At 28.5% G+C, this 72,089-nt stretch overlaps 5 protein-coding genes across 13 annotated transcripts; 2 read left to right on the top strand and 3 right to left on the bottom strand.

Moving 5' to 3' along the window:
• Window positions 1-22,222: 22,222 nt before the first annotated feature.
• LOC112689439 (peroxidase) lies at window positions 22,223-48,099 on the top strand. Of its 2 annotated transcripts, XM_025563158.1 has the most exons (14): window positions 22,223-22,356; window positions 40,905-40,956; window positions 43,812-43,926; window positions 43,995-44,115; window positions 44,195-44,367; window positions 44,776-44,952; window positions 46,009-46,202; window positions 46,380-46,575; window positions 46,666-47,011; window positions 47,070-47,226; window positions 47,292-47,462; window positions 47,516-47,714; window positions 47,785-47,890; window positions 47,960-48,099. In XM_025563158.1, the coding sequence occupies exons 3-14, from the start codon at window positions 43,812-43,814 to the stop codon at window positions 48,081-48,083; spliced, it is 2,079 nt and encodes a 692-aa protein (XP_025418943.1). In that variant the 5' UTR covers window positions 22,223-22,356; window positions 40,905-40,956; the 3' UTR covers window positions 48,084-48,099. The 2 variants fall into 2 exon arrangements, with proteins under 2 accessions (XP_025418943.1, XP_025418942.1); XM_025563157.1 differs by lacking the exon at window positions 40,905-40,956.
• Window positions 48,100-48,655: 556 nt separating this feature from the next.
• LOC112689441 (acyl-CoA dehydrogenase family member 9, mitochondrial-like) lies at window positions 48,656-50,727 on the bottom strand. Its single transcript, XM_025563159.1, has 3 exons — window positions 49,216-50,727; window positions 48,948-49,151; window positions 48,656-48,885 (listed from the first exon to the last, which is right to left on the bottom strand). The coding sequence occupies exons 1-3, from the start codon at window positions 50,488-50,490 to the stop codon at window positions 48,736-48,738; spliced, it is 1,629 nt and encodes a 542-aa protein (XP_025418944.1). The 5' UTR covers window positions 50,491-50,727; the 3' UTR covers window positions 48,656-48,735.
• Window positions 50,728-51,778: 1,051 nt separating this feature from the next.
• Window positions 51,779-53,685, bottom strand: LOC112689331 (peroxisomal (S)-2-hydroxy-acid oxidase GLO5). The gene is made up of 9 exons (XM_025562983.1): window positions 53,461-53,685; window positions 53,248-53,399; window positions 53,075-53,195; window positions 52,870-53,004; window positions 52,691-52,813; window positions 52,463-52,595; window positions 52,274-52,390; window positions 52,024-52,135; window positions 51,779-51,888 (listed from the first exon to the last, which is right to left on the bottom strand). The coding sequence occupies exons 1-9, from the start codon at window positions 53,616-53,618 to the stop codon at window positions 51,821-51,823; spliced, it is 1,119 nt and encodes a 372-aa protein (XP_025418768.1). The 5' UTR covers window positions 53,619-53,685; the 3' UTR covers window positions 51,779-51,820.
• Window positions 53,686-54,293: 608 nt separating this feature from the next.
• Window positions 54,294-56,587, bottom strand: LOC112689334 (60S acidic ribosomal protein P1). Its single transcript, XM_025562992.1, has 4 exons — window positions 56,412-56,587; window positions 54,947-55,103; window positions 54,768-54,860; window positions 54,294-54,398 (listed from the first exon to the last, which is right to left on the bottom strand). Exons 1-4 carry the CDS (start codon window positions 56,484-56,486, stop codon window positions 54,385-54,387), a joined length of 339 nt encoding a protein of 112 aa, XP_025418777.1. The 5' UTR covers window positions 56,487-56,587; the 3' UTR covers window positions 54,294-54,384.
• Window positions 56,588-56,695: 108 nt separating this feature from the next.
• LOC112689332 (protein archease-like) lies at window positions 56,696-59,952 on the top strand. 8 transcript variants are annotated; one of them, XM_025562988.1, is made up of 6 exons: window positions 57,127-57,216; window positions 58,391-58,415; window positions 58,692-58,765; window positions 58,840-59,035; window positions 59,133-59,337; window positions 59,422-59,952. In XM_025562988.1, exons 4-6 carry the CDS (start codon window positions 59,013-59,015, stop codon window positions 59,599-59,601), a joined length of 408 nt encoding a protein of 135 aa, XP_025418773.1. In that variant the 5' UTR covers window positions 57,127-57,216; window positions 58,391-58,415; window positions 58,692-58,765; window positions 58,840-59,012; the 3' UTR covers window positions 59,602-59,952. The 8 variants fall into 8 exon arrangements, with proteins under 8 accessions (XP_025418776.1, XP_025418771.1, XP_025418770.1 ...); XM_025562989.1 differs by having other exon boundaries at window positions 58,692-58,776; XM_025562991.1 differs by lacking the exon at window positions 57,127-57,216 and adding an exon at window positions 56,696-57,029 and having other exon boundaries at window positions 58,692-59,035.
• The last annotated feature ends 12,137 nt before the right edge of the window (window positions 59,953-72,089 follow it).

Below are 72,089 nucleotides of genomic sequence, written 5' to 3'. Positions count from 1 at the left end.
TTTAATATTGAGTCCATGGTTAAACGCAGAAAGTTGAACGATGTACTTTGGCTCCATAAATAATTAAATTCCTAAATTGACTACCCCGAACTATTGAACCCCATACCATTAAATGTCCGTTGTGTCAACACGCGCAATCACAAATGTTTTACCTCCCTACCCACCGCAAAAATTAATCTTCATGCTTCAATTAATAGAATTCTGACAACAGCAAACACGTTAAAAAATTTTGATTTTTTTTTTTTAATGATTACTCAACCAGGTTAAAACGTATAGTCTAATTTAATTTTTTCACTAAATACACTCTGTAAACTTTATGTTCATTTATCACCATGTTCACTCTATAATCTATATCAATTTAATTAGTATTTGTTTAAAATTATTTCATATATATTTCCTATTTACTGTATTGAGCCCGACAGGACGTACATATTATCAAAAAATAAATAATATTCATTTTTATGTGTTATCTTTTTAAATTAATTAAATTGAAATGCTTAATAATAATGATTCTATTTATAAATGTTTCCAAGTGCAAACTGAAAATATTTAAAATAAATAATACTTATATAATATTTAATTTAGATAGTGGTAATGTAAGCGATATAACTCATTTTTTCAAACTCATTTTTTTAGTTGTACGTTATCTACTCAAAAATAATATTGAATCAGGGTATATATTGTTACTTTTATTTTTAATATTTTACTATGTTTTTTAAACTAAAAATGTCGTTTTTATATCGGTTAAAAAATCATCGAATATAGTATATAAGGATATATTGATCATCCCTACTTTTTTTTTTAATTGCCTTTTAAGGAAGAAGCTCCATTTACTTTTGTGTAATATTTTTTTTTGTGATACACGAAACACCCTAAATAGTTTGTGTATGAGCTCCTGAATGTGGATTAATGACATTTCCCCTACGATTTACCGTTTTATGAGTAAACCCATGTTCATTTAACGTGGAGTATACTCTCTACTGGTCACTGTGAATTGTCGGAAATTAGTTAAGTTAATAAGTTAAATTAACTTAACTTTTAACTTATTAACTCATTAATGCCCAGACTTGCATATAAATAATAAATATTTTCGATATATCTGTGCCTAATTTTTTTGAACATTTAGCGATTGTTTTCTACTTAAAAAGAGTTTTAACTTTTAAAAGAAAAAAAAAACAATTATTGTAAAATCACTATAACATTAATAGGACGAAAACTGAACGCTGGATATTCATATTTATCTGTTCATGTATTGTCTTAGTACAATACAATGTTGTATTTATTATAGTTAAAACTGTATGTTTGAAAATAATTTTAAATCATTAATTTTGACTTATGGTGGAAGCTTTGGTTAATGTTCATGGGAGCAATTCTATGCTATTATTATTAGTATAATAGTAATCGCTGTTACTTGATTTATACAAAAATGTATATGGGCATTGTCTATAGTTCACAAATTACAATGAACCTCAATACTACATAGTTTTGTTTTATTAAATCACAATTATTTTAATATTATATTTGTAATAATATTTATTATTTATATAATACTTTTATACGATACTTATAGTGTGCGTATGTCATTTAACATTTTAAGTAATTTTAAAAAGAAAAAAAATGAATGAGTTATAATAAAGTTATTTCGTCATTTTGAGATTTAATCGTATTTGGAAAATGTATCTGTCATGAATTGTATAATAATAAATTATTATTTGTGTACTATTAAAATAAGTATAATGACTATTTATGGTTATATGTAACCAAGTATTTGACACATATTATAGACAAAAAATGCATAGATCATTATTTATCATTGCTGACTGGGTTAAGGTCATGCACAGATTAAACTATAAGCGTAAATCGATTATATTATATAAATTTTTGTATTTAAAATTTAAATTTCAGTCATTGATCTATTCTAATGTATTGTAATAATTCGAATGACCATTTGACTGATGCTAGTATTCGTAACAATAGTCGGGCCTAACAACTGGCACATTATATTAATTATTACTAAACAAGTACAAATTAGCATAATAGTATTTACTATATTTATTATTTTTTTATATTATTATCATGTATTACTCTTAATTACTATTAATTTTTCGTTATTTTAATTCTTACGAACAATAAAATAAAGAGCCTATATATCTTCTTAAGACTATCAAAATTACAACATCATAAAATGTAAAAACTGTTTAATTTATAATAATTTCAATATTTGTATAACAGTATTTTGTTTATTGAGTAAATTGTACTAGCTATAATATATGTGTAGTAATATAAATATTAATAAGAAAGAATATTAATAAAATATTGATAATATTATACTTGAAAGGCGAAGGAGAAAAAGAAGAATTGAGAATATTATACTTTGTAGACTTAACATATTTTCAATCTTAAAAATCATTTTATTTTATTCGAAACTAAAAAAAAATGTTTAATCAAACGCCAAACTAAATTAAAATAGCTATTTTTTAATACCATAGTAGTCTTGAGAACACAATAATTTTTCATTAGATTGAAATTATAAAAAAATTGAATACTACTACCGATACACTAATGTATATACTATTGTAGTTAAATTAGTTAAGTTAGGCTCTATACTTGTATAGTCTATATTTTTGTATTATTCATTCGATTTCTTATGAACTGATCGGTGCATCCGAATTGCGCGTAAAAAAAGGTCAAATTGCATCCGTAGTTTTTTTTAGTCAGGTACTTTTTGTGTGTGCGATTTTTTTCTGGCAGGTACAAATTCATATAGGTATACAACAATACAAAATAATATTTTTTTTTACATAATCAATTTATCCACCTAATATTTTATATAAATAAATAATACGTTTTATTTTTTCATTTTTATAGATTTAATATTTTTTGTGCTTCAGGTTAAAAATAATAATTTATGTACACAAAAATCGTTGGTAAAAATCTTATATTTTTCAATAATCAATTGGTTTTTCTTATTAATCTTCTAACCATATTACAGATAGTTTTTTTTACCAAGCCTTTACTTAATTAACGGGTGTACCACGTTGTCCACGTACTTGGAACGCATAAATTGTATGTATATGACCGTGCCTTATAATTTCATTATACTATATACAAATTATTAAAAAAGTACAAACCTGTATAAAATAAACTTGTGTAGATGTTCCACGCGCTTAACTTGAACCTACTTCAACACTAAATTTAACACTTATAAGCCCTAGGTGCAATTAGATCTTGTCACAAATAAACGAAGTTATGTTTGTATATTGTTATGTTTCATGTTTTATTCTAAAAAACAAAAAAAACCAGTTTTATTTTGTTTAAAACTATTTTTTCGTTTATTTTTTTTTTGTTTTTTAAATTTCATGTTTAATTTTTGACTCAATACCGCAGATTAGATCAAGCTAATAATCTAAACTGCGGTAATATGGTACACCAAAATATATCAATATACTTTGTGGTGTACTCACGTGGCATGGCGGCTATACGGTAGAAAATTAGGGACTTCGTCTAACACTTTAACAGTTATTGAAATTTTTGTATAACTACTAGCAGTTAGTAACTTGTGTCTTATATGTGGTTTTTTTTAATTACTTAGTAATAACTCGTAACTAGAGGCGGCATTAGGAATTTTTATGCAAGGGGAAAATTTTAAAATTACTCACTATCATAGACCAAGAATCAAATACTCTTCACTACAATTTTTTTTTATAATTATCATAAAATCATACTTATTGAATTGTAAACACATTATCATTAAAAAAAAATAATAATTTCAAACTAGTAGTCAATAATAGGTTATACACTACAAAAGTTATATCCTCTAAAAATGTACGCCCCCCGGAGATGCATCCCCATCTTCCTCTTTTTAGTTCCGCCCTTGCTAGAAACTAGAAATTTTTGAAATAATTTAATATAACTTTTTAGTGTTCACAATATCCTAATTCCTATATTCCTACATGTGTAATACATATCCCATAGTTTTAACATAACTCTAAATTGTTTAAAAATGAGTTTAAAACACTTAAATAAAAAAAACATGTTTAAAACAGTGTGGATGATGTTTCAAATAAATTGTTTAAAACAGTTTTAAACATTTTGATTAAAACACTTTGTTTTATACATAACAACTCTACTAATAAACTATGTACTCGGTTGTCGTAAATAATATATTTTATTTTGCACGCAATTCGGACTGATGGCTAAGGTTCATTTCAACATTTAATTACAACTATATTCTTATTATCACGTTTAGCAAATTTAGGTATAGTTGTATAGTATAAAGAGTTCCAGAGCATTATGTATTTTGGACATGTCGACATTTCAAAAAATATTCTTACAACTTTTCAATAGATTAATAGATATTTTTAAGCAAGCATTAATTTTTGATAAATTATTAAATACTTTAAAATAATCTAAAATTAATTCAAAATCATCATTAAATATGATAGCTGTCTCATTATAGCTTAAAATAGTATGCTACAATAGAATAATATTCCGCATCAAGGGTATCCAAAAATTTAGATCTATATAACATATTTTTCATTTCACTTCCTGTATTAGATTTTAAATTCAAATGGTTAATTTTTGATGTGTGATTCTATTTTAAAAATTAGCCTTAGATCATGTGAGAGGCTCTATTAATAAAACTCGGTGAAATCTGGTGTTCTAGGCTATTGTTTATCATCTTGTTTTTCCACTCTATGCATATATGATTATATAAAATTTGTTATTATTTTCTTTAAAGTACTTTTCAAAATTATTTTAAAAAAGGATAACATACGTGAACGCATATATAATTTAAAAAATTGTAGTTAAATTTAATTAACTTATACATACATTATTAGTTACGAGATAGATAGGCACCAATAAGAGATTGGAAAAAATGTTTCGAAAATATATTGTAAGATACAATATTAATGAATGCAAGGACGAAACTATAATAACACAATTAAACACATTAATTAGTCATGAATTACCTTGTACAGTTATAAAAAATGTGAATTTAAGTTAGAACTAAGTTTATTTGAACTGGGTTATTCACAAAATGAGTGCGTAGTTTCAGATATTTGTTTAAAAATTCGTTAAATATTAAAATATGCACAAAAATTAGCACTAGAAAATGGTTCAACTGTCGGTATGCTAAATTATGCTAAACTTTAATTTGAATCGATTGTGTCATGCGGATGTAATAATTGTTTTGTGTAATAGGCTCATTGTGCCGATGAAAGTTGTATGAAAAATTGCATTTCTTGTGTGTTTTCGATAACAACTAAGTTTATCAAGGGATTACGACATTTTGTTCGAAGTGAAAAAAAAAGTATATCCAAGGACAGTTCAAATAGATCTGCGTCATGTCATCACGAATCTCCGTGGTTTACCACTGCGGAATTTATATTTTGTATTTCCAATCAACGACAAGTCTGAAAATATAAAAACTTGAAAAAAAAATAAAAATAAAAATGATATATGTGCATATATGATCACCAAAAATTGTGGGTCCTAAGTCATTTTTTTTTTTTTGCAAAATAATTGAATCGTGAGAGGTGTGAGTACGACAATAATTATAATTCCTTAGCCATGGGTCAAGGTGGGTTACAGTTACATTACATTACATTAGATTTATTTGATCGCTTACTATAATGGCGATCATGTCTTGTGACCTGTATCACGTTAATTTGTGCAACATGCATAAAAATGCTGTAGGTATATTTATTCGTATCATGGTAGTTGTTGTAACGTATTGTAATGCAAACCTCTTCTATAAACCTTCGGGCGTCATATTTTGCGTCAATGTAAATATTTTATACAGCATTACAATAATAATAATAATAATAATATAAAAAATACAATATCGATCTTAAATTATTCCATTTATACGCCGTCTAATCATTAAAAAATAATTTCCCAACATTTTGAGCTAGTTGTATACAATTATTATTATAACGCATACGATTTTAATCTCGTAAAAAGTACATTAATGTTTTTGTAAAAAAAAAAAAAACAATTTAAATTGACGTTTTAAACATGATATTTAAGCGCATTCTAATCATAGCCTAAAAAGAAATTATTTTTACATAACCGAAGTAAAATGGATATATGTGACACTTAATAAGTTTGGATATGAATATGAACCAATGATTTTTATGAAAAAATAAGTCATAATATACATAACTCATATCCTACCAATATAATTTACTAATATGTTACATAATAATACTCACTTATTGAGAAACGACGATTATAATAACAGTTGTATAGAATATAAACAAATGAGTTATTTAAAAGTACTATCTCTTTTACGAAATAATTAGTGCAGAAAAGTTACAGGAACTCAACATTTAACATAATAAAAGGGAAACAATTGCTGAACACGCACATTTGAGCATTGCACTAATAACGAGTAAAAAAAATTTAAAAGAATATATTATTCGCTATTCAATTCGAATTTTGATAACACCATAATTCACAAAAGTAAAATGTTTAAATGTTAAAATATTTTTCTTAAATACTGTTAAAAGTATTTATACAGAGTTAAACTTAACATAATATGATATTTACAACATACGATGTCAGTATTATAAAATAATTTTAGTGACATAAATGTATACTGTAAAAATAATAATGTTGCTAGTGTCCAATTGAGGAAAGTTTAAAAAATAAATTTAAATACCCAATGATGAAAATATATTCAACGACTAGACACCCAAATTTTAATATTTATTTATTTTCTTTAATGTTGGCTTATTGCATTTTAATTTAGACATAGTGAAAATGTTATCCATACTTTTTAAGTAAAAACAAATTTAATAGAACTAAGAAGGAAGTCCAAAAATAATACTCTTATGAACATAAAATAATACAATATATCTATATATTAATATTTTTTTATGAGATGTTTAAACATATACCTACAATAAGTTTTTAAATGTTTAATAATACAAATAATTTTAGTGATGCCAATGTTGACGATAAAAACGGGGAAGTTCTAAAAATTAAGCAAAATTAATAGATTTTTTACTGAGAATAATTTTTTAATATGAAATAATAAATTAGGTTTTTAAAGTAATTAAAATATAAGATAACTATAAATCAGTAATTGGTTATAAAATATATACAAATACAATTATACTATACTCGTATTATAATCTATAGTCTAGATGTTTAGTATTACATATGATTACGATATAGGTAGATAATGTGGATGTGGTGATATTTATATACATATTATTATATTATGTAGGATTTTATTATCCTCAATATTTTGTTATGTTATATAACAGTGTATTATATGATATAATATATTGATATATTGATGTATCACATTATATTTTAATAATTTTTATAACAATATAATAGTTTATATTGGATACAAGTAGTAGTTATTTAAGAATTGTACAAGGTTTATAAGTTTCAAAAGAGTTATATAAAATAAGTAAAAAAATAATTACTAGTTAAGTTGTAGTTATGCATACAGATTAGTTAAAAATTATATATTTCTATATGTTATGTAGAAATTATGCTATAACAATTTGGTTTATTAATATATAATTATAAAAATTATTAGAATTTAAATTGAATTTACAAATTGTGCTATTTGTTTATTTTCAGAAAATATTTTAAAAAGGTTAGTCAATCAAAATTAATTTAGTTTGATTTTTCTTATTAAAAACATAAAACATTCCCTAAATTAATTTGTACATTTATTAATTATAATTTCATAAGTATATAAATGTTACATAAAAAAGCATTTGAGAAAGTCACCCAATAGTAATACATTTGAACTTTAATTACACCGACTTACAATAACAAATCATGATTTTAATTTAATCCTGTCAGGAGAGTTATTGAGTACTTATAATTTTGTTATGTTTTGGACGAGAAGATTTAAAATTAATTAAAAAGAAAATGTTCACCTATAAGACACGAATTACATTTTTTTTTATTTAATGTTCTGGCTTTTTGTTAATGATCATATTATTTAGAAATCTATAAACCTATTGGTATTCCATGTTTAACCTGTATAAAAATATTAATCATGTGAAAAGGTGCTTATCACTAAGAAGTTTCATGAGACATGTTTTATAATAATATTATAAATATTAACCAAAATATGCGCTTCTGAATGAATTACAATAAAAACTCGTTAAATACATTTTTAATTACGCGTTTCATCATTAGTGAATTAAAATTAGAATAAAATTGAATTATTAATCATTGTTCTAATAGTGTTCTTATGCTACACACAATTCTAATACTTTCATCGGTAGTATTAGTAAATAAAATTTTTTTCGATATTTCTATTGTTTTAGCGTAAAAGTATTTTGCTGTAACATGAAAAAAAAAACCGGATAGACCACTGCAGATAGATACTGCTGATTGAACATTCCTCTGATATTAAGACAGGTTACACGACAACGTCGCGTCATAATGAAAAGGGCGAATAAGAGTAAAATTATATAGTAATACAATGTGCCTAGTTAAATGTGCACGAGTAAAATAATACGGGTATAGTTAATGATTAACTGCATGAGTAATCTATGAAATTATTAATGGTTTGTAATTTTTAAGACATTCAATGATTAACGTTGAAATTTCAGTTTTATTATCTAATCTAAACACTATATGTTATGATACAAAATTATTTCAGTATTTATTCCGAGCTTATACATATAAATTCAGACTAATATTGCAAAATAATTTATAATAAATAATGATAACTTTATATATATATATATGTATAATATATAATAATTATATAATGATATTTTACTGTCGCATCGATTATATTTAAAATGTTACTGAGTTACACTGAAATAATAAAATTAATAATTATTTGTAAAAAATGATGTAGATGTATATAAATGATTATTAATAATACGACGACAATCAATCAAAAATGTTTATAAACAAATAGGTATTTAATGATATGTAAATAGGTGGTTTGAAAATCAAGTATTTTAAGTAAACACTTAACGTTAACAAAAAAAAAAAAAACAGACGAAATAAAAATCATTGACCATATAATTATTCTCTTAGCACAATCTCGATTAATAATTGTCTTGTACATTTTGATATAAAACAAACAGTTTTGAAAGTTTGACAACTTTCTAAGTGAAATTTTGCAATAACTGAATTATTACTCAAGAGTGTAAAATATTATGTGATTTAACTCTACATAGATTAATATCATAAATAAATTACTTACACATTAGAGTTCTTATGTGGTCTTTTATCCTACATTATATTAGCAAATAATCAAAATATAATGAATTTATAAATTCCATCTTATTGATTATTATATTATTATATTAAAACCGGTTAAAATATCTCGGCAAATTAAAATATATTTAAATAATAATCCTGAAATATATACAGTTTTAAACAGAATTTGATTAAAACAAGTAGAATGATTTAATTGAATCGGATTGTTAAATGTTCGATCGACTTACAAAAAAGAAAACTATATAACTGCTTGCATAACTTGATATAATACTATAACGAGAGTGATTTTACATGGGTGAAGTACTCTTTAAAATAAATTAATAATTAAGTTCTCGAATATATTAATAAAAAGAAAGTATAGAATATATTATCCATACATTTTAACATTTAGTTTTAAACACGTAATTACTAGTAAATTATTAATATATTTCAAAATTTTTTAGATATACGTTAACATGGAAACAATAATTTTAAATAACAAATATCTGACGGTGGAGCTCTAACGATCCTCGATATATGATTTTCTTAAATTTAACATTTTTATTTTTTTATTTACTTTAAAATGTACATATTTTATGATTTTGATAACTGTTAAATATTTTCGTGTGTCAATTAAAGATTAACATATATTTAATAAAACAAATTTGAAACTGAAATGTAAAATAAAACTATTTGAAATTAAAAACAAATTAAATCTTTCACGTGAAAATAAATATCTATAAAATAAATATTTATCTTATTAATTTTTATTAATTAATTAATTTTTTTTACATCATTTATTTTTCCAGAAACATTAATTTTTGCAAATAAAGTAATAAAAAAATAAATGTGTTTATTTATGTATTGTCATTAAACTAATAACTTTAATACATACAAATTATGCTATCATAAATAGAAGTTAACATAATTAAATAATTAATTATTAATATCTTAAATATAATTTAGCATGATCTAAAAGTTGTAAGTTAAATGCATACAATACAAATTTTATTCAAAATTGAATCGTAAGCATTTAACTTTTTAACCTATAATTACCAGAAAATTATACTGAAATTTATTTTATTTATTTTACGTATATTGAATAATATTCTCAATGTAAAATACCTTTTTTAAAAATGGACTGTGTAAAATGTGGTACCTAAATCATGTATCGATGGAGTTGGGTATACAAGTATATAAATTAATATTGAGTAATAGGTATTAACTTGATATAGTTAAATTTTAATTCTAAAACTATAGGTGGATAACTATAGCTTATGACATATAAGTTCAAAATATTAGAAACAGGTTATTAATTATTATGGTTATTTACAAGCTGCACACTATGTATATTTAGAACTTTGCCATGAAATTACTTTATGATCTGTACAATAACCTATATTTTTTATTCGATAATTATAGTTATTAAAAATTATACATATTCATGTGAATTATAATTGATTCAATCCATTAGAGATTGAAATCTGCTATGTTTTAATAAATGTAGACAAATATTTACATTATTTACATAATATTGGTCTATGAATGGAAAAGTAAAATGTACATTATTAACTTTCATCAATTATTTTATGTCACACCCAAACTTTAAGACGATTAAATAAAAAATAAGAAAAATTGTTATGTATATGCAATGCATATACAGAACGAAAATGTTTTATTAGAGCTTTATTACATATATATTAAACATCTATAATATACTATGATAATAATTGAACTATTTTATTCTTTTTTTAAAAATATGTATGAAAGCTCTAGTAAAATATAAGTTAAAAAGATTTGATTATTTTCACCTTTTATGTTATTGTATTGTAAAAATATTGTAAAAGTGTCAAACAAAATAAATGAACGTAATAACTGTTATACAAATATAATTTATAATAAACATGAAACAATCAGTTTTGATTTGTTACTAAACTATTGTGGTGACAAATCATATATGCGATATGTTATGTGATTGAAAATCAAAGAAGTAAATATGATTTGTTTTTAACTTAATGTATTCATGTTCTATAAAGTATTTGAATCGATGATTGTAAAAACGTTACGAGTCACATATTTTATGAAATTGAGATTTTAGAAAAATGTAAACTAGTCAAGTGCTTCTATGCGTTGAGTGTAAAAACACCTTTACCTTTAGTTACACTTTTTATTAGATAATAAAACATAATGTATAATAATTAATAATGATTATAATAAATTATAATATTTACGGGAATTATTTAGGTGCTTGTACGGGAACCAACGTGTTACCGAAGGTAATCGCGTTTCTGGTGTTTGGGACACCAACATTTTTTGATGGCCAATCGCACACCCAGTGATAATTTCATTTCCATATTATTATGAAAATGAAATGCAAGGCCACTCTATAGGTTTCGACCCTATAATTTCGCAGTAGATTATATTACATCGGTGCAGTGCAGGCCAACGAGAAGGTGGGGCAAGAAGGTCTAGATCCCTGGGTACAGTACCTCCAAGAGGGCCCGTCATCTCAGCCTTTTATACAAAATTATTTTATAATCTCATTTGTCGTAGAATAAAATGCCGATTTGAATATATTTATTGTACTGAAGTATGTACAAGTATGTAAAAGTAGTATTTATATCTTGGACAACCAAGTATATGTAAAGGGAGCCTGGAACCGATAAGCCCCTAGACCCTCAGAAATTTTCACCGGCCCTAATGCACACTTCACCTCGTTTATTCTCTAAGTAATATCGTTGCTGCAGTGTTTCTGACGTATGTTTTTGCGATCAGATTATGCAACAGTATAAATGCAGTAGCTCCACCCGTATCGGGTTGACGTATGGTACCGTGTTGTTAAAAATAATAACTACCTATGCACCGATATATGGTAGTACGCATGTATTAAATGTGAGTATTTTTACCGTAGGGCCGAAGTACGTGTAAAATAAAAACGATCGTTTTATGTCCCGTGAAACATGGCTCAGAGAGAGAGAGAGAGAGAGAGAGAGAGAGAGAGAAAGAAAGAGAAAAAGAGAGAAAAACACATTGTAATTAAACTTGTTATTTGTTATACTTTTTAGATAATATTAAGGTCATACAATGTACGAACACACTCGCAATGCGCACGCAGTGCTCTGGGTAGCTTAAGCGAATCGCCTTGGCGATTACTAATAAGTTATTAGTAACTACTTATGAGTAATGTGTAACGCGAAATTTAAATATTACCGAATCTAGCAATATTGCTCAACAGTAGCTAAAAGAAATGATATAATTTGTCATATAGTAATGTGACGTGGTCTATGCGTATTATATTTTTATTGTGAAACCACGGTTAAACAATATATACTATGTTAGAGAATTTCGAAAACCCTCTACGTGTGTAGATATACTCCGAAAAAATTGAGTTTAGAAATAAGCTTTTTTATTTATTCTCTTCTTAAAACTAACCTTAAATGGTCAGCATTTAAGGAGCAGATGAACACGCTGAAAAACCGTACGCATACTCGAAATCCCAAATAAATTCTACTTAGTCATGGGTGTTATTAATTCTTCTGTTACTCAAATGAAATATTAACTGTATGATGAGGTAAACGAAAAATTTAAATATTAATAATAATTCAGTTATAGATAGCATACAAGTAAATTACAAGTAAAAGACTAAATTGATAAATTAATTTATACATACGAGTATACCTACCTAAATGTATGTACGTTTACCGTCTAATATAAATACTGTGGTCAATGGTGACTATGATTTCTTTTAAATGGGATATTATGTGGCTCGTGGCTTAGATGACCCTACTAAATTTAATGAAAAGAAGAAAATTAATTGTATGTTTACACATTTTTAAAAAATAATTTTTGTTTAATTGCATTTTTCGAATAATTATAATATATAACATTTATTAAATACATTTTGTCGTGTGCGAACATTAAATTTGTTTCCTCAGATACCAGAAGCGTACGTCTAATGTGTACGCATACAAACACGAGCACTGAACAGTGTTGGGTTGATCGGCAGCGTCGTCCGAACTATTCTGAACAAGTTTATTATAATTTATAGATGATGACGCTCATCGTGGGCGTACGGATACGTTTAAACTGAAATCTTAATATACATGTTTTGAACGACTGACAGCATTGTTCATACGGTAAACCTATGACTAGGGGTATTATATTTAAAGTCGCACCTCTTTTACTAAAAATCATGAGCCGTCACTGATGTTATGTTTGTTTTAAAAATGCATCTCTAAGTGATAAAGATGACGAAAAATACATACCTAGCAAAGAAAAATATTTAGTTTGATCTCTGTAAATTTAATTTATCATATAATGTACTCCGTCATACACTGTCATTTAAGGCATCTAAATAATAAATACATATATAGAGTTTATATAAGCACAACTAGAGCTAACATTTTTTTTTTTTTTTTGGAGGGAAGGATTTAAGTACCGAAATAACACAGACCAGCAGAGACTACGCTCCCACAACCCCTCTACTAATTTACACACAGACATTTTTTTCCACTACTCACTACTATAGGTTTAGTTCATATTTTAGCAAAAATATTTTATGCAACAGTTGGGGACGAGTCTATTACAGGTAAGATGCAAATGAAAATAAAATATTCTATAGAAACTAAGCTTTTATTAATTGGAGAAAGAAGAGTCGGTATTGGCAATGCGCATTAAACGGATGATTGGAGAGTTCAGATAGTAGTATGAGGAAAATAATGGAATATGGCAGAAGCCTGATGATCTTGTACGGTGGATTGGGACATTGAATGAAACTTGAGATACTGATTCAGGACTATCCATTTATGAGGAAAGTAGGCTAGACAGGAAAAGTGTGTTAATTGAGTGCCGATGATCGGAAAGACTTTCTTAGGATTAATTACGTTATACTAGTGTGTAGCCATGGGGTTGGTTTAGTCCACTGGATTAGGTATATTCAGTTTATAGGCAGTGAGATGGAGGGATTTTTGTTTGACCCTCTTAATCATATTACGGGGAGGGGCAATGAAGGGGTCTCAGAGAACAATGTAGCACTCAAGGATGGGACAAATTAAGCAACAAAAAATAGTTTATAATGGATTAATCAGGTGGAATTCTGTATAATCGTGATTTATGAAACTTATCAGTTTAAGTGCCATATAGAATATTATCTGGATATGCATATTAGGCTATAGATTCCGTGTAAGGCTAAAACCTAGATCCTTTACTGAGTTGTTCGAAATGTTTAAAAGGATATTATTGACAGAGTTAATGTACTTGATACAATTATTAGTACGATAATAAGTCATTATAGAGAATTTGAAGATATTAAGAATAAATCCTAAAAAATTTTCCCATGACAATAATTATTGAAGGTAATTGTGAAGAAAATAACGGCCAGAGATAGATTTAATTCGGAAGAAAATGTTTATATTATCAGCAAAAATAAGGAGCTTTACATGGTGAAGGATGGAAGCGACTGAGTTATATGAAGGTAAATAACTTAATATGAAGATAAAAAGATGAAAAAGCGTGATTTTGTGAACTAAATGATTAATATTGGATAATTCTAAGTAAAACAAAAGTCAAAATACACCGGATAACAAAGATTATACAATTTAATAATTATTTCGTATATTGAGATTAGACATATTAGACAAATAAATAGGACATAAATATATTAGATATAGGTTAGATTTTATATCAATTTCAAACACAAAATTCTGAGATTTATTATTTTTAATCTAGGAGGGGGCTAAGCCCTCTCTAGTTGTACTTATGGTAGATTATAGTTCTAGAATAGATAAAAACAAAAATATAAATATGCTTTAATCATGCGCTAAGAATTATAAACATTAAACATTCTTAGTTTGTACCGACGTAAAATATTGACTTGAAAAAACCGGTCTGAGTGAAATATCCATTTGTTATAATGGGCGTGAACTACGTGCAGTCATACCAAGTTGCTTTTCAACACAACTTCACTACTTCCTTTAAATCATAAGTATCTACTAAAATTATATATATATATATTTTTATATACAATGAAACCTCCACTAACGAACACCTCCCAATAGCGGACGTTTTTTTGGGAACGGAGACATTTTCACTTCTTTTCAATGGGAAAACCTCCGAATAGCGGACTCTCCGATTAATGGACATTATTTTAATCTTTATTTGAAAATAATACGTATTCAAATTCGTATGCACTCTCGTAATAATGTAACAACTAGGTCCCGGATTTTAATGAAAAGTGCATATTTTTTTGGTTGATCACACACAATGTTTTCTAAGAACATAATTCGTTTCATGTAACGAGGGTTTCAAAGCTACAAATTTTATTTTGCATTTTTTTTGCATAATTCGACGTTTTTTCATTTTAAGAACATTTTTAGTATTATTGAGTTATTTTGTTGGTTTTTAATGCATATTTGCTCAATAAACTAAACAAATTTATCCTATTCAAAATAAAATCAAAAGATAAATTATATTCTTGATATTTTAATAGGTTTATCGTGTTTTTCCATACACATTGTCAATCTTTATTTTTTACATGTAAAGAGCATGTCATTTTATTTCGTCAATAGAGGTAAAGAGCAATCCTATTTTTACTCTTACTATAATATTAGAGAATGATATTACTAATGAGATTGCACAGAGACGGTGCAATTATAAACAAACAAAGCTCACCGATTTTCCAAACAAAAATAATTTTAAAATACATGTATGTACATAATTTTGATTTTAATTGTAAAAATATACCTTAAATAATAATTTGTAAAAATATAAAAATGTAATAAGTTACAATAAATAATAAGTAATAACATTTTACATACAAAATACATACTACATTGTTATATAAATAAATTTCAGAAGTATCCCCTCTGAATAACGGACAACATTTTGGTGACCGATAGTGTCTGCTATTTAGAGATTTCACTGTATATATCCTCTTGGTTCACAAAATATACAACTTCTACCATTGCTCCAGATGATCATCTGCTAGCCTCATTGTTTTGACTTCTAAAGAATATAATACCACATATTTTAAGTGAAATGTGCAAAAATGTATTTGTAAAATCATAATGCGTTTTTATTTATATGCTTTTTTCAATATTAACATAGTTTTGATCAGAATTTTTTTTATCGTAACAGTTTATCAAATATTTGATAAAAACTTATGGAAAATTATTTAAAAACAGCAATAATTACGAAATACCGATTTTCGACAAAATTAAATTTTTTTTGTCCAAATAGAAAATAACTACGGAAACTTGACATTTACACTTAATAATTATATTATTATGTTGTAATGTAGTTCTTCAACGTGACGTAGAATTTTATCCATTGTTATTGGTCCTTCATCATCTATGTATTCTGTTTATCAGCTAGGTTTTATATTCTCGATTTAAATTAGTTCTCCGGTCAAATTTTCATAAAGTTTTGTATGTTAGAAATATAATTTAACTGTTTTTCCAAACATTAGAAACATTCTTATGTTGTTTAATGTTAAACAAAATTAACTTATTTATAAATTGATTGATCTTTTAAATGTTGATATTTTAATCAATAATATTTTATAATTTATAAACTCGTATACACATGTTTTTAGTAATGCGCTAATGCATCAGATCCACTGAACAGGTTTCATATTCAGTTTGGCTCTTATTACACATTATTCTCAAAAGGTCTCTGGTAAAGAAAATATTTCTACAAATACCTATCACTTTATTTCATATTTTGAGACTTTAAAGTCAAATTTAAGTATGAACATATAAAAATCTTCCTATTAATAGGTTTGAATTTATTATTTTAATAATGTTAATAATATTAAATTTAATTCTAAAAATACTAAATTTTGTGTCTGTGTCTAGAATGTATTACTTTAATTGAATATATTTTAGAAATTCTAACAATAGTATATTTTACTTGAGGTATTCAATTTTGTGGCACATATGCCAGTTAAAAATAATTATGATAAAAATAATGGTTACAATATAACTATTATACTGTATACACTTTCATGTTACATTACACCAATCGTTATCCACATTTTTAGTATCATGACATTAAATTACAAAAAATAAATTAAGGTAAAGACGATATTTAAAAGCAAATATAAAAAAAAAATAATAAAAATTAAAAATTAAAAATACAAGATAACTGATAATACATTGTATTTGAGTATTATATTTATTATTATTAAGAATAATTTATTGTAAGGTCTAAATTTTTAATACTTATACAGCATACGATCGTCGCGATCGGTGGTCGCCACCGTCTTGCAAGCCCCAACTATTTTATATCAGGACCCATATTTTCACTTCAACTACTCATCCACTTACCGTGTAATTTTTTTTTTTACATACAAATAGACATTGATATGTCCACTTCAGAAGTATGATAAATACCACGATTCATTGTAATTCCAAATTTAAAACTACTTCAATTTATACGCACGTGCGTACATTTTACTTTATTCACATCACCACACTCTGCACCGGCACTCTGTAAGTACTACAGCCATACACAAATGTTAATATATAATACGTAACATTTTATATTGTTGTTTTATAATATATAGATGATGAACAAAAAAATGTTTCTTTTATTTAATTCTGCATGTCATGCTAACGAACATGTGATAATAACAAATAATGGTTTTGAACTTTTTTTATCTTATATTGTTATATTCCGAGCGAAACGATGTATTTGACATGTATCTATTGATATTATGGTAATTATAAGTTATAATATGCATATATTATCGCATATTTTGAACAAAATTATGTTGGATAGCGGAAATCAATAATTGAGCTATTATTTACCACTTTGAAAAGAAAATCGTATGTTTTAAAAGCAGTAAAAACACACTTATACTAAAGAAATAATAAATACCTTATTTTTTTAATTGTAATTATTGCTTAGTACCTTCAACAAAATTAATGATATAATATGGGTTAATCTAAAGGAATGGTCTAGATCGCATATACTACCGCATATCATAAAATATATATTTATTTTAATTTACGAATATTTTTAAATCTAAAACAAATGTTATCTAATTAAGGATAATTTAGAAGTATATACGTAAAATATTTGATAAAATATTAAAGGTTTATCATTTTATTTATGACTTGATTTATTTTTAATTTGAGATTTTATTCTACGGGGTATGTATAGTATGGGGGTGGCCAACTTGCGGCCCGAGAACCTATTCATATTAGTCACCACCTAATATAGTATAACATTTATTGAAAGTAGTTGTAATTGAATAGTATGCATACAAATAAAACAATATAAATTTCACTACCGTTAAAGTTTCCAGTTCATTAATGAGAATGTATAACTTGATTGACCGGAAACATCCAAACGTAGGTATATAAATATCTGAAAGTAGTTTTTTTTTTTGTGAATTTTAAACATCGCGTACAATAGGAAGACAAGATATATAATTATTGGGTTAAGTTATGAATGTAACAGAGTGGGAGGATTACGAGGGAATAGGGGAATTAGAATCCAGTAATGAAAATACACGGACATGAACTCGTAAATAATGCAGTCATCACGATAATCCTGCAGCCTCATCCCATTATGGTGATCTTAAAAATCCGGTCTATACAGTTATGGCGGCTTATAACAATTATAACTAATAATCATTATTGCCAGGTTATATTTCTAAAATGCAAATTGTTTGTGCTCAAGGTTACATCATATATCGCACGATACATATATTGGAAAACGGACCGACGAATTTATGTATTAATAGAAAGCACAAAACGGGGTAATTTTTTTCAAATCCATGGGAATTCGATATACGAGTAATATATTTATTAAAAAAATAATAATAATAATCGAAGTGTATACGTTATGTACACAATCAATAAATTAAGTCGGTAAACAATTATTAAATTATACGCGCACGGTTTACCGCGAGTGAGTGTAACCACGCCAACGCGCGTATACTGAGAATATGGTTTTGTGCTACCTATAAGAAAAGAACGAAAGTGTTGGTCTCTAACTCTCTTTATGCTGTCCTAGACGATTGCTATTTACGATAAACTCTTCAAGAAAAACGAATCCAACTTGAATTTTATCAAGATGCGTCTGTACACTCGGAAAGGATGCAAGCGATAATACTGTTATGTGCATACTAAACATCAGTATTTAACGTCAAGTCACGTGTCCATGGGTGGTTAGAGGAATAGATGGACAGCGGTAGATATGTTGATTTTATTGAGTGACGAAGTCGAGTGTGATGATAATCTTACCCCTCTATATGGTTACATACGAAACGTTACAGTCGGCCCAAGAGACTCACAGGACAGCTATTATCACAATCACGAGTATGTGTACATAATACGATAATATTTCAATCGTATAATAAAACGAAAATAACACGTTTATTTTTGTTGTGCACTTTGCGGTGACGTTCTTATTATATGTAGATAAAATATACGAATCAAAATATAATGTATCCGACTTTATATGTCCTCCGGTCAGGTATGCCACTATAAAATTGCCGTAAACAGTACGGAGTTGAATAATATTATTTTGACGGTGTCATAAAAAAAAAAAAATCCGTCTTACGTAACGCCCGAATATGATGTCTCTTATACGTAATATATTTTAAATGACCCTATATATTTCTATCGTTTCCTCTACCTCCCTCCTCACAACACAGCACTGGAAACGTTTTATACTACTGATCCACATTTATAATACCACATACATGTGTCTGTTATTTACCCCTGAAAATAGTGCATAAATTAAATGCTATGTATTCGATATTTCGAGGTCGATCATTGACGAGTCGACGAATTAAAGTGAAATTAAAATTTGAAGTCATTTCAACTATTTAATATATAGATCTAATAAATTTGTATATTTTTTATACACTTTTTATTACAGTCCAATGATTTGTTTTCATAATATTTTTTAAAAAAAATCTATTTATAAAATTGTCATGAACTCGTAAATTATTTTATAAAAACGATTCAAATAATTACTTCCCGATAAATTATTATTAATATATATTTTTGTCAATAAATAAATACACAACTAAAATAAAAGTTAATAATTTTATATTTAATCTAATTTTTTGAAGAATTAATTAATTTTTAATTATTGTAATATACTTGATTGAACTAGTTAAAATTAATAATTTACTCGATCAACCTTGCAATACTTTTTTTCTATTATATAGTAAAATATGTAATATTTATATTATTATTAAATATCTTTTTATTTTATTAGAACATTTAAAAATAAATAATTAAGTATCTCACAAAAAGTTTTTAAGTTTTAAAAAAAAAAAAAATTGATTGTTAATTTATTATTTTTATTAATTTATTATCAGTGTTCTCGTTAGCTATAGAAACCTCTGAATAAATTTCCAATAATGTTTGAATAAAGTTCTTCAAGTGTACGATCAAGGACATATTTGTAATTAAACTAGTTCTAACACGCACTAAGTAGCTGGTTAACGACAAATTTTTAAATTATATGGTGGTAGTAAATTATTTTTTGTATAATTCGAGGTGAATAACATATCGAGTGTATATGTTATAGTGTTTAGGTTCAATACAAAATTTTTTACTACAAATTGATAATTATTATTAAATTGTTGCATTAACTTAAAATTTATGGGTTATCAACCATGGATATAAGTAGGGATTAAATTTAAATGTCCTAAATAAATAAAAAAATGCAATTATGACCTAAAAAGTCTAAAAAAATTCCTTAAAAATATTTAAAATTTTGTCCTTTCAAAATATAATTTTAAACATAACTTTACATTAAATCATTTTATTTTTGTGTTAATGATTTTAAAAATTCAGAAAAATAAAATGTTTGTTTAACATGTGAAATTATAAATTTGTATATAAAATTATATGTAAAATACGAGTATAAAAAAAATTGTAGAAAATTAATTTTGACTAATAGTATATACAATATTTATAGACTCTGTTAATGGTAATTAATTAATTGATTAATTTTAATACTATAATTATATTTCAAGAAGTCAATTGTTTTAGTCTTAATACGACAAATAGGTTAAAAATGTATTAAAAAATTAAAAAATGCATCAAAAAATTAAAAATGTCCCAAAAAAAATTTGTAGTTACAACACAGAGTACTTGAAATACATTTGTAGCTTGGAAAGTACATCGCGTAAGAAATTTAAAAAAAAAGATGCAATTGCATTGAAATCCGAGCTCTAGTTACAAGTATAGGAATAGGATATTTAATCCTATACAAAAAAGAAAACCACTGAAAAATATCTATTGTTATTTTTTTTTCCAATTATTTTCTATTATGATATCAAATTAGTGTTTTAAAATTATTTAAATTTATACCACATTTGATTTATCGGAGCTGTTAATGGCAAAGACGTGAATTACATTTTAATAACATCGATTTCAAATAAAAAATAATAAAATAAAAAACATCAACAGTATAGTTAAAATAAAAAAATCTTATACTATCAATATTTTACGTATATTTTTTGATTTATTTATCGGATATCATCATCATCATGTTCTAAAGGCAACACCTTGCTTGTCTAGTTAACTATGTGTGTTTATTTTTTGCTGCTTTTACTATCGGATATAAGTATTTATAATAATAATAATTTTTTTTTTATTTTTCCTAGTCAATATTTATAATTGTATTAACTACTATCTCGAAATGTATGAACTGCGGGTTGAAAAAGTTCCGCTGATAAAACAGTACTAAAAAAACTCGTTGTACATACGTTTTGTTATAAATGTTACATATTATGTGTACGCGTAAGTACACGCACGCGCACGATACCTGTAATATTATGATGTCAAGAGGACAAGGTGTGTCGAGTTGAATGTAGTAAACCACATAGTTGTGTAGGACCTCTACGGGGAAAAAAAATTGTACACCAAAAATCAAACCAAGAACCGAGCAGCTGACCCTGCAAGATAAGAAAAAAAAACACACCACCAAAACGGCGTTGTAATCACCTTGGTACTTTCACAAAACTGTTATTATATGAGCAGAATCGCGAATCCCAAGAGGTTCATTCATTTCTGACTGGTGTAGTGGTTAGGTTACGACGCGCGCGCCGAACGTTGGTAAGCAAGACGCGTGAGTAGTGTTCCGATTTTTTTTCTACTTCAACGACTGCCAGCGCCTCATCGAATTAAGGTAGGCAAATCATTGAACTTGTAAATACAGAGTTAATAATAACATTATTATTTTCTTATTATGAATTAAAATTAAAACATTTATCCGGAAAATATGTTGTGTTACGTTTTTCTTTTGAAAAACGGAAAATTGTGATTAAGTATTTGGTAAAACTTCAGATCTCATTGACAGTAAATTTTATCATATTTATTAACTTTATTAACAAATAAATAAATCATTTTTTTGTTTTTTGTATGTCGTTTCATGTTAACGTACAACTGGTGTTTCATACTTATTTTCCTTTCTTTTTTTTCATTTACAATTAATGTTTTCATGTATAATCAAATATTAATTTATATTTTTAAACAAAATAGTCGTGGTTAAATAATGTAAATAGCATATTTTTAGAAGACTTATTTGTCTTATTCTAATGGTTATTACATTTTGAAACATTTTTACTGAGTGCAATATTTATTAGTATAGAACTTTTGTGTTAATAATCGTTTTGAGTTGATTGTAGTTTCATTACGTAGTGAGAAATAAGATTGACGGGTCTATAAAAAATTACGTTTTGAAAACGTAAAATAGTTAATAAATAGTTAACGATTTGTTTAAAAAGTATTAGATTTAATTAATATTCAGTGGATAGTATGAATACAAATCGGATGGAATAATCAAAGCCTTAGAATAGATATTAGTTGTCGGTATGAAATTTATATAATATAATATTTTATATCAGTTAAAAATTATTTTTAAGCAAACAAATATTGAAGGAATAATTTTGAAACTTCTGTTATAAAAAAGTATATTTCATACTGTCATATGGTAAATTCGAAATCAGTCCATGGCTTATTATTATAATAAAAATAAAAATTTGTACTTGATCATAAATGTAACGACTTGCATTTTAAAAATATAATTATTTTATAACGGTAAAATATAATTAGAAAAAATAAAATAATAAGAAATCGAAACTCAGCTTTACCATTGCTCGCGTAACTTTGATTGAATGTCAATATCATATACTATTACACTCGTAATGTAACTATTATCTTTTCTTTCACAGCTTATCTATTTTCGGCGTAACTGGTTTGAAATATATGTAAGAAAACAAAACTATAAATGTAGTTCCTATTGTAGTCGAGAAATAATTAAATAATTACTATTTTTTAAAGAACTAAAGTTCTTTAACTTAATAGATTTTCATTAATTTCGGTTTTAATTAATTTAACTCGTGCACTTAAAAATGTATATAATATTATAATAAGTAATAAAAGTAACAGGGTTATATTTTTAATATGTAAGTGTATGATGCTAAAATACTATGATACTATAAATTAAATGAAAATAAAAACCATACAATACTAAGAACACACTATAAATGTAAACTTTCTCACGATTTATTATAATTTTTAACATTCATTAATCATTTTTTACTACAGTAAAATGTTGTATTATTTACGTAAAAATCATTTAGATGTTAAAAAACATGAAATTTTAAATTTTATGTTATAACTGTGAAAGTATTTTTAAACAACGGTCTATAAAATAATATAGCACATGCATACATGAATTAATTTTACGAGATCATTTAATTCCACACAAAATGTGAATATTTTTGGAATAAAAATCCAACTTTATTTTTCTTAAAAAAAAAAAAAACACATTTTCTGTTTATCAAAAGAAAAAGAAATCCAATCACATTTACGTTTTTGATATAAAAATATGTAAGTAAAAATATTCGTAAAACATATCATAGGTATCCGAACTCTATTTTAAAAGTAATAAAAATTTAAAGAAATAATCATTTATACTATTAAAAAATGCAAATTTACGTTTTCTAAACTAAAAATAAAAACTCGAATTGTTGATATAACAGGAAAGAGCTATCGTTTTAACTATTAAAATATATGGATAACGCATTATGCCCAGCAGTCATATTTCACATTTTTTGTAATGAATATATGTGTACACGAATAAATATACAGATGGATGAAGTCACTGGTTAAAAATTGAACTTTCACTATTTACTTCAATATTTTAATATCACGTAGAATCACTCGTAAACATATTTAATACTTTAATTAATATATTCGCGTTTCTAGAAAACAAAAATCAAAAATATTTCTATTACGTGAGTTAAACGAATAGTTAAAGGTACGGTGAGGTGAGACGGGTATGTTTTTAATATTGTATCAATACGCTTCTCTAAATTTAATACTTTTTTACCATTTTGTAACTAGCGTACAGCGTTTATTTATTTACAAAACTATATTGTGCACATGCTAATTTTTCTTTTCTTGATACATCACTCAAAAATGTAAGAAATTTCAACGCAAAATAATCCTTGAATTAGTCTAGTTCATGTTGTGGGGTCGAGCTATTTCCAATGTCATCCAATCAGGTCAGAAGCTTCAAAGATGTATGACCTTTTTTGATAATCCTTACGACCGCGGTGTGCAACATGCGTGAACTCATTGGATTTTGTCACACCGCAACCACTCAGCACACCCTATTTACGTACAGATACTTATTTCGATGGCGGTGTTGCTGAAAATCCAAAAAAACTTTTAGTATTTATTTATATTCTTTTTTGTCCGAGGACGTTACTTTAGCGGGTTATTATAATTTAGTTTGGCCGACGGCGATTCGCTCCGGTTATTGTTGACGAAATCACAGCTAATCGAATATTGTTATGTTTATTTATCTAAGCATCTGTGTGGCCATTAGCCTCGGGTGCCGTGGCCTGTGAAATTGCAAAATTAACCTTTCGCTCGGACGTAGTTATAAAAATCCTACATGATATAATACGATGTAGTCACAAAATGCCAAAATATCGTTGATCACTTTTATATGCTTCTATTGTTTTAGTATTTGGTTTTTTTTTATCTAGTTTAAAGTATCAACTAAAAATTATAATAATTATACAATTTATTTTATGCTAGTTCAAAGATGTCGTGGGTGTATATATATGATTAAGTCTTGTGTGTATACACACTTATATACTACTTATATACTTATGCGAAGAAATAGTAGATATCATTTTTTATTAAATTACAAGACAAGACAATAAAATCAGTTTCCAAGCAAGTTCAACACTAATAGTATTCTTATAAAATTGCATAAATATTAATAAGATTATATTTATCTTTTGAAAATCTTATGTCAAATAAAATTTTTATTATTTTCTCGATTACGCTCTTTTCGTTCCCATGATCAAAACAATGGGTCAATTGATCTTTAATAAAACCTTGCCAAACAAAATTAAGTAACACATTGATTAATTTTTTAATTAGAAATTTCATAATATTTTGAAACGTGTTATTAAATTAATTTACAATTTTTAAATTATTCCATTAGTCATAAATAGATAGATAATCACCAATTTTCTAAGATTATTTACTGCTCCCTCGTATATGATTTCAGGACGACATTGACAAATGTTTTAGAATCATTTCATAGTCATGCATCTAAATTGACAGCGGCGTTGGGAAAGACACTGAACCGAATAATTACAGGTCATCATTAGCTATTGTTCTAGTTAAGGGCTTAGGACATATAATAATTCAATGGCGGTTACATCATAATGTAGTATTCTATAAATGCCTCCAAAAGTGTTTGAAACATGTATTAATAATTAATCATCATATTGAAGTTTTTCATTTACATTAGAAAGAGTTCATAATAAAGAGAGCATTTTTTTCAAATAAAAATGATTCAGTTAATTTTCTACGTATAATGAAAAAAAAGAAGGCATTAAGATCTTATAGAATTTCAAACATAATCACTAAACGTTATTCATCTACATGTATATTGTAGATATATTATTAAAACTCAAGGCATTTTCCTTTTTTACAAAAAGAGTTTCACTTGATATTTATTAGATTATTTGTATTATTACTACGTGCCATAGACTTTTACACAGTTTATAACTTAAAGCAAGTAATAGCTTCTTATTGTTCTAACAAAGTGTAGAAAATGATGACAAAACTCGTTCAATGAATCACACATTTAATCATTTTAATTCTTCACAAAAGAGAAATTTCGAATTATTATTAAATCCGTTATAAGTGTTATATTTGATGTTAGAATACTGCACAATATCATTGTTATACCGATGATTGGGATGTTTGTTACACAGCTTTTATGATTAAACACAGATTTCCGTTAGACACAATTATTTGTATTCTTTTTGTAATTGCTGTGTCACATTTATTCACGTAATTTTACTGCAATTTAATAAACAGTACATGAAATAATAGAGTACAAAAAAAAAGCTACGGGCATTTGTGCGTTTATAGAATTTATACAATGATCATAATAATAATTAATAGTATCTATATGTGACTGTGCTGTGACCTATTTAATAATAAAATATACTGTTTCTCAAATTATATATCCACCATAGTACTGTAGTGTGCCAAGAAAATGGAAATCCCAAGAAATCACTTGTAGGTGACACTTTTCAATCAAATTATTAACCACATTGACTTGACAGAATATAGTCTACCAGTCTAAAATACATATATGACGGCATTATACTACGGTATATTAACTGATGGAATTTACCAGAGGACTGTCATCGTTATCGAACCGCGCGGCCGGGTACACATAACAAATTATTTGACACGTGGATAACCGATTTTACGGAAAAATTCATAAAGTATTATACACGGGAGAAAAATATTATTTATTATATTAATATTTTCTTAACGAATGACTTAAAAATATACGACGGTCATCCGAAAAAAAAGCGTGAACACGGAGTGGGATCGAACGATGTTGTCTGTGTCGCCGTCGAGATAATAACGAAGGAGCACAAAGCCGTCGGTTGAGTGAAAGGACTATATATATATAACGACTAGACTAGTGTATATACTTGTCGAGAAAAGACCAAAATGTCACGAATTTTTCTTTTTATATAATTAATTATTACTACATTCTTAACGCACACTTGATACACGGCGTACTTCATTATAAGTATAATAAACAGTCGTATTCGTCGGCATATATAATATTGTTATTATAGTGAAGTCCGAACGAACTCCTCGAAACACATTGGAGCACGGCGTTATGTATACATCATGCCCGTCACGTTTTGCTATTATTGTAATTGTTTTGGATCTGTTGCGAGTATATCATCGTACACCACACGAATTATGCGGAGAGTGCTGTGTAGGTAATCTCATCCGTTTAAATAGTGATTATTATAATGCGTATGCAAGCGGTGTTTTTTCGATCTTTCTCTCTCTCTTTCTTCCTGAATTTATCTAAACGAAGTTTTCAATTTAAAATAAATAGTTGTATTTTCAAAAATTCGCATACACGTACATGCACACATGTTTCAACGGCAACAATATTGAATGTTACACGGTTAATTATCAAGTATAGATTAATAACGGACGAGGAAAGGCGAGAAAAATCGCTTTCCACAACCTAAGCACACGTCCAACGTTCAGTCACACGGTACCTGCATTCATATACAAGAACATGACACCGTCTCACTGATCGTTGTGTTATACTTGTATTGAACACAATTATCTATTAAAAACGAATTTTTCCAATACCTCGATTTATTAGTTAATTAATTTTTTTTTTTTTTTTACGACTATTATGTGATAGTCTAAGGTTAAGCGCGTGACAATGATTTGCAGGGCGAGAGAAAAAAATAGAAATTATTTTATCATTATCCCCTCTGATGTTTGCCTCGCAGTAAAGTTTATATGCGTATAGGGAAATCACCGTTTTTCGCAATGCGTGTCAACGCGCACAAGCGCGTAGAACGGTTTAGTGACCGCACGCGTTCGGATTCGAAGGCAGAACGTAACGTATTATTATCGGACACAATTCCGGAAACGGATACCACGTCCCGAGGAACACCACTGCGAGGGAATAATACCTAATAACACACGCATACCGCGCGGTTTGCCGACATCGCAGTGGCATGTCACCGGTACGCGTTGCGGACCGCGAGTAAAGAACGCGCGAGACATTTGCACGACTGGACGCGTTACGCGCGCGTCCACGCGGTACAACCGCACGCGCCGCAGTGATCGAATGTGGAAAAACTATTGAAAAGACGGAAAAACGCGTGACGACCGCGACGTTTTCCGATGAAAAATTCCCGCACGACGGGCAGAACTTCCGAACCGCGTGTTAACGGCGTACGGAACACCTTGTCAGGATCGGTTGAGCGCAGTCGTTCGCTGCGCGACGAGACGGTTTTCGAGAACGACGTGCCCGCGTGTACGCAACGCATGCCTGCGCGCTGCGTTACCCAGCCCCCCCCCCCTCATCACAGTCGAGAGATAAATATCAACAGCGAAAAATCCGACGCGGATCGATCGGACGTGTGCACGCGCGCCTGATGGTTAGGTTAGAAATGCAGGAACGCGGTCGGCGGAGAATGCGAAAAAGAAAAAGTAAAACGCTCGACGGTATAATATTATCGTAATGACGCCCGTGAACGCGGTATACGCGGCGGTTACCTACATACGAGCGCGGGCCGCAGGTAACCCATACGTGTGTGCGTGTGTGTACACCGCAGTCGGTTGTTAATCAGTCCGACAATAATTTTTGTTTTTGTTTTCGACGGTCGTCTGTATGACCAAATCCGGTGCAATCATTCCGTCGACACGGCCGCGGCACTCGTCCGCAGTGTATCGACGTGTACCGTACACCGTAATAATCAGTGTTGGGAAAGATAACCAATATTTTTATCTAGATTAAAGATAATGACTAAAGGTTTATCTGAGGTAAAGATAAAAGATAATCTTTCGGTTGTCTAGATGAAATAAAAAGATAAAAGATAATTATTTAAAATAACATTTAAGGTTTGACTCTTGGCTATATTTTTAAAATAACTCTTCTATTTAATGCCTTAATGTTTGATGGAATATTCTTATTATTCTTAAAAGTAAATAGTTTAATAAATGATTAACAGATGTAGATTACTTTGTAGATTACTTTAAATTATTATTTATTATACCTACCTATATTTTAATATCTGTGCAAGTAGTGATTACTAAGTGGCCTTACATTATTCATAATTTTTTAACTAAATTTAATTTGGTTATAAAAGTTAAGTTGTACGAAGATAATATACTAGTATATAAGTATATAACATTTGGTTGTACTAGAATTTGTATTAAATATTTTTTAATGTAATAATTTAAATTTTAAAATAAATATAAATGTCACAGTTCACATATTTCAACTATTATTGTATGACAAATTATGAAAAACGGCTAAATAAAATAATAAAATCTTATTTTAATAATAAAAAAAAGAACCACTTTGCTTGATTTAATATCTATTGTCGATCGACAGAAAAAACACAAAAACATAAATATAAGATAAAGATACTCAGGATTTATCTAGATAAAAGATGAAAGATAATTTGAATGTTATCTAGATTATCTTTTGGATAATTTTATCTAGATAGCCCCAACACTGGTAATAATGCACTTGCAGGAATGAACATTGACGGTTCGCATTTATTATCGTTTATTAAGACGTTACGGCTACGGCTGCCAACCGAGAGAAAAGCTCGACAATTACAATAACACCCCTAAACACCGTCGTTAAGGCGGACGCATACGATTTGCATACGATTATCAAATTATGAGGTTTGCATATTAAACGTATTGTGTGCGGCGACGCGGTCTGCTCTGCTGTTGTATAGGTTCGTAAAGTACTGCGGCGAACTCGCGCGCGCGCACACACACACACGCACACGTAAATTATGTAAGTTCATACAAGCGTGTACACGAAACAAATACACACACGCGCGCGCGCGCGGCTATTGGATAGACCGTGTAAATCCTTAGCATTCATCACAAATAAACGTATACACGATGTGACCCCATTCTTCGCGACTGGTACAATGCACAACCGAGGAGATGAATATATCCTATACACAAAATATTATTATATTACACGCTGACACATCACACGGGCGAAGTACGCGGACAAAACGGTTCCTACGGCGGTGGTTACCGTGCGGTAGTCGCGGTATGTTTCGAAACGAATTCTGACCTACACCTATATGACATTTATAACGTGTATAATGTACGTTTTGGTTGTATATTATGTTACATATGCTCGATTATTAAATTCAACGAGCGCCTTTCGAATGAAAAAAATAAAATAAAAAAGAAGTCATTACCAAACGGTACCGACCACGAACGTATTTCTCAGCGATTTCCGCCCCGGCGGAACAATAATAATCGAGATCGAACGTAAAAACCATGTACAATTTATTATACTCTTATAATACGCATACCGTACGTACATACATAACAACGATTTCGATCACGCGTCCAAAAATATCATTATCTAACGTTCACGTGCTCGAGATTTACACGCTCTCTTAGCGTCCGGAAAGTAATATCGTTTGTCTAATGAGATATACTCGGAAATTACATTTATTTATATATATAATGCATGAAGTAATAAGTATATAGATTATACAGCTTTCATATGTAACACCGGCGTCTCTCGGAAAATATATGAGATTTATTTACATCAAACGTATGAGAACATACGTTGTATTGTGTGCGCACGGACACGATTTTATATTCGATCATTTCGTACGTCTATACACTATAGCGTACGATAGTTATACAATTAATCGGATGCCGTACCGGATTGAGGAGGAGAAAATATTAGGAGCTCGTTAAAAAAAATAAAAATGTACTGTTCGTTACACGGTTTCACTCGAGGAATATTCACGATCATTATACATTTATATATATATCGTTACGTATAAATTTATTTTAAACAAAAATTAATCATTTAAAAGTTAATTAAACGTTATGCAATCTAAAGTGACGAAAAGATATTTGACCACCGCTGCAGCTATACACGCGTGATCGATCGCGAAGAGCATATAATATAGTATATTATACGTATAAGCTAAAAACTTCCATGATACGAATGAGGTGATGGCGTTGTATCTTTTTAAACACGAGAAATCTTATAATTCGACTGTGTATATAACTATGAACGTCTAAATACCAATAGTCTATGCTGCCGTTATACAACGTTCGTTAAAGTTTGTCAATTACTCCGATCATGTTCCTATAAATTGGCGGTGTACACGAAATCACGAAGGACTCATTAAAAAAATCAACTGGTTTCGGATCCTAGCGCAGAGCATAAGTCTACCTATACCTATATATATATATATATATATATATATATATATATATACGCGTAATACGTATGCACACAACTATTTCTGGTGCAGCCGTTCGCGGTGGTGTTGAAAATAAGGAGACAAGCAAACGTCTCGATTCCGTGCGGTTTTCGCGCCACTCGTCCTTGGGCCGGAGAGACAAAACACCGTATAACATTATACTTCATTGCACCGACGGAAAATAAAAATAAACAAAATAATAATATAATATCGTTGCGATCAACTCGACAAAACTATGTTTACCGAGTTACGCAACACGTTTAACATCAGTAGAGGATTTTCTCGTTGTCACGTTCGGCTTGCGCTCTACACGTATATACATAGCTTTATCATTATAATGTTTTCATTTCTTAAACCTCGATAGAAATCTAGTTGAATTCAAACACATACGCCGAATGGTCGGACGCACTCGGCGGGAGTCGGACGACGAGTCAGCTCAAGGAACATGCTAATGTGTGCACCGAACGTTAATCTACATATTATTGTACACATATAAACGCGCACATTTGCGTTCTACTTACGTTACAAAATAATACACACACATTGCGGGTGTTATGTCTGTGTGTGTGCGTTTATATACATAATGTAAGTACATCGCATGGCAATCTAATGAACTGAATCGGTCCACGGCGTACGCACGTGATGATGAAACTTATGCGAATTTTTTTCCAGAACGTGGACACGATTTTATAACATATTGTGAAAATGACTTCGATCCCGGCAATAAAAGCGACCGTGCCCAGTGAAGAGCCTTTATACACCGGGGTCGTTACGTTCACCAGACGACATTCGTCGCCACAGGATATTTACCCGCCGGCTGACAACTACTTATACTGTATATATATATACAAGTCATCGTTCATTACCGCAGCCACGCGTGAATTTGTGTGTGCATAAAGATATAATATTTGTTCATATGATACGGACAGTTCATTATTTCACGGTCGAATTCTTCAACGATACAACAATATAATGCACGCTCTGCACACGATGTTATCATAACTATTTATTAATTATCCCGCGCCAAGTATTTCACAATGCGCACTTCCGACTATTGCGTGCGAATTTCTGCATTTAAACGACCATATTATACTACGTTTATACGTATTTCGCCTCCAACAATCTTGCAATGGCACAACGGAGTGTAAACTGCAGCACCAAGACTGCGTATAATGAGCATGCGCGTGTGAATATACGTACACAGTGGCGTGCTGAAATAAAAATTTTTCGATGCCAATTGCAAAGTCTAGTTTACCACCCACCCACCCATACTTAAATTCATCTCATTCAGAACTCATATATCAATACTTGTCTACCTAAATATATACGATAATTATGTGATTTACATATTATTATCCAATAACCACCCACCTCTTTTTAACTTGATGCCTGGGCTTCATTTAGACCTATATTCGACACGCCACTCTACGTATAGGTGTGACGTATAGTTATGATAGTATTTCGGTGCGTACAAGGTATACGGTGATCCACGTGAGAAACCAAAAAAAAAACGAAAGCGCGATATGGTAGACCGAAAAAACGTTTAGGCGAGAACATTTACCAGTCGAATATTCGAAATAGTTATAAACACTCAAGACGTAAATTTAACGCTCGTAAACCAGATGTACGGTAACTGCAAAGTATTTTGTCTAGACGTATACGAAATGTATGTATTACATGACTGGGTATCTGTAGTGTTGTGTGTTGTAGGAAAAAGTCTGGGTCCTCGTTTATTAACAGCGAAAGCTTTTTTTTCGTTTTTGTTGTACGATTATATAAAAGTCGCGTATTATACATTGTTTCGCAGTCTCTAACCGAATACGCATTATTTTGCCGCATATCTGTGTTAGGATTTCGCTATATAGGCAACCACCAGATACGCGGCCGCCATGCCGTCCTGGTATTACCCGTGTCATTATCCTAGCTGTCGGAGACTTAAACGCTGTGTTGATTTTTGTCACGACGGTCGCTGCGATGTCGAGTACGCGACGCGTCATCGCAATATGTAACACAATCAATCATCTCCGTACACGCCGTATTATTATTGTTATTATTATTATTATTATTATTATTTCACTTGTCTAATTTGCAACGTTACAATACGTAACGGTATTGTCAACGGATATTGTAACTGCACCTACATGCCATACTATAAATATATTTACATTTAATACGTCAGTGGGCTGCGCAAAAATGTTTTATGTGGGCTCCCTTTGGCCATCGGAAACAGCACTTCATGTGAAGAAGGATGTATAAATTTACACATGAACGAACGGTTGATTTCATTGATTCCGAGCAATTGGGGCTAAGTGTATCACTTTCATGGTGATCCAGAATGCTTAACCGTAATACAGCGAAATAATGAAATCGATGTGTATATTATTCATGGACCGTAATTGCTCGTTTTGTAAATAACAAATACAGTATACATAAACTTAAATAAAATAAATACAAAAAACCGGACTTTAATTGTTAAATGAATGTAAAAACCTGTCCCGGCAAAAAGTTGTTTGATCAACGTGCTCTTGTTTGTTTTATTATGGAATTGTTTTAGTAAAGTGATCCGATTGTATAATATTCAGGTGATAGTAAAAACGATTGTGAAAACTTATACCTTGGGATTTATTTTTATCCATACATACACACACACACACACACGCACGTACACACACATGCTCTCACATATTATACAGATACACTTCTGATGTATAAATGTTATACTTGTAGTTTTAATATTATATTGCACATATAAATCGACACATCTATACGTACTGTGTAATATTATTAAAATATTGTTAAAATTTAAGTATAGTTTTTCTTGTTACGCGTATTATGTTATACATGCATATATAATCATAGCTCATTGTATTACTTGTATCTAAAACATACAAACTATAGCATTCAATCAAAAACAAACATTATTCCAACACGATCTACAACAAAGTGTTGGTTTTCATTTTTGTTTAAATTGTAATAAATCGCATTGAATAATAATAATCATAGTATGTTTCATATCTATTTAGGTGTATACTTATTTACATTAATGACCTTAGGCGTGCTCTATTTTTTATTTTCAATAATTTCGCTGTAAAACTATCCTAAACCAATAATAAATTACATACTTATACACTTTAACACTGCACACACACACACACACACATATGTATATATATATATACAGGCTTAATCGAAACGAAACATTTAAGTTTTAAGGACATAAATTGTAAGGACATTTATGACATGCTTATATCATATTTTCGTTGTTGTATAATTACTGATATCACCCTAGTAATAAACAATGAATATTAGTGACCTTATCGTGTTATGATGTAGATAATTTTTCATGGTATTGTTATACGTATAGATTTGAGCATCACATTAGGTTTTCGCCAAATTTTTGATTTTTTATGTATAATAATAGAACGTGTTTCCAATGAACAGTATTCATAATAATTTAGTACTTAGTATTGTCCAAATAGTTAAATATGCAAACCTATTAGTATTTATGTTCTACACACCGTGAATATGCAACAAAGTATTATTAATTTATTATTATTAGTTAGTAATTGTAATACACGTTGGACACCCTATTATTACCGTGTACAATTTTTATATTCACTAGTAGCATAGAGCAATATCCCTACAGCATATTTTCAATACCATCGTTTACAATGTGATAATAATCGGATCACAAATATTATAATAAAATTTTTTATTATGTTTTATAATTCCTTCTCAATGTACCTGAAACTCTTATTCGTATTTAAAGAGATACATTATAATAATAGATACATGTAATCATGCGTAATGTTCTAATGTGTATTCACGCGGAAAAAATTCTTAAGTACTACTGTATGGGAAAATAAACAAGTTCGGTTATGGGTCATAGACAAGGTGAATTAGATGATATCTCCAGGAGTTCATTTAATTGATACTGTTTACATTAAACCATTTTGTTTTGAATTTAATTACGACAGTAGTTGTTAAACATAATATTATTATTATTTTCTTATTTTTTTTGACCTCGATACAATTTATTTGTATAACCTTGTCTCGAGGTAGGTTTGTCAATAATTATTAATAGCTCTGAATAAATCATTAAATGGTTTAGGAGTTAAATATTAATTCTTACAGTGAAATAGTGTTCAATTAAATACAACTACCAAGTACATTTTTGAATACTGCATGGAATCCAGGCGTGGTTGTTCATATATAGTTCGTTATTATAATGAAACAGTTATTTAAATATCTATGGTAAATACTAAAACTATACTAAAACGACGAAAAAAAATCCGAACATTATTTTTATTTTTGTCTGCAATCAGTTGTCTATAAAAATAATCATTTAGTAAAAATGTAACCCAATCAATTTGATTAGTCTATCGATGTCTATATTATGAATGATAATGCGATTCGAAAAAACCAACTATTATTTTTAATTATTCTATAGATAATTTGTTGGTGTAAATTTCAATTATGCAACAGTATGAAATCAATCAAACGCATACATCATTAAAACTACACATTGCACGATATAAGATTATATCATTTCAAATGTCTATTAGTTATGCGTAAATAATTTACACTATACAGGTGGATCAGAATAAAAATTACGTAGATACTTACAAAAAAGTGTACGTTTTTATAGTAATTTTCTTGACGATTACCGAGTACTTTCGTTTTTTATTAGTAAATGATCAACGTACTTATGAGTTTATATTTATGACTTTTTTTTTTTATTACCATACATAATGGTTCGAAAAAACGTAAACGCTCTATTACTTTAAATATTTATACATTATATCAATGGTTGGAGAAATACACCATCTCATTAGGAAATTTATAATTTACTAGGGTTTATAGGCGCGATAGCCACACATTATAGAATCGGAATGAATTGTAAGTTTTTGAAACGATTGCAGGTATTATAATAACTGTATTTAAGCAATTAATTCACTAGTTCGGGTTACACTATTTTTAATATTTTATAACGCACGTGATATTATGTAGGATGAGCCTATAAACGTTTAAAGCCTTAGGCTTGACGACTTAAGCCGGTCAAACATTTATTACATACTTTTGAGGGTTATTAATGAACGAACAAGTATTTAAATATATATGCCGCGTGTATTGTAAAAAATAAAAAATAAATAAAATTGTAATCATTAAATAAAATATAACTCGTGTAGTTTCAACCGTCGCATTGGTCAGTAAAACCGCGTGTTCTACTTATAACCAGACTTCAATCATTTTATGAGCTATTATACGAAATATATATTGAGCAATGCGATCGCGTGATAAAGATAATAATATTATGAAACGATAACTCATATGAACTCGATGTGCGTGCTTATATATATATATATGCATGTATTTCTTATTTTTGTGGTTAGTATTATTATTGTAATAGGTTTCCGCGAGTGATTTGAAGTCTCGGAAAACAATATTTGTATACAGCGGTACTATGATCTTATTCTACGCGTTTTGTCAGAATTATAAAAACTTAAATAGGTAATTGCCTTACGAGTTATACATAATATGGCTAATATGGCTTGTGTGTGTGTAGATACTGTTGCGAGTTTGCATGTTTAATGGGTAAAAGTTGCACTATACGATTATTATCAGTGCCGGATTACCCATTAGCCGGAGTAGCCGCTCGCCTTAGGGCCTCACTCATGAGGTGCCCTGCGAAAACGGAAAACTATACTTTTTTTATTTAATAATACCTGTATTTTATTAACGAATTCACGGGACAAAAGTCATTGTGAAATATAATATATATTATGTTGTTAGTATTATGTGCAGTAATAATAATACAATTATTTTGAAAAAAGTAGAAATAACATAATAATTAATTAATTTTTCTTGCAAATAAAATAATTAATAAACATGGTTTTATTCATTAATAATAGTTGGTTATTATTGAAGCTGTTTATTTTAATTATAGGATAGTAATGTTAAAGATGCATGTAAAAAATAATATTGCAGGACCTAACATTTTAATTGCCCAAGAGCCCACAAATGTTTGATTCGACACTGATTATTATACTTATGTACACGCGCTCTGTAGAATGTTATATTCGGGATGAAATAGTAACACACTGCAGCGGCGCGGGTTCAATCGCAAGTAATGCGTATACGTCGTTTAATAATTATAATTACGCTGATCAAATAGGTATACTGGGCGATATGTACGATCCGGGATAAAATCTCACGTCTGCGAAAGTGTACCTGTACGATTGTATTGGTGAAACAGGTAATACGAGCATTACGCATGTGTATACCTATGTGTAGTTATGAAAATGTATACCCGTGTAAATCTGTTCGTCTTACCCCGAAGGATAACTGTACCCAGTAGGGCGTTGAAAAATGGATTTTCAAGGAGCCAAAAGTGAATCTTCCGTGTCATATCAGATTTCCCTTTTCGGTATTACCGTAATATTACCGTAACGGTGCGTCGTACTTGCCCTTCCCACGCGTGTGAAACCACCGGTAAAACGTGTAGTAGATACTGCGTAATCTCGGAATGTCAAACGAAGAAAACGCGACGCCGGTGCGTATGCGACCGGAGTTCCGATTAATCGACACGAGATAATCGCATCGTATTTTCACTGTGACGACGATTATATTATTATTTTTATTGGCTTCATCGGTGACGTCTGACGATAGTGTCAAGTTGAAGGCCAACGGTGCCGCGCGTTACAGACGTGTCAATTCATCCATATACAATCGTGAACGGTTTTACAAACATTATAAACGCGCATATTGTGTACAAAGAGCAACCGGTAGAACAGTGGTAGATAAATACTCTTTACGCTCGGCGAATTCAGTGGTTGGAAACAACGATGACAACGAAGATTCCTAGGGTTACGCAATACGTCATCGCTAAATGTCTCTAGCGGATAAATCCGCTACGATTATGGGACGGGGAGAAAAACGATTTTTTTTTTTTTTCAATATTTTGGGCGTACAGTTTAATGTATACCCGTAAACGAAAAAGGAAAAAAGATTACGTAATGCTATATGTTAGTTGGAGAAAAAACAACATTTTGCTTTAGGGCTGTTTCAAAAGTAACATGTAGGTTGAGGAAAGTATATTATATTATGTATATGTATAATTGTATAAATAAATTTATGATTTTTTTATTTTTTCTAATTACGTAACCTACGGAAACCTGCTGCGAGCCCTAAATTATATTGCACACGTGCCGCCAAAAGCGTACGTACACATAGAAAAATATGCATAATATACATACATTATATACTCACGAGTGTTCACTTATGTGTATCAATTGATCCTAATCTTGCTGGGTCGGGTCAAGTAGAGTGCCTCCTTTATTTTTTTTTTCGACTAAACCGCGATAACAATGAATGTGTTAAGATTGTCTCGTTAAGGCGCTATTGTGATTACCTATACGTTAGAACTGGGTCGATTTTCGTAGCTGGTAAAAAGATCGACGTTAAATCGTTCTATATGAATCGTCTGCACGACTGCGGTCCAAAAACGACACAGAAATCAGTCGGTGTAACTACTATATATGATCGTGGCTCGCGTGATATTGGTTTTTGTCGAAACATCGATCTATTGCATATCAGACCCAGAGAAATCCGTTTCGCAAGTTCCACGATCGATTCTGGCGCGCGAGAAACATGAACGTGAGGAGGTCAAAGATCTTATCCATCATACGGGTAAACCTATTTAACTTTAAACCGTATAATAATTTATTATATTGTGACGGATTAAAATGTCTGATGACTGCGATCGTTACGTTCGTGCGCGTTACTATCGTCTACACTTCATTAGTATTAACATTACCCACCGAAAGTGTGATCATTCGAACACCGTGGAGTTCTGAACCCAAATAACAACACATGTATGCTAATCAATTACGTAGCGCACCCAGAAAATATTACCGCACTGCCGACCGGCTTCGCAGCCGACTTGAAACTTTCGATCATTATTAATCAATAATCCATTTCGACAATTATAATATTTATAATGTTGTGTAAATAGGAATCGAAACGATTTGCAGATATGTCAGGACTGTATAGTAACATTATTATTGATGTTATATTTCGTTTCACCATTACACGTGAAATCTTTACTTTTGACAAGCTTTTTCAGAAAATCAACACCAATCCGGTTTTGGTCGTGTAGCATAGGTAAACACTTTCATTTATTGCCCTATATATAGTTGCGATTGGCTAATAAAACGTAAGAGTAATGAAAGTAATTATTGGCCGTCCCAGTGCAAAGTGACCGATTGTGTATGTGTACGCTCGCTCGCATAGCTGCAATAAGGAAGTCGTTCGTCGTGTGCATGAAAATACGATAGGGACCTATGGAATTATAATTGGCCACGCGTAGAAGATCGGTTCGGTTATGGGCTAATAAAAGGTTTAAATCTCGCTTACACTTACGTGAATTCGTTCCCCCGAGGGACATTGAATGAGAATGCCTGTGCTCGCTATAAGACTAGTATTTAGACATTATCGTTTTTAAAATGGTAATCATTACAGATAGTAGTCCTGTTCGTATTAAGGTTAACGTAAACGGTATATATTATTTGGCATTGGACCAAGAGAACACTATAATGTAGTGTAGGTACGAATCGTTGTATGAGCCGATCGACTGACGATCAATCACATCACAGCATAATAATGCATTTATTGTAATCGTATCAAGTTTCAACTGTTTAACTTTTATATTCAACATTAGACGGCCTTAGTATACTTCCATACCACTATGAGTGACTATTTTTTACATTACACGAGCTTATTGTTGATTTACAATATTGATTTTGATTCTTAAACTTTTACGGATTTGCGGAAGTTCGGTATAATGTGTTTGTGTGGCGTGTACCAATGTTGAAACCTATTACCATACGCTCTGCGTGGTCGGCGATCGTTGTTTCATTAATATTCGGTTAATTCATATTGTCCGAATCGCATATAGGCATCGGACTCTAAACGCTTGTGTTTGCCCTGATCGATTAGTGATTACGAAACGTCGTCGGTGCGTAACCTTGACACTGCGTCACTTCTAACCCACAACCTCCGGCAGAGGTTTTTTTTATCATCGAAAACACTAAATGGTTAAAAAATGATTATTGGTCTTGGTATAATTTATTGATTTTTCACTCGTTGTTATGCCATATTATATATGCTATGTTATATTCACACAGTACAAACAAATGTGTTTATCACGAATATGTATGTATATATATATGTAGGATATACTCGCATAATAATTATCAATTACAATAAACATGTAAGCGACGTTTTGTAATGAATGAAGGCGAAACTTGTTACATATAGGTAGTGACATAACTAGGTTACTGTAGTTTTTTTTTTTTTTTTTTTTGTTGAGGTGAACCAGCTGCTAACTAATATTATCACTTACACGAGGCGCCGACCACAAGGTAGGTAGTAGCTTTGGACGATAAATATTTTCGGTTGTCAAATATTTAATCGAGAATGTCGAACACATTCAGTATGATAATAATGTACGATTGAGTCTTCAACTGTATAATATGTATATTTTTAAATCGTACATCTATTAAATAATAATGTACACCAATGAAAAAATTCCCTTGTCTCTTTTCTTCCCGAACAAATATGAATATAATAGCTCAATACATAATATTAAAATTTAATAAATTATATATTCTTATGACAATCGTATTCAAGATAAATACCATTTGATGAAGCGTAAAATATTTCTTAAAATCGAGTCATTGTGTTTACTTTTAATTCCTCGGCCTAGATTCGCTGCAAGGGAATACAGTCAAGGACAGAGTACATACGCGACTTTACATTTTTAATCCGTTCACAATTTTAGTATTAAGAAGGTCCACATAACACAATATGGTTAATGTATATTTAAAATCATTTTTGGTAAATATATAAACAATTCGAACGATGTAGAAGATACAATGGCGCAATATATATACAGGTACATACTATAATACGTAAACGATATTTACTGCTTATTCGAACCCACGTGATTGATGATATGGATGATATAATGAAACTGGTTTTTTATATTTTACATCCAGAATGTCAGTTATTTTATATGTAATATAATGTTAATTTATAATATCATTGATAGGTCCAGAACAGAACTTGAGATACATAATGAATTACGGAAGTCAATTATTGAATCATTGAACCTAGTATGAAACTTGAAATAACGTTCTAAATTGCTTAATTTTCAGTAAATAACTTTACAGCTAAAAGTCTAAATACAAATAAAGTAGATTTAAAATAATAAAATAATTGACCTAGCCAATTATTATTAATTTTTAATAATTAAACTAAAGTGTAATATTTTCATAGATGATTTTATTGATAATAATTATATATATTATATAGTTTTTATATTGTCACAAGAACTTTTTTCACTTACTAATATTTGCTTTAAAATTTTTTTATCGTTAAAAATTCTCGAATAAAAAAATACTTTAATGATTAAATTGTATAGGTGTTCATATTTCCTGGTTAAAAAGTATTATTAAGTAACACGAACGACTATTGCATGATCGAGAGCAGTCTACACAATGACTTCAATGCGAGTATTTAAATTGAATCATACAACGCGTGTGTCTGAAATTATTAATCGAACGGGATTCGACATAACAATACAATAAACGGATGAACTGTTTATATCATGTGATAAAAGATGAATTATTTTTCTTACATACACATATTACGATTGTGTAACAACTTGACGTTTCGATGTAATTATTATACAACCTACATAAATGGTGTAGCGGTTTTCTTCAGAGCAATACAATTTGAGTCGGTAAACAGTTTATACGCGTTTGACGTACCTATTCGCAACAATCTAAATGGGTATAGATTAACTACGTTTTGTAGCCATTTCCGTGGAACTTTATCAAAACGCGAACGTTCGACGCACTCCGTATAGCACCTGGGCTTAAAATTTCCAATTGTTTGTACTACAAATTAAATTTTAAATAAGTTAAAATTGAACCTTCCGAAAATCGATTTTAATGTATCATATTATAATGATGTAACTTTTTCCGTGTTCAGTTATACGATATTTGTTTACTTAACTGTTTTTGCGATTTCGACGAAGGGTAAGATTTTATAAAATTTCGTAGTTCGTACACCTATTTTTATTCTGTACACAAAATGCGTCGAAGCTCGCAAAATGTTAAACCCTAAACACCTCCTATTTCTATGCAATGCAAAACTAATGAATATTTAGCATTACCGTACAATAGTATTGTTCGTGTGGAAATCTAAGCTCAAAAGTCGCAATCGCAAGAGACTGCGGGGTGTAATCTAAACACACGATATGCGCACACCGATCCACGTCAATACTCATGTCGTACACAATAGTCAGTGCATAACTAGTAAAGTGCAATGCGAACGCAAACACCTGCACACACGTGTTATGTGGAAACATCATGGGCATACATTATCGTGATCATCTAAAATCGTAGATCTTGTCGGCGACGCGCGTGATATAACAATGCGTCGTCGTGTGACGATAATTAGGTGTATGTGTCGCACATTCCGCGACGCAGATACCGAACGGTCGTAATAAAATATGGCCCCGGCTGCAATGCGGCGCGTTTAACGACGACGAAAATTATTATTATTACTATTATTAATGTAGAACACAGAGTCGAAAAAAAAAAAAAAAAACACACCCAAATCGCGGGTTAATCGCCCTTGACATGAATATTAATAGTCGCACGACATTATTATTATATTTAGTTAGGTACATATTTATTCTATGTCTGAGCACTATAGACGTGATTGTATTATTGTTCTTTAGCACGAAATATTTTTATAGCACCACCGTAGGCGCCGTTTCAGATCGAAATCGTGAGGTTCTACGACGAAGTAAAATAAAATAAAAATCTATTAATTTCTTCACTTGTTTTAAATCTCGATAAAATGGGTGAAAGTATATAATTTGAACGTCGGACAAATTTAGCAAAATCAATAATTGCTATATCATCATTGCAATCGTAAATCAACATAATATATCTGTTATATCAACATGCGTGTATGTATAGTTAAGAGGTTTGACTTTGAAATCTTGAAATTCATTTCGAAATAAAAATAAAAACTACCCTAACACAAACCACTAACCTCTCTCTTCACCAACCGCCTTCCATACCTAAGTGCCTTTTAAAAACCAATGCATAAGCTGATGTTAAAAAATACCATGGTTAATATTGTGTTAAATAGGATAGTCGTTAACATAACAGTTGATTTATTATTCGTGTCGGTTTTACAGATGACGGCGAGCAAAATGATCGTCTTCGTGACGGCAAGTCTCTTCTGTACGGCCGCAGCTATATACCATCAACCATCGTACTATCCGGCTGCCGATCCGTTCAACTATACCGCCGGTAAGTCACAGAAACTGTTTAAGATAACTCTAATTGCATAAATAATTACGTTTTGCGTGTGATTCAAGGTTATCTACCCCAAGAATCCTACGGAAATCCCGCGGTTGTAGCATCTCCATACCATGCACCACAACCCGGTTTCGGTTTCGCGCCGGCTTCTGGTTTTGGACCACGTCCAGGACCGAACAAGTGAGCGGTGGCTTCTTGCCTAGTGCATTCAAGTCATTTATAATTTTGACTATTACCAAATTGTTTTGCGTACTTTTAGTTTTGGTGAAATACCCACGGCTCCACAAGGTGCTGGATGCCAGCCACCAGTTGGCCCTTGCCCCAACAGCAAATACAGGACCATCGACGGATCATGTAACAATCTTAGGTACTCCAACTGGGGTATTCCGAACTCCAAGTATGCTAGACTTTTACCACCCAAGTACGCCGACGGTGAGTTTAACTAAAAATATAATAACGATTACAGTAATTTAATTTACGAGTATCTAGAAGTTATTCGAAATGGATTACATAATATATCAATACAATTAATTTTTAAATATTTTTAGTTTCGTATAAAAATAACTGTTACTGTTTACAATAGTTTCGCATTCAATTTTCTTATAAATTAATTTTTTATTCTTATTATAAAACCATTAATTTCATGTCCATGTCATAAAATGTGGAATATAATATAAAGTATAATGTAATGTTGAATTTGACATTGGAGAATCATCATTACGCAACTGAACAATCAACACACATTATTACTTAAATCCTTTATATCTAAATTATTTAAATTATTTTGAAAATCAAATTTTTTTACGTAGATTCTTATAACTATATACATTTTTTTTTCAGGTATCCACGCTCCACCAACATCTGTTTCTGGTGAACCACTGCCCGGTTCTCGTCTCATTAGTATTGTTATGTTCCCAGACGTCCCCATCCCTGATCCAGTATGGACACTGATTACCATGACCTGGGGTCAAATTGTTACTCATGATATGTCTATGTCTATGGGTACCACACAAGCAAGTACGTAAAATACAGTAATATAAGATTCTTTAATTTAATGTGGATGGTATAATCATGTTTACCTGATACTTAAAGCGAACCTAATGAATAAGTGTAGGTGGTCATTTTTTCTTTTACTTATGTAAAGCTTCTAGCGGAGAAAGTTATTTTTTTCTATGTTACACTATTGATACGGCTAACTGCGTTTTAAGAAGATGATATTACGCACATTACGAGTTGAGGTACGCGCTATAAATTTGTTGAAATTAATATATTTATAATATATATTTTTAGACCAAACCTCCTGAGACTTGCTGGTATTGCAATCCAAACCAGTCTACTCGGCTTCCTAGTTGAAAGTGAAATGAATGTCTGCCCTCAGGCAATAGAACATTTATTAAATCCTGTGAGGATTATATGTGCAAGTGGCATGACACATTTACGTATTACAATATTTTCATACCTTAATATATTTTATGAAATTAGTAAAATACTGAAATCAATATCACAATAGCGCTCAGCACATTAGATCTATAGTCTTTTTTATAAACATAAATCTTCGAATGTACACATGTTTTTTATTCAACTTCTTTTTCATAACCCATCATCTGCTCATCGTGTACACGAGAAGATTTAACAACAATAAGAGCTGTTGGTAATAATGATTTCGTGACTGTAGAATTTAAACAGCAATATACTCGTATTTCAAAGCCGTTGTCACGTTGTTGTATTCCGGTTAACGTGCATGGTTTTATACACACGCGTTTAAGAATTAACTCTTGCCAAAAGATTAAACTTAACATGCTCGAACGCAAGTGAATCATGTCAGCCATTATTTTATAACTAATGATTCAAAATCAAATTCAAATTAAACTGTTTTCCGTGTTGGTCAAAGACTAACATCAATATGGTTATGAAATTGAATTCGTGAAATACCCATGCTATGTAATTTACGTGCAGTTATTACTCTTAAATTCTCGATGAGACATTCTCCTTTTGGCGGATTAACTAATAATAATTATTGTTTTCGTGATCGGTTAAAACACTTTAAAGTGTACCATGCAATTTTGTTGACAGAACGTCATTCGATCAGATGTTGCGATGATAACGGCCGTCTGTTGAGTAATAACCCGGATGTGCACTGTTTCCCAATCACCATCCCCGAAGACGATCCCGTGTTCTCTAAATTCAACAGGGAGTGCATGAACTTTGTGCGTTCGACTACTGATCAAGAAACTGGATGCAACCCAGGAAACAAACCGGCCGAACAAGTAATTATAAATCTATTTCAATTAATTTTTACCTATATAGGTGTATTTAAATTTTAATTAGGTGTACATAAACAATATACCTAACGAACAAATTATGTATGTCTTATCAATGTACATGTGATACTATTTTACGGCACATCGATTTTAAATTTATTCATTTTTATTTTAATACTTTAGTTAGTTGTTGTATCGCACTGGATGGATGCTTCTTTCGTTTATGGTTCAAACCAAAGGTTAGCCGACACACTCCGTGAAGGTATCGGTGGTAGATTGAGGGTAGAATTCAGGGATGGAAGACCATGGCCGCCAGCAGCAGCCAACAAGAGTGCCGTATGTGATCAACAAACAGACGAAGAACCATGTTACCAATTCGGTTAGTATTTGTCATTTGTATTTATATATCTACATAGTAAATATATAAAAATAACAACGCAAAATAACTAATACCATATTATTGTTACAGGTGACCGAAGAGCTAACCAGAACCCACAGTTGACTGTCTTGCAAATCCTTTTCCTCAGAGAGCACAACCGTATTGCTACAGTTTTGTCACACGTAAATTCTCATTGGGACGATGAAACTTTATATCAAGAAGCCAGAAGAATATTGATTGCTGAATTCCAACACATTAATTACCATGAGTGGCTTCCTATTATATTGGGAACCGACAATATGTTGAAATACGGTTTGTTGTACAAGAGCAAAGGATATACAAACGATTACAAAGAAAACGTCGACCCAAGTGTCATAAATGCTCACGCTCACGCTGCTTTCAGATACTTCCATTCATCCATCCAGGGACAATTCCAGTAGGCTTATATTGTATGTATATCGAGACTGAAATTAATTAATATTTATATTTTAAAGTTTGATCGGCGAAGACCGTAATTTACTGACTGCAGTTCGATTGTCAGATTACTTCAACCGACCAACCATCATTGAAAAAGGATACAACTTCGATCATTTGTCAAGAGGTCTGACAACACAGAGCCAAGAAGAAGTCGACCCATTCTTCACTAGTGAAGTAATTTAATACATACCTATTTGATACGTATAAATATTATATAATTACGTTTGTTTTATTTATAGATTACCGACTTCTTATTCAGAAATGGTCGTCCATTCGGTCGCGACTTGAGAGCTATTGATGTACAAAGAGGCCGTGATCATGGTCTTGCATCATACAACGACTACAGAGAATTTTGTGGTCTGCCAAGAGCACACAAATTCGAAGACTTCTCCGATTACATCGATGTTGAAGTAAGTTCTTCTATTATAACTTTTATTTCATTAATAACTTTTCTTTTCTTTAGCGCATTGAAAAACTTGCTCTCCTTTACAATCACCCAGACGATGTCGACCTTTCTGTTGGAGGTTCTTTGGAAGCTCATGTACCAAATACTTTGGCTGGACCTACATTCTTATGCTTATTAACTGAACAATTTTACAGAACTAAAGTTTCTGATAGATACTTCTATGAGTTGGGAGGACAAGCTGGATCTTTCACACCAGGTAATACATTTAAAAATTGATGATAATGAAATATATCATTCTAATAACGTTTTTATTTTAATTAACTCAGAACAACTAAGCGAAATTCGTAAAGCTAGTGTGTCAAGAATTTTCTGTGACAACAGTGATGATTTACACACAATCCAACCTCAAGGTTTCTTGAAGATTTCTGAAAAGTAAGTAGTTGATAATTAAAATAAGTAATTATATTGTTTATTTATAATTAAATTATTTATTATTTGTAGGAATCCTTTGGTAAATTGCAATGATTACGACAGAATTCCATCAATTGACCTCAACTACTGGAAAGAAGAACCATACAGCCATGGAGCTCCACCATATGGTTACCAAGAAAGTTACAAAAAATAAAAAACCAAACAAACAATTACCTGTAAATAATATTCATTTTCTTCCATAAGGTTTCTTTAATTTCCTTACTTTCCATCTTTAGATTCTTAATGTTCTTTAAAATATCTTTAAAGATTCATAATTTTTAACGCTCAAACCATATTTTTACGTATATTAATTATTATTTAATTGTTTTATTTTACTTAATACAAGTATTATGTATATAAGTATGTTTATACTTATGTCATTAGTTTGTATTCCATATTGTGTATTTGTATGGAAAAAGCAGCAAACTTAGAATTGCTACCACAACCTCTATAATATTATTTAAGTACCATAGTGTAATTAAATAATACAAATTATATATATGTAAACTCAAAAATAACAATGTATTATAAAATATTTAATGTTTTGTCAAAATCAATTCAAATCTGTTAAATTAAGTAGTTATCCATTATCCAGCGGATAACACAATGCATATTCTTGTAAAGAGCATTTTTCAAAATTAGTTGTTTGAATGTAGATAACTACAATTATTATGTAATTTTATAATTAAAATTAAGCACATTTTAATACAATTATACACAGCTAAATTCAAGACATACATTTGTATTATACATTATTAGACAAATAAAAATACAATAAAGCAAAAACTATGTTCTTAAATTGCAGTCTATTTACTAATTATATTATTAAATACGGTTTGGGTGGCGAATGTTTCGTAGATTGAATCTGTGGCAACATATTTACCACTTATTATTTCTTCAAAAATTGGTTTAAGAAAAGCATGAGATTCTCTGACAACTGTTTCTCCAGTGTTCATCTAGAAATAATAATTATAATTATAATATACAAATTAAAATATACAATGAAAGGTTATTTTACCTCCCAGTCACAAAAACGGATTCCAGTACAATACGATCGAGATGCTCTACCAATAACCGCAGACATAGCATAAATGTGTACGATTATGGTAGACAATCTTTCCATAAGCATTTGATTGTCAATATTTAGTTGACCAGCAACCTGATTCTGATCAATAGCATATTGAAATTTCAGTACACAATATTCAAGAAAATCTGCCGAATGCTAAAATATACATAAATGTGAATTAATCAAGCACAGAGTGAATAACAAAGACTTATAAAATTACCATAAGTGCAGGATGTAGGTATTGTTGTAAACCATATTTTAAACTTGGTGTATCTCTTTTCATCATTAGATTTCTATAAGCAAGAGTAAGGAATGAAATATTATCTTCATATTTCGATTGATGGAAAAATTCTACACCCCGACAACTTATAAAATTGGCTAATTTACTAGTTTCTTCCAAACTTTCAACTAAATCTTCTACATCGTTACATAACGATGAAAACCGCTCTCTAACTGAATTTCTTCCATATAACATTTTTAACTCTGCCAATATAGTATTAACTGTTTGACGAGCAAATAGTTGTATCGCAGCTGTTTCTACTTCGATATCTGGATCATCAAATCCATCAGTCATCCATGTGGTTAAATATATCATACTTTCAATTGTATATATGTTTATAACTGAGTTTGCTAATATTTTAATAACAGAATCGTAATCTCTTAATTTTAGATTTAATCTAGTTTTTGGTAATACATACAATATGGTTGACTCTACAACTTTTTTCATTGCACTTATCATTAAAGAACATGTATATAATTTACCTTTTTCCAAAATTTTTGTAATATCTACATTGTCTAAAACATCATCGGACGAAACAACAACTTGCCTTAATTCCAAATTTAGGCCATCAACAAATGCCTTATCCTTTTCAACTATAAAAGCTTTTTTTCCAACTATGAAAAGTGAATATACATTTGATGCATTTTTTACAGAACCTGTAAGTTCCCAGCTTTGATTTGGAAGTATTGTAGCTTTAACAGTATTATCATGTAAAGAGCAAATAGCGCCAGATGCTAATAATGGTAAATATTTAGATCTTTGATTAGGGGTACCAAATGACTTAATAATGTCAACAGCAAGTGTATGGTCATGTACTACCTTAAACATATTACAATCAAAGTGTTCAAAGACTCTAGAAATTTCAGTTATAGTTAGGTTGAGTCCAGAAGTAGGATACGGAGCACTCATGCCAAACAATCCTAATTGTCGTATGGTATCAATTTTAGTGCAATTATTTTGTATTTGTTGCACTCTGGATTCTAAATCTCTATGCCTTTCAAGATTGAGCGTTTCTGGATATGTAAGAACTTCAATATCATACTGACCAGCATAAATTGATTTTAAAAATGGTAGACGTGATGGTTTTCTCACTATGTCCGGAACAGGTACTGGTTTTACTTTATCAAGTCCATATGAATTATTCGTCGACGTGCTTCGAATAATAAATAAATTAAATGTTCTGGGTAATAGACGGCAATTAATAACATTCCACATCGCTGTATAGAAAATACGCTGAACAAATTTAAATTGTTAATGCATAAAGGTAAACATAAAGGTAAAGGTAAACAAAGTCACAACGATGTTGAAGAAAAAAATAATTACAACAACTCTAGAAGAATGTAAATAAAATTATTAAATAGTAAATTATATTGCATGATATAAATATATAAAAAGCTTTTGAATTTACGTTCAGTAAATCACTATTTAATGTGACTTCAGAAATTTAGAAGTAACCAGCGGTGGAAAGTTAAGAATTTTAATACTAAATAGTGATAATATTCGCGATAACAGTTAATGATAAGAACCGGTTGAAGATAAGAATCTATACTAACAGTTTTTTCCGGTATGGCAGCATAGACCTATAAATGTGCATGCATTGCTCTGGAAAACGCGGACAGTTTGAACTACAGGCAGTGCCGTAACTAGAAGTTGGCGACATGGGCGCAATAAAAGGGCGCATTTGAGTTAAATTAAAATTGGTTTTTTTTTTTTTTATAACGATTTTTTTTCACATATATTATTTAAAGTTGTATTAAAATTTAATGCAATTGTGTAATGCATAAACATTATATACTGGATCGCGCCTTGATGATGTTTATTTATTAGCGTTTACTACTTTTACATTTGTATTATATACTGATGTATATTATTTTATTTTTGTGTAGGTATATGATATGTATGGGCCATATGGGCACGAACGGCTATAACAATGATTACCACAAACGACCGGTTTACCCGATTATTTAACTAATATGACAGCATATACCTTACCTTATAATATAATATCTATACAAATTTAAGACTTACATAATATTAACAATCTATTATAACTCATTAACTATAAAGACTCAATTATTTAAAAAATATAGCGACATTTTGATTAACACGTAAGAATGTTATATTATTACATTTATATAAAAATTATACCTATAAAATAAAACAAAAATAAGCGCCAAAATAAAATTCGCCAAGGGACGCCACGGAGGGTAGTTATGGCACTGACCACAGGTTGCAATGTAGAAATCCAGTTCTTACATTTCACTCAGGACCGGATTTTTTCAAATATATTATTTTATGTATTACAATAAGCTTATTTAGGAGAATGTGATATTTTTTTTTTTTAACACATTTAAAATAACTATCATAAATTTATTAGTATATTATATTAAATAAAATATATTTTTCTGAAAATTATTGAATACTATTATACAAATCTAATAAGTTACAAATTTTTGAAATGTATACAACTATAAAACATGTTTAACAAACTATTTAAAACAATTAACTAAAAATATAATTTTTAAAATAATTAATAAAATTATTTTTAAATTTTTGAATATAATGATTCATGTACCACCATGTCTTTTTCAATTTGATCTAATGACACACAACCTATGACAAAACAGTTTTATTAATAATTTATATCGTTATTTAGATAAATAATTATTAAAATAAAAAAAAAAAAAATGCATAATAGTATAAAATAAACTGTCTTTTATAAAATATGGATGTTTATGTCATTATTACCTGTTAAAGCCATTGTGTTATCAAATTCATTAATGACTATATTCAAAACTTCTTCTGCACCTTTTTGGCCATTGAAAGTTAAGCCCCATAGTATAGGTTGAGCCAAAAATACCTAAAAATTAAATTAAAATACTATATAAGTTGACAAAGATTCAATCAATCATCAATATTTACTATATTAATATTTTAATATTACTATTTTAATATTTACTATCAATATATTTATAATTATAAATAATGATTCAAGTACCATTTTGGCACCAAGAGCCAAAGCTTTAAACACATCAGTTCCATGTCTTATCCCACAATCAAGATAAACATCAATTCTATGTCCAACTTCTTTTACAATGCTGGGTAAAGCTTCAATCTAAAATGTAATATTTTTTAGTAAGCAAATATAAGAACGAGGAATATTTTAAAACAAACAAGTGTTACATACTGTAGCTGGAGATGTATCTAACTGTCTTCCACCATGATTGGAAACAAACACACCACTACATCCTAAGTCAGCAGCGATTTTTGCATCAGTTGCATTTAAAATACCTTTTACAATTATAGGTAGGCTTGTAATGCTATAATGCAGTATTTATTAAAACATTTTCTTGTAATATAGACATAAAAACATGTACACATAATTATAAATAATTTATATAGATTTAATAATAACCTTTTCAGCCATTTTACGTCATCCCAAACCAAACGGTCATCAAAAAGACTCATTACATATTTTGTTAGACCAGAGCCAGAAGTATTGTTCATTTTCGACAACTCATTGGAAAAATTACCTAATCTTAAATTTAATTCATCAAAATAAATATTATTTTCATAATAGCATTATTGTTTTACTTTAAATGACTTGGCAAAGTAAAGTTATTTTTTATGTCTTTGTACCGAATACCAAATACAGGTGCATCAACAGTCAATACTAATGCTTTGTACCCAGCTTTTTCTGCTCGCTTTATTAATGATGCAGTTAAATTTCTATAAATTAAATAATTATGTAATTATAATGCCAAATTATTTGTAAAGTTATCAACAAATGGCTTGTTACCGATCTTTATAAATATATAATTGAAACCATTTTACAGTATCAGGTGCCTTTTCTGCTACCTCTTCTAAACTACATGTAGATAATGTAGAGAGTATGAAAATTGCACCATGATTTCCAGCAGCTAGGTAATTTTTAATCATGAATTATAAATTAAAAAAATTATTTTTTAGTACCTCTAGCAGATCCACATTCTCCATCTTCATGAGCCATTTTATGCATTGCACAGGGAGATACACCTATGGGGACTTTTACCTGTACACCTTGAACAGTTACACTCAAGTCTCGGTTTTGTACATCCCGTAGCACTCGAGGTACAATACGTAATCTTCAGATAATATTAATAATATTATTAGTTAATAACAAAATTAATTAACGTATATTTTTACTTATTAAATGCTTTTTTGTTAATTGAAAGGGTGTATTCTTCACATGCACCACTTTGATAATAGCCTAAAACCATTCTTGGTAATGTACCAGCAGCATATTTTTCAAAATCTTCGACACAAGTAAATTTATTAGACATCTTGTTGAACTTAATAAACATCAAATAAAACACTAAAACTAAACAAAATTCACCTAGTGTCTTAGTATTTGAAGTACCATAAAATATTAGATAAAGTACTAATTTAATTAAAAAACATAGATAAGATACAGATAATTGGACTAAAGGTGAAAGATTACTTATCAGAAAATTTAAATATTTATTACTATTGATAGTACTTATTCTTGTTTTAATAGTTACTTGTAAATATATAAATAAATACAATTTTAGTCTGGAGTATTATTTTATTTGTAAAATATAACTAGTGTCTAATTAAAAACGTCACCATCAGGTATATACAATTCTAGTAACATTGAGAATGAATATGAAACAACGTAAAATCAAAATTAGAAAATTGATAAATTTATGAGTATTAACCATTTTTAATTCTTATAAATTTTTTATTATTTATTCGTGACTAAATTTGAATTAAGCTTAAGAAAACAGTGATAAACGAAACAACTATTAACATAGATTAAATATACCAGTATATTTAATCTATTCTTATCAATCACTAATTATCAACATAACATATATAACTTTCACTTTCATATATATTCCTTAAAACTTTTATTATACATAATTATGTATCAACTATTAACATTGAATATGTTATTTAACTTAAAAATAAAAAGGAAATAATAAAAAGAGAAGCAAACAATAAAAAATAACAACACATAGTTTAATTTGCATAGTTGTATTACAAAATAAAACAAAATATTGTTATTTGTACATCGTACAAGAGGAAACAATCAGTCGAAGTAGATTCTTATTCAAATAGACCTGAAAATAAAAATATATATTAATACTTATTGTAATAAGGAGTAGTGGTGTACAGTATAGTAAATACTATTATATATACACACAATAGAAATTAAAAAATATTGATTATCAGAGGTTTTTCATTTAAGGCCTTAAAAGATAAAATGTTATATACACTGGAAGTTTGTGTGCAACAATTTTGTTGCTTTAAGACATAGGGGATGATATCTTTGTGGACTGTGATTTAGCCACAGAGGTTGATCAGATCAGAGTTAAATTAGCAACAATGCATGTTTACACTGCTGTTTATTAAAACTTGGAAGTTTGAAATACAAATTAAATTAATAATGCATGAATTGAATTGAAGAAAAATAATTATTAACAACTTACCAAAGCCCATGTCGTCATCTTCTTCTTCACTTTCCTCTTCCTTCTTCTTTTCTTCTTTCTTTTCTACCTTGGCTTCATCAGCTGGGGCAGCAGCTAAATCAGAAAATTTGTTTCTTAATACTTATCATACATTTTTTTTTTTATGGTAATAGAAATAGAAATTAATATTATAGTCATACCTGCAGCACCAGCAGCAGGCGCAGCACCTACAGCTGCTCCAATGTTGGTAATTAAGTCCTTGACATTGGCGGTTTCTAAAGCCTTAGCGAATAAACCAGGCCAGTAAGGTTCAACTTCAACATTGGCAGCCTTGAGGATGGTTTGGATTTTCTCTCCCTAAATAAAATAACATCACATTATTGTTATAAATATTGAAATAATTAGTAAATAAATGCTATTTTTTTACTTTTTTAACGATTGTAAAAAATAAAATCCGATTAAAACAACTAAAACTAAAGACAATAAGTTGCAAATATTCTCAGTAAAGGAGAAAATATCAACACAAGATCAGTAAAGCTCGTTTTATTAACAATGGTTTCATTCATACAGACAAGGATTTTATAATAAATCCTTTGCAGAAATTGTACTTCTAATTTTTATTCAGCTGGCTTTCAGCATAAATAAGAAACGTATTATTGCTGTGTTCATTTTGTAGAAGTATGAAATTACATTGAAATCAAAAATCATTTTTATTGATATATTGGGTGCACTCAATTAATAAAAGGAGAAATTGAATGTAAGTATTTAAGTTTCTTTAGAAAAACTATTTGTAGATGCAAATACATTTATAACTACTTTAGAATGAAAAACATATAGGTAATTATTATACTTCAAGAACTTGACAGTGGACAGCTAACAACTGTGAAATATGAAAATAAGTATGTAGGCTACAGCTAAAACATACTTATCTGTCATCGACATGGTTGTTTAACATTGTCTCTATGAAAAAAAAAAAAAAAAAACTGTCAACAGATACAGATAATGGATAAAACCAATGTGTGAAATGAACATAAAGTTTTTGAATAAAATATACGATCTTTAACACAAGATATACAAGTGGAATAATCAACAGTTACTCTGAATAAAATATGGACATTACACAAGATATGAAAATAGAACTATCATCAATGTCAAAACAATTTGACCAATAGTGTTTCCAGAACTATTAACTAGTTGTTCGAAATATATGTGTTAAAAACTATAACAGATATTAAATCAAATTTTATAAAAAAAGGTCAGGAACATGGTTTACACATTCAAACTGCTTCAATGGTAAGTAGAATTAAATCCTAACAGAGCATGGTAAATTAACAGAGAAACATTGGACCATCAATACAATTTTAGATTAAAAAACAATCCTGTAGCGGATGTGTTGAGTATAGTTAGAGGAGCAGTCGGACGGTGGACATTTGAATACAAGTTTTGAACACGTGCCCACCTTAATGGCCAACTGGGTTGGGATCAAGATGCCGTAAAGAAGTTCGAATTAATTAGAAAAATTGAAAGCCATCGGGAACACACGTCGACACTTGAGATATTGAGATTAGGCGACAACCATGTTCTCTGAGAGCGCGAGGTCTGTGGTATCAACGTGTTGGCCTACGGACGGTGGCTAAGGCACAGAACACAAGCAAGAATATTTACCGTGACATCGATGTCGTCGTCGGCCAAGATGAGCGCGGAGTAGACGCAGGCTAATTCTGGTTTGGAGATGGCCATGGTAGATGGATGGAAACGGATGAAAATACGAAGTGCCTGAAATTTTGCAAGTCGCCGACGGCCTTAGCTCGGTTGAGAACAAGCAAGTGACGCTACGGCAAAAAGTGATTATCGCCGTCGAACGTGTGTGGAGGGGATAAGCGGCTATAATGCAGTGCTTGATCAGTGTAGCCAACGTGATCTCACCGATACGAGACAGTTCTCCAGAAATGTGATAACTTAAAATGGATTAATGTAATTTGTTGTCCATACCAACTAATAAAAGTTAAAAAATAATCTTAACGAAATTTAAAAAACATTATATATCATGGATAGAACAACGGTCTTAGAAGATAAGATTTTCTAAGACCGTGGATAGAACCATAGATATTTGCGTTTCCAGAAATTCAAAATAAATTATTTTTGTGTTTCAAAATAAAGAACAAAATATTTATTTGTCTATCACTTAGTTCTTATCGTAAGACCTGTTGAAAATACACCAATAGTAATTTATATTTGCTCAAGTCACAATTTGTAATTTAACACTAAACGTTTTCAAGTCACGTCAGTATTAATTCATGTCATAATTCATAATTTTATTGTTAAATTTAAATTTAAGTATTTTAAACTATTAAAATATTTTGAAATGAGTGATATTAAAGAAGAAGACTGGAATTTGCCACCATGCAAATATGAATGTGAGATTCGTCCTAAGTGTTATTGTATTATAAGTTACGGTTTGGTCACAAATGTAAGTTAGTTTGAGTATTGAAATTATTCTTTTACTTAGACTTCTGTTTAAAATAATAACTGATATAAAATCACATATTTAAAATTAAAATGTTGCTGAATACACAATGGATAAACAACTAATTAATAACAAAGGTTAGGTTAGTTAGATTTTGGTAAATAAAATAAAATATTGATTTGTTTGATTTTCATTGGTAAATTATATAACAAAATAATTCAAACAAACTATTTTATATTCCATAGACAATATATCAATATTTCTGAAAATTATTAAAAATTAATTTTATTTTGAAGAATTAAAAATGTTTTTGAAAATAATCTATATTTAACAATATAAATTAGTTGCATTTGTGATTGGATTGTAGAATTGTATTTAATGTCTCATAAAATTAATTATTTGGATGAAAATATATGATCATAAATATTTTAGAAATATTTGAAAATATTGTTTCATTTTTATGAAAAAAATTAGTATATTATCATTTATAAAATGTAAAAATCTACCGGTTTTCAAAATACAATTTTTAATTTTATGGCTATGTAACTATTATTATTGTAGTAAAACTGTATATATCTTTTAAAACATTCTTGATAAATATTTATGAGATAATAAGAGAATTTATTTGTTTATTTTTGATGATTTATTGAAAAATGTATTGATTTATTAAAAAAAAAAAAATGTTATGACTTAGTTATATATGGTTACTAGTGATATGCTTAAGGAAGTTATAGGTTACACCCCCTGCCATCCAAAATATTTATTTCATTTTTTAAAATTTACAATTATTTTAAGATAGGTTTAATCTGGAATTATTATACATCTAATGTAACATTATTATAAGACTGGTGACGGGTTAAATAACTTGCTAAGCAATATTAATTTTTAAATATATAAGTTATTTTTATTCTTATGTATGTAAATAAATATATTTTTTAAGTCTGTATTAATTCAGTTTAAATAAACTAAATAATAACACATTTTATATTTTAACTTATGTTATATCGACTTATTAAAATTAAAATGTTGGTACTTTTGTTAGAGAGAATTGAAAATTTTTAACTCCCCTGAAATATTTTTCTGGTTATACCATTGGATATAGCAATAGGTTATATGAGTTTTGTACTATAATATTATCAATTTATTTTTTAGTTCAAAATGTCTTTATTTGTTTTAGATTTGGACCATACGGCAGATATTCAGTAAGTATATTGATAAATTAACTGTTATACTTAATAGTTTAGTTCTTATAAATATTTTTAGCAGGGCAGTGATTTTAATGCAGTTCTAGGTTTTTTTTTTTTTATATCTTGTAGAAGAATCTGAATCTAGATTAAATGTATTTTGTATTATATACAGAATGTATATACAAAATCTTAAATTGCTATTTCTTTTAATTCAAAATAATTATCATGTTATTTTAATAGAAAATATTTAGAGATTCCTTAAAATTAAAAATGTACATTTATTATGTTCAGGGCCGTGCCTAAGGGGGTGCGAGAGGTGATGTGCACCGGGCGCCATTTACCAACGGGGTGCCAAACGAATTTAAGTAATATTAATGTAAAATTCAACATATTAATTATGTTAAAGGTTCTCTCCATGTTTACATATTATCATCTTTAGAAGTGTTTGTACGTTGTACATGTTGACAAAAATGTTTAATGTGAAAAATAAAGTAAATCTGATGAATCTGTCTCCGGCTCTCCAATAATGTTATGTAGACTTTTTATAAGTATACAAATATTTGGTAGAGAGGTGAGGGTGCTAGAAATGATTCTTGACACTGGGCGCTGATTATGCTAGGCATGGCACTGATTATGTTAGTACAATAAATTTACATTCCTGGTAATTAGTTAATTATTATAGGAATTTTTATTATGAATATATAATTATAACTTAGGTTTTTAATTTTACAGAATACATGCATGGGGAGATACTTTGACTGAAGCATTCGAACAATGTGCCAATGCCATGTTTCATTATATGACAGAGGTTGATTATATAGAGATGAGAGAATCTTATGATATAGAAGTCGAAGGTCATGATATGGTAACACTTTTATACAATTTTCTTGATGAATTATTATTCATATTTAGTGCTGAACCTAATTATATTGCAAGAGTAAGCTATCAATTATAGTTTTACATTTCTATAGACCATATAATTGTTATTATGTACTTAATTAATGTAAATATTTCAATTTAGAAAGTAAAAATAGAAGAATTTGATACCACAGCTTTCAAAATTAAAGCAAAGGGGTTTGGCGAAGAGTTTCAACTTGGAAAACATCCTCAAGGGACAGAAGTAAAAGCTATAACATTTGCAAATATGCAAATACACGAAAATGAAGGAAAATGTGAAGTATTTGTTATTTTAGATATTTAATAAATAATTTGTTTATCATTTATAATTGTTATTGAAAACAAGTTGTAAATTAAATAATTAAATTGTAATACTTAAAATTTAATTGAATGCATTTAAATTGATTACATAACAATAGTTATGAATAGAGCACGGATTTATATGCATTAAAAACCAACAAAATATTCGTTAAAAAACCCTAAATATGCATAAAAATATACACTAAAATGTTAACAAATTTTAAATTGTTATAATATGAAACAAATTTTGTGCTCACTTAGCATGTCATATGATCAACCAGAATAAATATTTAAATGCATACAAATCCGCGCTCTAGTTATGAATGAATAATTTTCTAACATGAAAAATAAATAATGGTCCATAATCATTTTGAAATAAATGTAAATATTGTAATGATAATTTTGAAATTATATAATCTTTGTTATGCAAAAAGAATTTAAAGTTTTTTTTTTTTACTAAAAAAAATATAAAAATTGAAAATTAGATTTTTGTTAGGTTTGTTTTAAATTGGACCATTATATACGAGTATTGTAATTACTCATTATAAGTTTGTGTTTGTGATACTGTTTATAGTCTATTCAAAATTAGATCGGTACCCAGTGGCAACCAGTTTTCGTTTGAGTTAGACAGTGTTCCCTATCATCGATTATAGTCAAGCTGTGCCAAGAAACAAAACCACGGTTCATGTACAGTACTTAGTCTGCTAAGTACCATCTTACTTTGAATCTACTGTTTTATCATTCAACAAAAAGCTTACTGAAAATAATTTACAATGAATAGAGCTACCATAAATTAACATATATTATTTAATTAACAGTGTTTTTTATAACAAGTTTTTGTTGAATAATTTTTTCTCCTACTAATTTTTTTTGTAAATTTATTAAAAGCGATGTGAGGGTTCAAAAGTTAAGAAATCCAGTCTGTTGATGTATATTTAAAAAGCTGATAACAATTGAAATCATACCATGTTTATTTTTATTTTGTATTCAGATCTTTTATTTTTTATAAATTTATTTTTAATCTATGCTTCAATGCATAGTTAGCAAATATAAAATAGAAAATTATAAAGATATAAGAATAAACAATGATATTCATAAAGTGAGAGGCCCATTCAGTGATACAACCAAACATTAACTTGTTCACCGATTTCATACATAGTATGCATTTTGAATTATAAACAACTAAACAACATTTAATGAATATAATTAATTTAAGATTGTTAACTAAAATTATTATAGGCAGAATATATTAGAATTATTTGATGTTGTATATTACTATATTGTTGTGTGTAGAAATATTTAGTATTGAGTATAAGTCAGTTTAAGACTGTCAGCAGCAATTTAACAGTAGATAGTTAAACATTCACTTCGCCTAAAACCTATATTAGTTAATAAAAATAATTGCTTAAAATATACTTTTTGCTAACTTCAGTTCTTTTTGCCCTTAACTATATGTCAGTTTATTATTTTGAAACTGGAATCATTATACATTGTTACCTAAAGATTAAATAATATATACGTTTTAGCAGTTTTTAATTCAGTCAACTTTAAACACAATTATTATAGTTGTCAATATATAAAATTCAAGAAATTATGTCGAAAAATAATTTTGACAGTGAACAACAGTAATTCTAGAAAAAAAAAAATCTTGTAAGTTATTAATAGCTGTCAAATATTAAATTTTCTTAGATCCAAAGTTCGATATGCTTTAATCAGATACAGTGATTAAAATAAAATGAGTTGTATTTTATTATTTATAATTTATTTAATGTGCCTAATTAAAATAAATAACATAGATACATGATAAGTAAAATGTGAAGAAATGTATGAAAGATGAAATATTATTTTAAATTAAAATTAAAATAAATTGAAGTAACTTTAGTTTTTCATAGGTGAGATGTTATTTGCATTACGAACGTCAGAGGACAAGTAAAAAGTTAAACGCCAAAAGAATTACTGTCTAATGAGTTTTTAATGGATTAAATAATGTGTTATGAATATTAAACTTTTTTTCTCGTTGTAGTTATTCCTTTATAGGTCTCTACTTGAATTATGAATGTTATGCACATAATGTGATATAAAAGCTATGATTACATTTTTAATAATTATTGGAGGATATTTAAAATTCGAAAATTTGAGATAAAAATCTCAGAATTTAAAAATAGTCTCGACATTTCCGAATGGACCATTATGAGAATAATATTTTTATATGCTCGAAAATGAATAAAATGCCCTTTAAATGCAAATTTATAGTTTATTATCAAACCCTCCGATACATGAGTCGATTTATGTAATTAGAAAGTATTGTACTAAATTAGGTATAAAAAATACATTTCACATTCATACATGGGCTCTTAGGAACTCTTAATTTATAACCATAGAACTGTACCTATACCATTACAAGTGTAATAGAAAATTTTTCTTTTCGTAAATATTAAAGGTATGTATTTTCAAAGGTTAATGTCTTTATAATTATGAAAGTATCACTGAAACTTCATTATAAAATATAAAAAAAAAATACATAAAATTACAGCCAATGGGGACGCGAGAACTTTAGACATGCAGTCACTTATATTTGTATATTATATACCTTACCTATATTCAGTGGCGTACATTCAATTTTGCTCTGGGAGGAAGGGTTTAACTAAAATAATCATTATCTTTTTTTTTTCATTTCCCAGATAAATAATTGCTATAAATAGATATTATTTCATACAAATTATTTACCAATTTACAGTTTATTTTTACATTACAGTTAATTAATAGCTATTGGAATAATAATAAAAATAATAAATAAATATTAAATAATAATAAAAACAGCATAGTTAATACAACTTTTCAAACACCAATCAATATAATTATTTAATTATTATAAATTATAATAATTATAATTAAAATGTATAATATTTGTATAGTTGTATATTTTAAGTTCAAAGCGTGATAATGAAACTATGAATATATTATATTTCATGTCATTAATAATAAAACAATTTTTTTTTTTTGGTCCTGGGTGTTTGAATCCAAACCCCCCTCACCCTGTATGTACATCACTGCCTATATTCTAGAAATCTGAAATACCAAATTGTGTAGAATCGTATTACTTGTAGTTTTCCAGTTCATTAATCTACAAAGATATTATAGGGGTGAATTTTGTGATTGACTAAATACATAATTATTAATTAAAATGAATGAATTCTTAATAAATTTAAATTTTTGTATTAAAACTCATAACCAAGTACCTATTAGTTGAAAAAAATTATTAAGTGACATTTTGATAAATTAAATATATTTTAGAGTAAATTTTCGTAGCTCAATTAAAATAACAGATTCGGTTGGCAGCGGGTACCCCATCTATCTTAAATCTTGATGTATATCTTTTCAAAACCATAATTTTTAGTTTTTATCTGAAGTAGATGATTAATTTTTGAATGACAGACAAATTTATACTTTCATACAAAAATCAGTCATAGCAATTAGAGAATCAGATATTAGATAATCATGTTGGATTATAACGATATATTTAATGAATCATTACGGTAAATACCTTAATGATTCATAAATTTATGTAATGTGTATTTATACAATCTTATTAAATGTGTTAAATTGTCTATTAACACCATATATTTACATGCTTTTAAACTTTTAAATCATTCATAGCCAAATACACCCCACGTAAACATTCTCGTTTCCCAAAGGCTTAACATCCCACTTTTCCTGCATTAGACAAATTATTACTATAAATATGCATGAGTAATATGATGTGTAATTATATTGTTGACATTATTATTTATTATAATACAGGTATAGGTTATATGCATAATAAATTACAGTAAAAATACTTTTATTTAGATTTATTATCCAAAAAAATTTAAATTATTAATATTTCATTATAGATTTAAACTAATTGGGTATATTATGTTATGAAAAGTGTTGGATTTAAAGCTTGATGTATGTGTGCGTTTGCCTTTTGGGATGGGAAGAAGGAGAATACATTTTTATTACATATGTTTTTATTTTAATATATATCATGGGTGATTAGTGGTTATCAGGGGGCTAAGCCTCCCAAAGCGCCCGGATATCCGTCAATGATTCGTCATAGCTTATTCAATGAAAATGAAAAATATTATAAGTTGTTATCTATATCTGAAAGATGAACTAAAAAAATATTTATAGAAATAAATACCTAAGGTATAAATTATTAATAAGTTTATTTGAAGTAAAATGAAGTAAAACGTAAATTTAAAACTAAAATAAATAAAACTATATAAAAATTAAAAGATTCTTAGATACCAATTAAATATAAATATGTTGAATTAAATTATTACCTTGAAAATGTTCTACTTATTATATTTATGAAAAATAAAATAAAAATATTTTACAATGTGTATACAATTTTAACTTTAGCAATTAACATGTCACAAAATATGATGCTTATCTCATGACATTCAACTTATTAAGGTGTCACATGCTAATTTTTTTTTGTTAAAAAAATAATTGGTAAATTTACGAAAAATTTAAGAAAATTGTTAATTGTTTTAAGACTTAATAATTTTATTAAATCATTACAAGTACATTAAAGATCTATATTATACATTGGATCTACAATTAAAAGATATTAGATATTTAATCTTCAATTCGGCACATAATACGTATCAGTATATTATGTTTAATAGATCTACATAATATTTACTACCGTTAATTATATTTATTAAATTATATATTGGGTTAATTAATGAAATAAACAACTTTACTAAAGTTTTCTTTCGCCGTTGGAGTTATCACATAAATGTTTGGTGCTGACGTTTGAGACTATACTTGTATTTGGAGTTGAAAGGTTCGGGTGAGAGATGATAAAAAAACTATATTCTCATACACCTACTATGCCAGTTTGGATGTGATCTTTTTATTTTTGGAAAATTGTGGTTATGATTTATTTTTAAAGTTGTACACAAACTATTAAAATATGAAATTAGCGGCTAAAACTATTATTTTTTTTTTAAATTTAATTTTAGTTTTGATTATTATTATTATTTTTCATGATTTCAAATATGATAATATTTATAAATAACTCCGTATTAAATAAGTACATAAAATTAAATCAACCGATAAACAAGTATGAATCATCAATTAGGTGGGTACCTAGTATATGTTATTCTAGTACTTACCTACTCTATGTTTAAATAAATATTTTTAAGCCAAAACAATTATAATTAAATAATTACATTGAAACAAATTACATACATACCTCTTTCATACTGTTTCTAAGGTAGGTCTTTATTGTTTTTAAACCAGAAAAAGATCATTCTGGCGTTTAAGTAGAAACAGGGAGATAACACAAAATTTTAGTAACATATATTTGGAAATATGATAGGAACACAACGTCTGATGGCATCTAATGCATTAGAAGGCAGAATTGCATCATTGTTACTAGCCCTTTGAGTTTTTGTTTCTAAATTTGTTACTCTTATCAATTATCATTTATCACAATGCACCACGATGTAGATATTATCGATTTTATCTACATCGTGCAATACACTTCAGGCACTATTATACACCTGGGGCATAATAATATAAATTTACTATACTAATATATTAAGTATTTATTCATTTATACAAAAAAAATTTAAAAAATTAACATTTTAAATTTTAGAATAATCTAGGATTTTTCTACCTTGTTAAAGGAGAGGATTTGAACCCCTGAACCCCACTACCCCCGTAGCTACGGCCCTGTGATTAGTTTATTTACTATTCAAAATGTAATTAGTGTGTTTTATATTGATTTTTTCACTCTTTTGGTTGAACTTTTTGTATTTTCCAAAAAAATTGTTGGGAAACTACTTAACCACTTGCATAAATATAAAATCACAAAATGTAAAATTTTTTTTTGGTTTTTATACCTATTAAGAGATTTTTTCATTTGATTTATTTTTTTATAAATCGAGATAATGGGAAGTGAATATTGTATTATGTTAAAATTAAATGTATACATTTAATTTAGGTTGCTCTAATATAAAATAACATATTTTTTGTTTAGCTATTATTAAGAATAAAAATATTAAACTGAGAAATGTTTGTAAATTGACAGTACCAACAAAATTGCAGTTCTATGTTCAGGGTAAGCATTGCATACCTTGCATGCATAATCATGCCAATATTTTCTCGTATGACTTATACCTTGTATACTTAGGTTATATTTTTACTATCATGTTAGTGAACGAAGGTATTTTTTTTTGTATCAATCGATATAAATTAAATTGGAATTATTATTCATTTAATCATAATAAATCATGATTAATTTATAAATGATTAATGGATTATTTAATCGTACGTATCTAGTTATTACAGGTTTAAAAAAAAAAGAAAGACGAACAGGCAACGATTCCAATTTCATGTATATAAAATAATCATTTTCCACCATTAAATTTAATCAAAAATAATATCTCTGACGGTATAGATTTAATAATAACAAAACTATAGAACATTTTGATATAATATATTTCTTAGAAAAAAATCTATTTATCGATGATTATATCCCTGATATTTTATAATTACAATATCTCCAATTCTAAGAAATTCAAGCAAAATTATTAATTTATTTATAAAATAAATTTTTTTTTGGCAATTTTTCATATACTAAAATATCAAAAGAACAGAACTTAAATTTTCTTTATTTCCACAGAAGATATTGTAATTAGAAAACCTTATAAAATTAAACCCTAATATTTAAACGGATTCATTTTTAAGAGATTTTGTTATTTTTTAACTAATTAGCAGTATTTTGATATCGATTATCGTTGTAGTAACTGTCAACATTTTTTTCAATAATAACACAGTGTTTAATATTTCTAAAAACGCTTATTATTATATGAAATTTAACTAATGGTTTTAATATAGTTACTTCATGGTAAAAATCACTTACCATCTGACGCGATCCCGCGGTGGTGCAGGTTTAATATTTTCATGATTACCTTCGGAAAATAAGTAAATATTTCTAATTTTTTTTATAATATAGTTAGTTTAAATTTATGTTTCTTGATAGAAAAAAAAATGAAATATGTATAATATATCTACACGGTACATTTGCTAGTGTATTATCTAGATATTCGATAGTTATTCAGTAAAAAATGATTTTCTCAAAATTACTTTTATTAAAAAAAAAATCTTTTATCTTTTATTTATTAAAAACTATAAAATCTTACTGAGCAAGCAACATTATAAGATATTTAAAAACGTCTTCATTAAATGGATTATGTAGAATGAAACTTACCACCTATTGTAATATTACCAATGCTCGAATTGGAAAAATTAAAGAAGGGGGACTCTATTTACTTTAAAAAAAAAGAGCGTCCCAAAAACTTGTTAAACGTTATAATTATAACATAATAATAGTAGGGGGAAGCTAAAATTTCTGAAAATTAGTAGGGGAACTCCGTCCCCTTGCGTCCTCCCTAAAGTCGAGCACTGAATATTGTGAGTTATTGATGGGTACATAATAAAATACTGATATTATATTTTAAATTTGTTTATTTTTTACTTTTCATCATTCACCAATTCCATAGTATATTTTTATTTTTCATCTTTTAAAAAAAGTCTTTAAAGGGATTCAGACCAAAGTTTTATTTTTATGTAAATTTGACATATTTTTGGATTTAGGGGGCTGCAGCAGGTACTAATAATCAAGTAAAAATGGCCAAAAGCTAGACAAAACCGTGTGAGATTTGGGTTTAACGGATTTTAATTTTGAAAACTAATAGAAAATTTTCAACAATTCTACTAAAGCATGACCATGGAAATTTATCATTATTACAAAAATTAATGCCTTACTTAAATATATAAAATACCTAAATTCTTATTTTTAACATTTTCGATGTATTGTCGAAGAATTTGTATAAATAAAATCCCCTCGATCTTTCCCATACTAACATAATGAGTCATTATTAATGACTAAATTAATATCAATTATCAAAATTTAAATCCGTCGAACGCTATCCTCACAATTTTGTCTAACTTTTTGGCATTTTTGTTATTTGAATAGCGTAGAGTATATTTGACAAAATTTGAATTATTGATATGCTGCTGCACCGGCGGAAATGTATCAGCGCGGTGAGTCGGCGGTCCTAATTGAAAATTAACTATCAACATTCGATTCCTAGAATATAAAAGATAAGAAAACGATTGCCTGTGGTGAGCACAATACTATTAAATATTATTGTAGTAATAATTAATATTTATTGCCCGACGTATTTGTTTTGGTCCGTCGCCGGTACGTAATTATTCAACAGCAAGTACAAATAATCTTATTTTGATTTTCAGTTAGTCTCAGACTAATATAGTCTGGTGTCTGCTGTTGCTTATAACTTTAATGTGCAGTATCTGGAGATTTTTTTTTGTATAAAATATTTATATATATTTTTCATCTTTGGTGCTATGGACAGTAAACGTGGTGACTGGGATTATGATAAAAACTAAAATTCTTTTATCCAAAAGAAAGAAAAGTAAAAGATACATTAGTGCCCTGAATGGTTTAAAAAAATTAAGTATAAATATTACAAATCTATTTACCTTAATATCTTATCTTATTACCTTATTAATTATTCTATTTGTATTTTACGTGTAGTTTTAAAATTTTTTTGGTATTTATATCTAAGGTTAAAATATTCAATACAAGTTTGACCATGATTTTTCTTTGAATAATTTTGAGAAAAAACTCGAGCGTCATCACACAAACAATTTGATGAGCGTCTGAAATTTAAATTTTTACGAAATCACGTAAAATAACGATTTATCCTCAAACGATTTTAGATATTTGTTATTATTCAAAATTAAAAGTCTAATTTTAGCCGTGTTATAATACTTGAATATTTAATGAAAGGTTTCACAAGTTTTAATACAAGTTTGAAATTAGAAAGTTTTTTCAATTCATATTTTAAATCCGTAATTTAATTTTTTTATTCATTGTTATGACAATGGCTTTTTTATACAATATTATAATATAAACCTCTACTGTATTTTACTGTTTTTGTTTTATAATAAAATATTATAGAGTACTGATACTGATACCGTGGGCGATACTGTTGATACTCTACCATCGACTTCTTAAATATCGCACCCAAAAGAAGACGAACAGTGGTATTAGAAATATCAACCAATGATAATTTGAACGACACTCAAATCCACAAGTAAATTCATACTTAATAATTAAATACATTTTAAACAGTGTGAAACGGGAATATTTACGTAATATTAGATTTAATAAAATTGATTTGTTTTGGGTAATTTAGCAAGAAAAAATAACAGAAACTTAATTTCTAACGTATTCTGAGTGGAGCGATGAAAGCATTGATTTTGCAATGATGTGTGTTATTTATTTTTTTTAATTTTTGTGTCTGTTATTACGGTTTGGAGCAGTAAAAATGCTTCGATTTTCTTCAACAGCAACTTTTCTGATAGAAAAGCATTCAGGAAGTCAACATTTAAGATTCCCAATAGTTTTCAAAAGCGACAGGAAAAACAAATAAAAAATTAAGGAAAAGCCAGAAGTTTTACTCAAAATCAGTTTTCGAAAAAATCGATTTTAGTTTTTAGCAGGGTTTGAAACCGCTCCCAGAAAAATTGGTTACCGGGTCTAGATAATCCGGAAATTTTTTCGGAATCAGTTGCCGGTCTTCGTGGTTTTTAAAAATAGCGGTAATCGATTCCCGGTTACCAAAATAACTATAAAAAATGGGTTTACCGGTTATCTGTTAGGAAGCGATTTTAAATCAGCAAACTTACCGGTAGTTATTTTTAAACCGAGGTTTCGTTTTTTTTTTTCAACAGTCGATTTTCTTTCTTTAAACTTAAATCTTAAGTACTTTTGACAAACCATTTATGCATGTTATTGTGGTGTCACCATAGGTAAGAAGAGGCATAAAATAAAAGAAAATAGTAAATAACTACATAAGTAGTACATTTATATTTTATTTTTCTTTAAGATACGTAAAAAACAAGAATATAAAATAAATGATAATAGTTTGATAGACATGAAAAAAATTTAAATACAAATCATTCTATTCTAATCAATGTTCAAACTGAATACCAAATTACGCGATTACCGGTATTTGATAACCATTTCTCTATATTGAAACACAAGAACCGGGAAGCGGATACCAGTCCAAAAAGTAGTCATGGTAACCGGTTACTGGGAAAAATCGGTTACCGGTTTCAAGTCCTGGTTTTTAGTGTAATTCTCAAACAACGACCATATATACACGAATATACAATATATTTCACTGAATGTTTGTGTTAGCATTTTTCATCACATTTTCAAAATATTTTGATTCGTGTTAAACTATTTATAGACATATGTAATTTTTGGGTATTATATGGTTTTTTTAAACTAATGTTTTAAACTAATTAAACTAATGTTCCCTTAGTCAAAAAATGTGAAAATATAATAAAAGATTTATCATAAGTTTTTGTTAGTGAAAATTGAGAGAAAATTTGAGCGTAAGTCCACAATAATTTTGTATGAGTGTCTGAATTTCAAATGTCGTCAAAATACGTTAAAATTCCGAACATTTTTCTTTTATATCAGATATGAAAATTGAATACAAGATTCCTTATATAAGTAGTAGTATATAAATAGTAGGTACTAATGATTACTGATAACATAAATTACTTAATTCACAATAATATTATGAAATATACTAATTATTACTAATTACTAATTTTATTTTACAGTAAAAATACGAATAGTGAAAAATATATAAATTCTATAACTATTTATATTTTTTAATACATTTTTACGTTTAATTCTCTTTTTTTTAATCTAATTTTTATATGGAAATAAAGCAAATTAATTTTTTAGTACAGTTTCAATAATAATTTTGATTTTACTGACCTTAATTACAATGTATTTTGTCATTATTCTGAGCTCATTGTTGTTTTAATTTTTAATTAAATATTATATTTATTTACAAGCACAATAGTTACATTATTATTATAAATAGTTTATTATACTATAAATAAGTATAATTATTTATTGTTGAGAGTAACAAAAGGTATAATAAATATTTTAGGAAGTATAATATTTAAAGTTGTATTCAATTCTTAATTATTGAATTTGAAAGCAAACTTAATTTAATTGTTTATGGAAATGCTATATTATAAAAAATTATACTGTTATTTTCACTATTCGTTAAAAAATACTAAAATATAATGAGTTCTGTAATGTTTCCGTATAGTCCGGGCTATCGTTACATGACGAACCCATGTTCTTTGTACATTGAAGGGTCGCCAACCCATGGCCGAGGTGCGTGATCGGAGCACATAGGATTTTTGTTTTATTAAACACTAATTAAGGAATTATAAAATAAAAATATCAAAATAAGCACAAGCAAAAGTCAATAAAGATGTTTTTATTATTCATCATAATTTTTAAAATAATATAATAGAGAAAATGTTTCATGATTACCGGCCCAAAAATTCATTATTTATACGTTACCACATGTACAATATCGACGCAAAATTAACGTAAATCATTGCTGGGGCATAATTTTGCGGTTAAAACGTGTACGAATATCGCACATATGGTAACGTATAAATAGCATTTTTTTGTAAAATATATATTTTGATATTCTATAACAAGAATGATTTCAGTCGTTGGCTTTAATATTTGAGGTAATTCTGTTTTAATTACATCATATGTACCATCATATATACATCATTACATATCATGTGATCTTATTAAAAAAATTCTTTATATAATGAATAAAAGCTTATAATATAAGTCTTAGTTACACCAATAAAACTAAACTATTAAAAAGTTATTTTTGTAAATTTTAAGAAATTTGAAAAACAGCTTTAGAAATTTTAAAAAGTAAGCAAACATTAGTATTTAATAAAATATCGAATTTTTTTTTCAATTCATAATTATAATTTTTAATTATATATTGTAAATTTAAAAGTATATTGATTTTGCGCTCGTATATAGAAATTGTTGTTTACTTATTTATATGTGAGTTAAGCAAACACCAGATTACAATGACAAATGTATATAAGAGTATATGACTCCTTTTTGTATGTAGTAAATGTATGTTTTATGTAGCAATATTTACCCCTTAGTATTTCAAGCAAAGATAACATTTAAGATATGTCATTTTTCGATTTCTTCAGTTTTTAATAGTAGTTTTTTTTTTTTTTTTTTGATAAGACGCATATGTTGTACCCATCTTACACAGAAAATCTGCGTTCTATAGAACTAACAATGTGTTATTAGCTTTGATATTAGAGTAAATTAATCTATTATTAAATTTTAAGGATTAATATTATTTGTGCAATGGCATATATTTTATATATTTTACTATGGGAGTTATGACCTTTTTTGAATTGTAATATTTTACATAATCATATCTCACTTAAAAATTAAAATATTGTATTATATCTGTATTATTACACAGATAATAATTATTTAAGTTTGGTAATAGGTTAGTTTTCTCTAATATTAAAGCA

This window comes from Sipha flava, unplaced genomic scaffold (assembly GCF_003268045.1).
Source record: "Sipha flava isolate LNK unplaced genomic scaffold, YSA_version1 43_pilon_pilon, whole genome shotgun sequence".
Classification (NCBI taxonomy): domain Eukaryota; kingdom Metazoa; phylum Arthropoda; class Insecta; order Hemiptera; family Aphididae; genus Sipha; species Sipha flava.
This window is presented reverse-complemented; position numbering and strand designations above follow the sequence as displayed.

What these genes read in the sequence shown, in the direction of transcription:
- LOC112689439 (XM_025563157.1), top strand. Translation starts at nt 43,812, where the DNA reads ATGACGGCGAGCAAAATGATCGTCTTCGTGACGGCAAGTCTCTTCTGT. An exon ending in GAAACAAACCGGCCGAACAA is followed by an intron (nt 46,203 to 46,379) that starts GTAATTATAAAT and finishes TTAATACTTTAG; the next exon opens with TTAGTTGTTGTATCGCACTG. An exon ending in TTCTTGAAGATTTCTGAAAA is followed by an intron (nt 47,891 to 47,959) that starts GTAAGTAGTTGA and finishes TATTATTTGTAG; the next exon opens with GAATCCTTTGGTAAATTGCA.
- LOC112689441 (XM_025563159.1), bottom strand. Translation starts at nt 50,490, where the DNA reads ATGTGGAATGTTATTAATTGCCGTCTATTACCCAGAACATTTAATTTA. An exon ending in ACCTACATCCTGCACTTATG is followed by an intron (nt 49,152 to 49,215) that starts GTAATTTTATAA and finishes TGTATATTTTAG; the next exon opens with CATTCGGCAGATTTTCTTGA. An exon ending in TCCGTTTTTGTGACTGGGAG is followed by an intron (nt 48,886 to 48,947) that starts GTAAAATAACCT and finishes TATTATTTCTAG; the next exon opens with ATGAACACTGGAGAAACAGT.
- LOC112689331 (XM_025562983.1), bottom strand. Translation starts at nt 53,618, where the DNA reads ATGTTTATTAAGTTCAACAAGATGTCTAATAAATTTACTTGTGTCGAA. An exon ending in TTATATATTTATAAAGATCG is followed by an intron (nt 53,005 to 53,074) that starts GTAACAAGCCAT and finishes TTTAATTTATAG; the next exon opens with AAATTTAACTGCATCATTAA. An exon ending in GACGTAAAATGGCTGAAAAG is followed by an intron (nt 52,596 to 52,690) that starts GTTATTATTAAA and finishes ACTGCATTATAG; the next exon opens with CATTACAAGCCTACCTATAA.
- LOC112689334 (XM_025562992.1), bottom strand. Translation starts at nt 56,486, where the DNA reads ATGGCCATCTCCAAACCAGAATTAGCCTGCGTCTACTCCGCGCTCATC. An exon ending in ACGACGACATCGATGTCACG is followed by an intron (nt 55,104 to 56,411) that starts GTAAATATTCTT and finishes TATTTTATTTAG; the next exon opens with GGAGAGAAAATCCAAACCAT. An exon ending in GCCTGCTGCTGGTGCTGCAG is followed by an intron (nt 54,861 to 54,946) that starts GTATGACTATAA and finishes TTTCTGATTTAG; the next exon opens with CTGCTGCCCCAGCTGATGAA.
- LOC112689332 (XM_025562984.1), top strand. Translation starts at nt 57,112, where the DNA reads ATGAGTGATATTAAAGAAGAAGACTGGAATTTGCCACCATGCAAATAT. An exon ending in GTTACGGTTTGGTCACAAAT is followed by an intron (nt 57,217 to 58,365) that starts GTAAGTTAGTTT and finishes TTTATTTTTTAG; the next exon opens with TTCAAAATGTCTTTATTTGT. An exon ending in GACCATACGGCAGATATTCA is followed by an intron (nt 58,416 to 59,132) that starts GTAAGTATATTG and finishes TTAATTTTACAG; the next exon opens with AATACATGCATGGGGAGATA.